At 46.8% G+C, this 71,720-nt stretch overlaps 1 protein-coding gene and 1 long non-coding RNA gene across 2 annotated transcripts in view; one reads left to right on the forward strand and one right to left on the reverse strand.

The window, feature by feature from the left end:
- Positions 1-829: 829 nt before the first annotated feature.
- CSNK2A2 (casein kinase 2 alpha 2) lies at positions 830-28,075 on the reverse strand. Its single transcript, XM_058845808.1, has 12 exons — positions 27,721-28,075; positions 27,401-27,512; positions 16,465-16,566; positions 15,682-15,732; positions 9,600-9,659; positions 7,504-7,587; positions 6,556-6,666; positions 6,244-6,345; positions 5,827-5,927; positions 5,000-5,148; positions 4,719-4,812; positions 830-1,273 (listed from the first exon to the last, which is right to left on the reverse strand). Exons 1-11 carry the CDS (start codon positions 27,822-27,824, stop codon positions 4,736-4,738), a joined length of 1,053 nt encoding a protein of 350 aa, XP_058701791.1. The 5' UTR covers positions 27,825-28,075; the 3' UTR covers positions 830-1,273; positions 4,719-4,735.
- A 37,790-nt stretch (positions 28,076-65,865) lies between these two features.
- The window catches only part of LOC131582697 (uncharacterized), a 6,404-nt gene continuing 549 nt past the window's right edge, over positions 65,866-71,720 (forward strand). The window contains exons 1-3 of the long non-coding RNA XR_009278381.1: positions 65,866-66,150; positions 69,777-69,906; positions 71,131-71,720. The exon at positions 71,131-71,720 is cut by the window's right edge and continues 549 nt beyond it. This is a non-coding gene — a long non-coding RNA (uncharacterized LOC131582697). The remainder of the gene's footprint in view (positions 66,151-69,776; positions 69,907-71,130) is intronic.

Below are 71,720 nucleotides of genomic sequence, written 5' to 3' on the forward strand. Positions count from 1 at the left end.
GGGCCCACAGCAAATCTCCATGTGCGACACAGCAGGACAGCGTGTTCCCACGCTTGTACCCATTACAGGTCTTGTGCAAAAGACTCATTCCTGCAATTCCACTTTGGTCAGTGCCCAGGGCTGGGTGAGAGCAGTGCTGAGTGGTTCTGTGCTGGCAGGAGCCCACAGCTGAGTTCCCCTCCCTGGTAACCAGGAACAGGTCTCTCTTTCCTAGGCAAGAGCCTTGTCTCAGAGGTACCCTTTCCCCTGGGCAGCTTCAGTATAGGGGAAAACCATAGGGAAAAACATATGGGCAATGAAGGAATGGGACAACACAAGAGAAATGGTCATGTACAGTCATACAGAGTCCAGCTGGGGGCTTTTAGACAGAATTTCAAGTGGTTCATTAATACCTAAGACCAGAGCCCAGCTTGGCCAACAACCACTATTGCAGCCAGACTTTCCTGAGCATTGCCAGTGAAGGACCACATCTGCAGTGCAGCAGCCTTTGGGCAGGACTTTCAGGCTCATGGCTTTGCAGTCATGGTGCTGGGGAGGAGGAGGAGGAGAGCCTGAGCCCAAGAAAGAGGAAGAGACAGGAGCTCTGGTGGTTCAGAGACAGAGCAGGTCACCACCCAGGCCAGCACCTTCAGAAGAGTGGGGGGGTCTAAGCAGGGAAAGGAGAAACACCCCCAAAGGTGGCAAGTGCCTCCTTTGCCTCTGCCCACACTGATTTTGTACAATTTTCTCTTGCTCTCCTCACCCAGCCTGTCCTAGCCAGGCACAGGGAACAGTTCACTCTGCCAGTACTCTCCAGCTCCCTCCCCACTGAATACTCCTCCTTGCATGCTTCTTTTAAAACTTTTATTCAACAATATAGAATTCTTTCAATTATAGTATAGAACTGTCCATCACGATACTACATCCCCTGAAACCCCCATGTCCTGGAAGAGACAGGCACAAGCTGGCTAACCATGGTCCATCAGAGGTTGGGGGGGAACAGCCAGAACAGAGGAAGGAACGACTAACCAACAACTGCTTTGCACACCCTTCACATTTCCACGCTTTCTGGGTCAGGAGGAGCTCAACAAGGAAACAGAGGCAGAAGAACCTTTAACACTCGGAGGGAAGGGCTGCGGTCATAGCGAGGCGAGTGCCGTCCAGCCAGGCGTGTGCCCCGCTCTGAGCCCTGCCCGCGCCGCGCAGTCCGCCCGCCGTCGCTCTACCGCGCCGATGGGACGTTTGATTTGGTTCTCATTCTGCTTATGGAAAATTGGGAGCAACAGCATCGGACCTGAGGAGAGATGGGAGGAGGGAAGTGAGCGTCACGGGGCACTGCCAGCTCAACACGGAGCTCCTCCAGTGCCGTGATGAGGCGATGGCTGGGCACGCTGCCCCACATCTGCCACCCCACCCCCAGCCAGGCCCGGGTGCACCCTCCATGGCCCTCTGGATCTGGGGACAGCAGGAGAACCTCAGCCTGCTTTCAAAGGGGCAAGAAAGGAAGGCAGGGCTGAGCAAGGCAAGAGACAGATGCAGTCCAGCAAAGCAGAACTGTCACAGACAGCCAGACACAAGTTTGGACTTTTTTTCCATGACCTACTGTTTTGAGTTTCCCCACACTACCACAAACATCTCCCATAATTCCACTAAAAGCTCCCATCATGCCCAGCACATTTGCAACGGACAAGCTGGTAAAGCTGCCTTCTGCATCCATTTCCTACTGCATCCCTCAGAGGCTGCTGAGGCTCAGCTTTGAGCCTTTCCTCTTAGAAGGCTCAGCCAAACCCATGCTCTACCTCTGCTACAGAGCTGGAGCCAGGCCAGCTGAAAGGCCAGGAACATGCACTAGGAATCACCTAACTTTCTCCAAAAGAAAGCAGATGAAGATGCATGTTCCCCAGTCCTCCTAACTTCCTAGGGACAAAGCACTCTTCCCCAGCTCCTGGCTATCCCTACAGCCAGTAGAAAGCTTTGCTAAGGTCCAGAGGAGAGAGGGATTTCCTGCTCTTAGTGCTGGAAGAGCCACTGGCTGCAGAGGTAAACTGGCACAAGCTGCAGTCAAACGTCCCCACTGCCCTGGGATCAGGAGACTCCACACCCTCCTCACTCCCAGACTACTCTTGCTCAGCTGCTGTTTCCCTCCAGGATGAATCTGTCACTGCTTATCCTACCCTAGAGCTGGGGTAGGGATGTGGGGAGATAAGGGGCAGGTTGTTCCAGCCTCTCTGCTTACTGCAACCAGGGAAAGCCATTTCAGTCTCTGGAAGAGCAACTCTCTTCCTCTGCTTGAGGGTACCAGGAAAGAATTCCTGACTCAGGTTTACAGAACAGATACTTCCCAAAGCACTACCTTGAAATTTCACCATCAGGTTCAGACACTGTCAAGCATTTATGTGTAGCACACTCTTACACAGTGGTCAACAGTGTTCACCTATCAAAGTTCCCCCACTCAACCCATTCTTCTTCTTCCCACCTCTTTGCCTTGCCCCTCCAGGAGCTAGGAATGCCAACACACAAGAGCTGGAGAACAAACAAGCTTCTCCCATAGCAACTTGGACAGGCCATGAGAAACATCCACTTCTCAATGGAGCAATTCAATAGATATTTAAAATCAGTTCAAAACTCGGTATTAAAACCCCAAAACAACCCTGCTGGTACTGGCACAGTGTAAGAGCACAAGAGACTTCCCTGCCCCTCAGGCCAGGCAGCCAGAAGGGTGGGCAGATGGAAGGAGAGGGCTGGGAACACTCCAATGCCTTCAGCAGCCTCTGCAGGAGACCAGATGTTAGCAAGGCCCTGCAGGATGGCAGCAACCACAGGCTGCTCCTCAGCCCAGACACCCAGGACGATCCCCATGGCCTCAGGTGCAAGGAAACAGCTACTCCCTACTCAGCACATCTTTAGACAAAGCCATCCACACAGGCTGAAAGCAGATGAACATGGGGGTACACAGGTGGAGAACCCCAATTTCCAGCCGTGCACTGGTGACCTGGGCTGAGCCACCAGGTAAGGGCAGAGTCAGGTCTGTCCCTCAGGCAGTGAGTGCCTGTTTGAGGCCAGTGGAGAGCTGAGCCCCACGCTGTGCCCAAACCCTCGCACCTCCTCTGCGGCCTCGTGGCAGCAGAGACCATCTGCTGCAGAGAAACTCTCAGGGCTGACAGCAGGAAGACTGCAACCAAAGACTGAGTGAGAGATCCCAAAAAAAACACAGGCAAGAGGGGATGGAAGAGCTGGCCTGCCCTCCTGAAGGAGACAAGGCCTCCAGCTCTCAGGCCCTCTGGCTATCCCATAGATTTGAGACGGCAGACATTCAGACGTATAGATATTTATTGGTTTCAGTGATTTATACAAATGGATTGACCTGCTGTTGATGCCAATAGAACTTTATTGGAATATGGAATGTAAACAGATGTTTCAAATAGAAACATTGCAACCTTATAAAAAATTAACTATTTCAACAATGCCGCAGAAGGAAATTCTGTGTTTAGGTGCTGGTGGGAAAACACTATCTCCAGCGTCTAGGTTTGAGTGTCACCAGAACCACTTGATGAAGTTACACACAGAACAAGTAGAGGAGGCAACTGTGAATTGTGGGGCTATAAAGCCATCGAGGGATCTGATGAAAGAACCCATAAGACGAACCCCCCACCCCCCAACAGGATCGGCACCCCAGAATTCAACAAATGGCTGACTTTGTTAAAACACTGCGTGGGATCCCAAGGCCTGGATCAGTAGCTGCACAGCCCCCACCCTGACGCCGCTGTTTGTTGATCCTCCCCCCTCCCTGTGCTCTCCTCCCCGGCCTCCTCTCCACTCCTCCATCCTGCGCTGCTGGATTGAACCGCTCCAGAGCTGTGCTCTGGCACAAGTCTGCGTCTGGCACGAATTCTCATGGGAGCCACGTCATGAGGTACGTGGTTGCACACCTATCACAAGAAATCTTGCAACACTGACTTTCCTGAGCTCGGTGGGAAAGTCTGGATAGTCCCTCCCCTCTCCTGCCACAAGAGCAGCCCTCACATTCACAAGTTTCCAAAGCAGGTCTATTGAGTTTCTTCTCAGAGCGAGCCTTTGTCAAACACACTGGAGGGGGGGGATCTCCTCTCCCCAGCAACTCGGATCAGTGCCTTCATTTTAATGCTCCAAACTAATCCCGAGATGCTGCTGGGTTTGTGGGTTGTTTTTTGTTGAACTCCCCCTCCCTCCCCCCAACCACCCCGGCATTCACAATTGAAACTGGAATTCAAGGGCCAAATTCAAGCCCAGAGTGAGCAGTAAAGACTTGGACCTCAAAACAGAGTTGCACCTGCTGACCCCCAGCCTGAATTTGGTTCATTCAGGGTCTACAAGTCAGAAAGGCAAGTTTAGAAAGAGGCATGCTAAGGGCTGATGGTGGAACGACCAATTTGTCCCCACCAGCGTGGTGGGGAAGGCTGGACTGAGAAGGAAGAGAAGGATCCATAGAGATGTGAACCAGAATCAGTTGTGTGGAGCCCTGGGGATATCACTACATATTTAGCTCTTGCAAGACCATTTGCCCAGGGCTTTGGTACCACAGGGTTAGAGTTACATTAACCACAACCACCAGAGAGGAACTGAGGTTTAAGACCCCCCCCACAAGGTTAGATTTCTGCCGAGTATAAAGGGGAGGGGAAGAAGGGGGGGGGGTCCTTGGTTCTTTTCCCTTCACTGTGTGACCGAAGGTTTTGCTTTTATTTGTAAACATCTTGAATTACCCGTCGTTTTCCAGTCCTCATCGTGCTGTTGTCATGCCACTGGAGAGCACAGCATTTTCTGAGCTGGGCTGGGACTGCTCCTTCACCACTGGATCTGCAGGAGAAAGACCAGGCAGGAAAAGGAAATAGCATTTAATAAAGCGGAAGCTCCACCCAGGCAAATCCTTCCAAAGAAACTGCCCTCAAAACCCACAGAGCTGGTGAGGCTTTGGCAGAGTGGGGAGCCAAAATTTGCCCCCACAACTCCATCCCTGTTGGCCCCAGCTACTCCACAGACTCACAGAAATAAGGGTGATCCATTGCCTCCTTGGCAGTCAGCCTCTGTTGATGGTCATATCGCAGCAGCTTGTCCAGGAGGTCAAGGACTTCAGGACTGACCAGGTGTCTGTTCTCACTGTGGATGAAGTTCTCCCAGCGCTTCCGGGAATGCCTGCAAAGGGAGCAGCTGTCACTGCACAGCACCACCCCAATGTCCCATGGGAATCGCCTGCCACCAGCCACTTCTGAGTATAGGTGGCTGTGGTAAACAGCCCACAGCTCTTCCTTGCACAAGCTACTGCCCAGCAAACACCTGCCAAAGGTGGAAAATCCTCTTCTTTATTTACACAGTTGTATGGATCTCCTGTGCCAGGAAAGGCACAACATTGCACATTCCCTTCTGTCTACAGGGAATAGACAACAGCATATGGCAGGCAGGGTGACATCCTTGGGACCAGAACTGCTCTGGCTTGCCAGCAGCCTCACAGAAGCTGTCCTCACTATTCCATCCATTCCACTTGTCCTTTTCAGAAATCTCAACTGGAAGACTCTGAGCCACTCAGCCCACACTTAACTGCAGTGTCTACACCTCCACTTTAAGGATGTGAACAAGCAGGAGAGAGAAGAAATAGGGGATGGCTCATGAATCGTAAGAGAGACAAAAGGAAAGGGCCTGTATTTCAGTGACTTCCTGAGATGACATGAGCTAGATGTGAAGCCTGCAAGCAGCACTGTTATCCAGAAGATCGAGCAGGCCTTTGCTGAGAGTGCCTCAAGGGTACAGACAGCAGTTTATCTCTCTCTCAGTGCTTACATGGAAGAAATGGCAGCATTTCACTTCTCCACTTACTGGCCCAGGATGTCATTGAAGTGCGGGTCCAGTTCTATGTGGTACTTCTTGAGATACCCATACAGCTCATCTGTGCCCAGGACCTTTGCGATGCGAACCAGCTGGAACAAAAGGCATGTTCAGAGAGCAGAAGGGCAGCCCATCACTCTTTTGCAGAGGCAGAGCTGCCCAAATCTAAGAGTCCTCCTTCTGGAAACATCCCAGACAGAAGGAGTTTCTCCCTTGAAACTTGCTTGTGCAACATATGCAGAAAACAAGTTTTCTACACATGGCCGCAAAATCACAGATGGCTTAACAAAACCTGTAGCAGCATCCTCCCAGCCTGGCAGTCCCATCCCCAGAGCCTCCCCACTATACACACAGAAATGAACTGGGGACAAACTTTTCACAAAGTAAGCCAGGTAGCAATGTCTTTACTTGGTCATAATTGTCCTGGCCGTGGAAGAAGGGCTCCTTTCGGAAGATCATACTTGCCAGCATACAGCCTAAACTCCACATGTCTAAGCTGTAGTCATACATCTGAGGGAGAAAAGGAGAAGCTGTCAGAAAAGGAACACTCACCACAGCCTGGTTCCCCACCAGCACAGGCAGCCTCAGGCTTTGCACTTCACAGCCAGCCTCTCTCCAACCCAGGCAATGCCCTGACAGGCAAAACCAGACAACCCAAAGGTGGCTAAAGTGCAGCCACAAGTGTTATCACTGGATAGCAAGGAGGAGACAGACTCTTACTTGGTAGTCCACAAGGAGCTCTGGTCCTTTGAAGTACCTAGAGGCCACACGGACATTGTATTCCTGAGCTGGATGGTAGAATTCGGCCAGACCCCAGTCTATGAGCCGCAGCTGAACAGGCAACAGAGACACACATCACCAACCAGGCAGGTGAAGCCACACTGGCCAAACCTCAATCCCTTGATGCAAGTGTGGAGCCCAGGGTGGAGGGAGGCCCTCTGTGGACAGCAGATGCTCCCGGCATCTGATTGGTTTTTCCCTTTTCCCTAAAATCAGCTAGTGGGGCAAAGCCCAGCTTAGAGATCTCCACTGCCTTCTGAGTCCAAGCACACTGTTACTACTGGGCAGCTGGCTCCTTACCAGCACCACCAGATCCTTGAGTACTAGGGAACAGGCAAAAGTCTTATTCCACTGTTTAGAAGGGCAGGGCTGAAGGCAGTGTTGATTTTACCTGGGGACTGAGCGCAGAAAATGGGGTAGGAGGGGCTCAGCACATCCTGCAAGGCAGACCATCTCCACAGCTGCAGGGATGCACAGCCAGCTTACTAGGGAAGGACTCCAGTAAGACATTCCCTTCCTTATACACCTTGTCTTGCCTGTACAGCCACTGCTGATTGACAGAGAGGGACCTGCGGACCAGCAGCTAGTTCCTTGACACAAATTCCAGGTGCCTGGAGCAGGCACACACAGCACTCAATGGGATACAAGTACCATGACAGGGTGGGGTAGGCCCCTGTGCTGTCCATTTCCTGTGGTTTAACCAGCACACCCCAGCAGTGAGGAAGCCATGGACACCACTGAGGTGCTCCCCTGTGGGATTTTGACCATCTCCTGGTGCTGGCATGGGTGGATGGGAGCCAGTGAAGAAAGGTTAGAGGGGTATGTGCTATGGGTACAGATGGCAGCAGAGTTTCAAGTTTCCCTGGAAAAGCCCTGGTGTCACAGTACCTTTTTCTGTTGGTGGTCTATCATGACGTTGTGGGGTTTGACATCCCTGTGCATGATTCCCATGCTGTGACAGTAATCCAGGGCCTGGCAGACACACACACACACATTAGACATGGCTGTAGCCACAGGCACAGCATTACCAATGTAACAGTTCTCAGCCAGAAGCAAGAGTTCACAAGAAGTGCCATAACCCTGGTACATGGAATGGGCAGTTTCAGCTCTTATACTGCACATGATAAAGTGACAAGCTGACAACAAGACTGTATGGACCTTGTGCCCTACTGCAGTCACAGTTCCTGGAAGTGTGCTTCCTGCACAGTTGTTGAAGAACACAATGCAGAGAGGTGTCCCACCTGGAGACAAGCCCAGTGCTCCAACCTGGGTAGCCCTGTGCTTCCTAGGTCAGGCTCTCTTCCCTAGAAAGGGAATGATTCCTACATGCATGCGGTTTTATGGACTTCCAGTGAGGCTTTCCACTTGTGCCCCAAAACACACTCAAGCTAGAAAGTCACCTCTGGCCCTGCTGATTTAAGCCAAATTGCACTTAAAAAAGGCAAGTGATAGCACACAAAGGAGAGCAAACCTGCTTCAAGCTTGTAGGCAGGAGCACATACAAGCTCCCCAGCTCCATGACCTTGCACCACTTGCCCCCCCAACGCAGCTGTTCCCTTGAGCAAAGAGGTGAGAATGTTGTTTTCTCATCTCCAAGGGGAGGGAGATCCATCCATCAACATCTATCAGATGCTATGAGATCTCCAGCAGCACGGAAAGAAGGTACAGCCTGTAGTCATTCAATATCCAAGACATCAGTGCCAGGGAAGCAATGCTGTCCTTGGGCCAGTGCCACAAGGGGAAGCAAGGAGGCAATAGCTTCCATCACAGCAAGGCCTCAGAGAGCAGCTCTGCAGTGACACATGGCCTCACAGCCCACAGGACTCACAGCAAACACTGGTCCTGCATCTCCAGTCCAGGAGATCTGTAACAGGTTACACAAACTGCTTCCAGGGATGAGGCTCTTCCAGTGTCTTGTGTTGCCAAGGCTCAAGGATCATCTAAACTTCATCACCCCTCCCATCCTAATCCCAGGCTGCCTCAGGCCCACTCCCAACATCCAGTAGGAAGGTCCTTCCCTTGCAGACAGGTGGGAAGCGTGGAGGTGCAGAGAAGAAAGCCTCCCTTGAGCCTACTGGATCTGTTTCAGGAAGTCTCCTTCAGTCATTGTGTCCTGAAGCACAAAGGGCTTTCCTAGCCTGTCCCACTCATCTCCAGAAGCATGGGAGCTACAAAGTGCCAGCCCAGAAGTGTCAAGGCCCTGCTAGGACCTGACACAGCCAAGCTGCTGCAGGTCAGCACAGAACAGCCCTGGGATCAGTCAAACCTGGCAGCTCTTGTGCCCTGTTGCCTCCCCTGTCCTGCAGCTGGAGACCTCCAAGAGCCAGTGCAGCACATCCCACAGACCTGCCATGGCTCCTTGAGGGAATTTCCATGGGGAAGTGCAAGCTAAGCTAGTTAAGGAGAGGTATTTAGGGCACTCCTCACCTTTCATCAGAGGGGCAAGGAAAGCTTTGGCTGGGAGGTGTCAAAGGAAAATATTGATGTTACCTGTAACATGTGGCATAACTAGTGGGCAGAATTTACCTTCTGGGGCTGCATTTGAATACTGCAGCAGAGGAAAGCCTGGAGCTGCCAATCCCTCTCTTCCACTCTCCCTAGCACCGTAGGTTCCCAGCCCTGCCTCAAGGGCCTTGTCCTGGCTCTGATGTTTTTCTGGGAGTTGATCACAGCAGCCCGATAGTGCAAGAGACACAGGGAGACCAAGCACAGCTCTACCTGGTCTACAATCAAAACACTTCAGACCTCAGAGAATCATAGACCCTTTGGAGGTGACCAAAGGCCCCCAGTTTGGCTGCAATACCTCACAGCAAGCCAGGTAACCTGATCTCGTCCCAAACCCAAACCTTCCCAGGTTATGAGACTTGTGTTCTGTACTGAACGTAAGAGAAGAAACCTCTCAGCAATGGTGTCCCATGAGCCCCACTACTGCCACTCTCATTCCTGGTGTCCCCATCCAGACTGTCACGTGCAATGCCACTCACCTTAAGCAGCTCATACATATAAAACCGAATATCAAAGTCTGTCAGGATCTGGTACAGTTGCTGAAACAGATTTGGGGAGAGAGGAAAAAAAAAGTGAGAAAAAATAAATACTCCAGATTTAGACTAGTTTAATTTCCTGCACCCCACCTGCCTCCAACCACTGACCCCATTCCAGATTCCCTATGAATGCTACCATTCCTAAGGCAGCATTCCTCTCCTGCTCTCAGACCTGCCAGGAAATCTAGGAAGGATGCAAGAGCTCCTGTAAAATGGTACTGGCATCATTCAGACTTGTCACAACTTTCCAGCAGGAGATGGGCAGGCTGTCTGTCCAAGGAGGACAGAGCAAAAGCTCTGAAGGAGGCCACAGACAACTGTGACTTTCTGTTGTCAAATCAGTGATGACTTTGTATGTCAGCAGTGACAACAGCATTCAGAGCAGGCATGCTGGAACACATGGGAAGGTGTCCAAGTGTTCAGGGTGTGACAGGGAGAGGAAAACATCGATCTAAAGGAGCATGGCGTTGGGAAGCACCAAGGAGAGCCAGCCTTAGAGCCACAGAGGCTCTCCTCTATCCCAGGGTAAAGGTTAATGCCTGAAGAGTACAGGAATGCTTGTGAGACCAAGGAGAGTTACAACTTGAGTTGTGGGGAAGTGCTCACTGCTACCACTCTCCTCTCCTGTGTCCTTCTGTGGCTGCTCATGTGGAAGTTACAGAGCTCCAGGGGGCACTTTAACCTGCCCTATGCCACCAGCACCATCACAGGAAAACTCATCATCCTGCTGATCCCACACCAGGTCACAGCTGGCTCCAAATTTGCCTTCTGCTCTTTATCTGTCACAGGCTGCAGAGTCAGCCCAACCTTGTTGAGCTGTTCTCTCTTCCATGGAAAGCAAGGCAAGATGCCAGGGCAGGGCAAGGCAGGACACTTACAGGGCAGCAGTGGGACCAGACCTCTCTGCCCTTTCTTACAAACAAGGATCATCTCATAGCTCAAACAAATCACCAATTGCATCAGCACTGGAGCCCGCTGTCCATCACAGGCACCACTTGGCAGCTTCAGGAAAAATCCCGGAGCAAGGGATTGAAATTCACATTCCAAAAAAGCAACTCTGGCACTGGATCCCCTCCAGGCCCATGCTGAGATCCTCAGGTTCCTGCTTTACTGAAGGCCATCTCCAAACAGCCCTCACCCAGCCTCAAAATCAGAAATAATTTGACAACAAACAAGTGTCATTTACACATACAGAGCTTTAACAGCCTCCAGGACACAACTGCATTGTATTCTCGTGAGCTGGGATGATCCTAACACTTTGGAACAACCCAGTGAAGCAGACAAGTGAGCAGGAGCAAAAAAGACATAGCCACAAGCTACAGAGCCATAGCAGGGATAGATTCCTGACTTGTGCACAACCGATGCAGGACACAGGGCCAGCAGAGGACAGCTGAGTCCTTCCAGAAGTCTGTTTAAATGGCTTGCTAGGTTACAAACACTGTCAGAAATGTGTAAAACATGTCCTTCTGGCATTCACTGCCCTGTTCAACTTCACCTGGCAACATCAATGCACCTGGGGAAGGAGGAGGGCAGGATAGGCAGTGGCATTACAAGACTAGATCCCATTTTCCCTATTCCCTGGCTCTCTGCTTCTTGCTGCCTTTAAGTGGGAAGGAGATTGAAGGGAGGTCACCAGTGTTCTTCTCAGACCTGCAATGCTGTTGCTTCTCTGGCTCATGGCCTTCAGCACTGGGCCATGATAAGCCCAAACACTGTTGGGCAAACAGCATTCAACAGATTTCCCTAGAAGAGCTGCCTGTGAAAACCAGCCCCTCTGACCTGTGTAAGTGCTAAGGCCACCAGTGTGGCCAGCAGTGCTCAGCTCTGCTCACCACAGGGAGTAGTCCCTGCAGGAGCCTGCTCAGCCCTGCAGGGAGCCAGTGAACACAGCTTTGAAGGACAGAGCCAAGGTTTCCACTGCAAGTGGGTACTGCACAGCAGCTGCCTCAAGCAGGCTTTGACAGTGGGCTCCAAATCCCTTTGGCCAGCCTAGCAAGGCAGGACAGACACCTCCTTTGCAGACATGCCCCATGCTCTGTTCTTACTGTTGTCACTGTGGAGTAGGATTATCAGAAATATCACTGTGGGGATCACTCAGACCCAGCTCAAACATCTGCTCAGCACTCAGGATGCCATGAGGCCTCAGAGACCTGGGCTGGTCTCCTTTCTCCATACAGAGCACTAGGTAAGGCCAAACCCTCCCACAGGCAGCCACTACCCCTCTCCACCTTTTGGTGATATTTTGGCACACATCACATAACCAATCATAAATGAATCCTGTGAGTGCCCCAGGAGGCAGAGACACGCTTCCCCCACCATGGGGCTGACAGGAGTTAAATGCTCATTCCTCTCCCTTGAGTGAGCAACACAGCTGGCTACGTGCAGGAAGCAGCATCTGCAGAGCAACAGGGTGGCTGTGAGGAGAGACACTTCTTTGGGGTGCAGGGCAGCAGCAGCAGCAAAAAAAAAAAAACCCAGGAAAACAGTTCCCAAAGCATCCCACTCTTGGCAGCCACACAAGGGAGGAGAATCTTTTATATTTCTGCATTGCTTAGACAAACAAATAAAAACCTTTGTTTTTTAAACAAACCCTGGATGTACAAGGATAAAACCTATGTACACATTTCACCAAAGTGCAGGTGAAATGGAAGACTTGACTCAAAAGCCCACTGGACCCACAACTCCAGCAGGCTGAACATCCTGAAGCAACCTTCCATTGCTCACTTTTCTTGCCCATCTCATCTTCAGCTCCAAACCTGCTAGAGCAAACCCAATCCAGAACTGCTCCTTGAGACCCCTCTGTCCCCTTCCTTCCTAAGGGATTTGCCTCTTTGGGACAATGAAAGGAACAGTACCAGGCACACTTACAAAATATGTGACAGCTGACAGTGGCTGAAGTGCAGCATCTCATTTCTAATTTGAAACCAATTAGCAAAAGACATTTAATTTTGCTGATGGTTCCTCAGTTGCATGTGGCTCTGCAGTGCAACTTTCATTTAAGGCAAATTACTGTGGGGAGCTTGAATGCTCTCAGATGACAAGTAATGCAGCAGGTCTGAAGAGAAACACTAACCCTGTACATAAGCTGCTGTCTTCACACAGCAGAATACATATCCAGTCTGGCTCCAGCTCATCCTCCCGGCAAGTACAGTGCTGTCACTTCCAGGAGGGACCCAGACAGGTAATTTAAGAAAATGTAATCAGCTCTGGGGAGGTATCACCTAAGTCTCCTGTTTATACCATCATTTAAGAATAGTGAAATAAAAGCTTGTGCTTCTGATCTGGGATTGTCCACAGCCACAGCTTAGATCCCACACAACTGCAGCTTCTGCTCAGGCACAGAGAGCTGAGGAAACCCAGCAGCCATTTCCATGGGTACACTGACATGAACAGTGTTCTGCCGTTTGAACAGGCAAAGGGGTCAAAGTATTAGCATCAAAGCAAAAAATAGTAATGCTGGAGGAACGAACTTCCAGAAAGGAGGTGACTGAGCAGCCATCCAAGCTTCTGAGCAACTACTGCCAACAGAACAGAGAAAAATAAAATCCTGTGGAGTGGTCAGCAACCACCTGCTGCCAGTAAAATATGTCACCAGGAGCTAAGGTCTCCCAGCCTTCCTCACAGGAGGAAGGTCAGCCAGGACTGCCAACACTGCAGCAGCATTTCCTCTCCAGGGCTGCCAGCAGGCTGGGAGTGACAGCAGAACTTCAGCAGAACTTGGCTGCCCAGGGAAATAAGGACTGTGGAGCAGAGGGAACAATGACTAGGTGCTCTCCAGCTGTTTCAAGTGTAAAGGTACAGAGCAAGCTGAGACCTCCAACACAAGTGGTCTCACGTACTCCGTACTCTCTGCTTGGCACTTCAGAGCAAGGGAAGAGACATCTTGGGAGTTTCTATACAGAAGAAGACACCCACAGGCACCCTCAGTAGAAGCAGCTCTATAATCTGCAATTAGTTGCAGCCCCAAGAACCTACTCAAACAGGCAGACAGCTCATGGGAGTGGAGCATCAAACAACCCACACACCCCATACACAGCTAGGGAAATTCAGGTTACAAATAAGCTCTGAACACAAGAAGCCACACTGCATGCCCTGGGGACACACTTGCATTCCCAAGACAAGTTATTCCTGCCTTGTACCAATCAGCATCAAAAGCATCAATACTTTCTGTCTTGGACTTGTACAGCTGTGAATTTGGACTTCCCCAAGGAGCCAGGCTTTCTCCCAGGAGCCTAGAAAAGTCTGCTGCAAGCTCATGTAGTTGTTTCTAATGCAACAGCCAGAGCTGCAAGAGTCAGAAAACTGTCACTTGTGCAGTGGCCAGTCCAGTGCTCCTCACTGGCTGCAGCAGTGCCTAGCCTGGCTCTCCATGTGGCCAGAAGACTGCGGACTCTGAGCCCAGCATTTTTCAGTTAAGAGTCCCTACTGGCCATCAGCCTCAAGGTACTGCTGAACACTCCACTTCATGAACACATTTCAGTTTCTAGGGGATATCCTTGAGGATAATTTTTACCTCTAAGGACACAACAGAGTGGTGTAATCACATATTTACTTGGAGACACACAAAGCAATCCTCAGCAAGGCGTACCACTGCCTGAGCAATGTAGCTTATCTCAAGACATTTTATTAAAAATAAAAATCAATTAAATAATTAAAAAGTCTCTAAGTAGAAAGTTAAAAACTTCTAGGACTAGCCTTCCAAGGCTGCTGTGGGTCACAGGAGAAGCACAGGGGCACATTCCCAACACAGGAGGCACTGGCTCAGCTCAGATGATGTCAACAAAGCCCAGGCAAACCAAACCTGCTTTAATTAGCCCTGAAAGGTCACCACAGAACACTTATGGCTGTTTACTTGATGGAGGCAACACTCCTCTCCCCACCCAGAGCTGTCAGGGCAGATGCTGCTCCAAGCTGCTGTTATTATGGCTCCTGCAGTGTATCTCTACATGAGATTAAACAGCATTCAGACCTCCACAGCAGAATGGCTGCAGCTCTGGCTACACACACACATCCCAGCTGGCAGCATCCAGCTCGCCAGACCCACCCCAGAGGGACAGAAACTACATGTGCTGCCCCTCAGCATGCAGGGCTGCAGGAGCTGGTCTGTGAGCCAGCTGCCTCCTTGAAAACCAACACCACCCCAAGATTCTTCTCTGGGTGTTTGGTACATCTTCTTCCTACAAAACCTGTACCTACCTACCTAATGATCCAGGACACAGAGGAAGAAAAAACCACCATCCCATAACATGGAATGAAAGAGATCCCTGAATGGTGCAGGAGGGATGACTGCTGGCTTTCTAATGGCAACTGCTCAATTAATTCTCTACCACTGACTTAGTGACTTAGGGTAAAGGCTCACATGGGGGAAGCAAAGATACCAATAAAATAGGTGCAGCTGCTAATTATAGCTCCCTTTTGTCTAGAAGAATTTTGGAAGCAAAAGCAGTTGTAGCTGCACTCAGACAGAAGGACCCTCATTTTGGGAACAGTAATATCCCTTGGAGCCCCCAGACAGAAGAGCCAGGGAATATGCTGCAGCCTCAGACAAGAAAAAAAAGCTCTCAGGATGTATTCAAGAATGTTCAATCCCACAATACCAGGCCCACTGGCAGTGGGAGATGAGCTCTCCAGCCTCTGCCACCCCACAGTCCCCAGGTCTGAAGGATTCCAGAATAAATCGGTGTCACCAGTTCCATCAACTGCACTGCTGTAAACAGAACACTACAGCTCAGGGATTAACTTGGGCTGAATATATAGCACAGCAGTGATTACTAAATTGAGAGGGGAGTAAGAATATCTAACCTGTTGACCTTACTCCTCAGAGCTGGGAGAATCAGCATGCAAACCTTTTATGCCTTTTCATCTAGAGTCCATTAACAGGTTTCTGATTTACATGGAGGAAGAAAAGTGAAGCTGACAATTGTGAGAACTCTAAATTCTCCCCAGAGCTCTTGAGGATTATCTAAAAATCACAGCACTTTACAGAAATGGGAAGCCTCCCTCCTCCACACTCAGGCAAACTCACCTTAAAATCTGTGTTATTGATGTACTCAAACACCAGAGCAGGGGTCTTTGACTGCAAGAGAGAGAAAGTCATGGTTTAAATATGCACTTGACCTTTCTTTGGCTCCAAGAGACCTGAGAAAGCCTTTGCTTTCTGCCCAGCCCTCACTAGGAAAAGCAAGGTGGAAGCAGGACATGGAAAGCACAGCCCTGCTTATACCCCATACACTGAGCACCAACTTGGCATTTTGGCCAGTGCTGCTCCCCGCCACGCCATGGAACAGAGAGAGCACTGGGTGAGCTAAAACATGTCACCAGGAGCTAAGGTCTCTCATCCTTCCTCACAGCAGAAAGGTCAGTCAGGACTGCCAACACTGCAGCAGCATTTCCTCTCCAGGGCTGCCAGCAGGCTGGGAGTCACAGCCCTCAGCCAGCTGCCAGCCAGAGAAAACTCCCCAGGAATGGGGTAATTGTGGCAGTGCAGACCATGACATGACTGCTGGTCACTGCATAGGACAGCAACCAGGAGGATTAAAGTGCTTAATATCTAGTTATCCTGGCTGGTACTTAGGTAGTTAGATGTCAGACAGAAGCTGGAAGGCTACAGGCTCTACTTTCTTACAGAAAATTTGCAGGACTTCAAAATTTTCCCCCATCAGCTGTGGCAACTCTCAGAGGACACACAAGGGGTGCTGAAGAGTCTGGGGAACATGGAAAGGAAGAGGAGCCCATCCAAACCAACCAGCCCATGCCTTCAGCTGGTGGGAAGGCAATCCCAGCACACCCCCCCAACACAGACACCTACCACTGGATCCTTGACAGTGTCAATCAAATTAATGATGTTGGTGCCACCACGGAGATTCTCCAGAATCTTAACCTCGCGTTTTATCTTCTTTTTCTTCACTGGCTTAAATAGACAAAAGAAATTAGAAGTGAGAGTCCTTTCAGAAATTAACACTGATTTCTGCCACTGATTTTGACTGGAACACATCACCTCCTCTCCTCTCTCTGCTCCCACCCTCACATGGGAACATTTTTAGCATCAAAGAGAAGAGAGACACCTTGCATGAACTAGGACTTCCCTCTCATCCATGAAACCCTTCCACACATCAGGGGGACAATCAAACCACTCCAGACAAACATAACTGACTCCAGTAACTATAGTTAAAAGTGCCTTGGACTGCTCTGTGGTAACTTCAGCATACCAATTCATGTTGTGCACTCAGAGCCACAGGACAAGCATGGTGGGCCTACCTCTGCTTTTGTTCAGCAGCACTAACCAGTCTTTCACTTTTCAACTTCGTTGCTTTTGTTTCCCAATGAGTACTTTAATCCCATGAAACGATAACCTTCGAGTCTCCAACACCAAGATTACTTGTAAGCTCAGACACAGCTGTGCCTCACTTGCAACCACCTCAACTGCACAGAGCCAATTGCACTGCATGTCCCTGAATCCATAACCATGATTATTTTTAAAGCCTAAAGACACTTTAAACAGTTTTGACTCCTTCTCTAATCTGCTCAGTCTCAGGAGCCCTCTTTGCAAAGTAAGCTTTTCTCTGGACATCACCCTGTGCAGAGTGACAAAGAACAGCTGCTCCCAAGGCAGAGGCTCAGAGCCTGGGCTGGCTTTTACACTTTGCTGATCCAGTGGTTCACTTCAATGCAAATGATGTTTCTGTAACTCATCCCCTCCCAGGACAACCCTAGCTCTGTGCCTGCTGGAAAGAAAACGCAGTTTAGAGCAGATAAGAGGTGAGACTTTTTTAATGAGCCTTGCTTATTGACCAGTGTGGGCAGCACCAGCTGCAAGTCACCAAGTCTAGCAGTCCTTCATTCCATACCTGGAACATCCCCTCCTGCCCCACCAGTACCACCAAAAAGAACTGCAGAGACATCTTGCAGGGACTGGCAAAGCCCTTTGCTGGTAAAGCCCCATCTCTGAGGCTGCTGATGAAAATTCCTCTCTAGACTTTGAGCTTTCTAAAACATTCGTCATCTGGCACTGAGTCTGGTGTGTGTGGAGGGGTGTGATGAGGAATGGCAAAGGTATGAGGCACCTTCCCAAAGTAACACACATTAGCAGATGTCTGTGTGAAGGACAAGGAGCCGCAGGAGCTCAACAGCTCGCGCTCACCACCTCACCTCTGCCACAGCCTCTCACTTCTATGATGGCCACAGAGTACTGATGGAACAACTCATACTCCCCTTACAGACAAATCCAAAGCAGCCCCTGTTTTCAGACCCCAGAAATGTATGACAGGAGAAGGAACAGAAGGCTTTATATAGTGGGAAAATATGGCGTTTATGTAAGTGATAAAATATGCTGTCTTTCCAGGCTCTTCAGGTGGCTGAAACCTTCAGATTCGAATCCTGCTCTTCTCCTCTTGCAAGTTAAAAGGCATGAGCTAGACTTTAAAGCCAAAAGATGAGAATCTCAGCCTGAAGCAAAGTGCCAAAAATAACACCAATGCCAGCACAGGGAACGTCAGCACCTCATAAAGCCACTGTGGAAAATGGCAGCAAGGCCACTGCAGCTGTCAGAGCTGAAGCGATGCGGGGCTGGGCTTGCTGGGGAGTGGGCGACCAACAGCCCCAGGGCAGTACCCAGAGAATGCTGAAGCTCCTGGGAGCTTGGACAGAAAGGGAGAATCAGCCAGAGCAGGGGTATGGAAACCAGCAAGAGTGAGGGCTACGTTTTGGAACCTGAGAGGAGGATGCTTCATTAGGAACTAATTTAATTTATGTCAACATGGAGACAAACACCGCCCTTGTGTCACCCACATGCACAGATCTTACCAGAAGGTCAAGATGGAATTAGAGGATGTAATTTGGTTACTCTGCTTGTCCAGTGAGGCAGATGCACACACAAGCTGTTTTCCAAGGAACTTCAAAGAGGAATCTGACATCCTGAAGGTGCTACCTGAATTGCCTGGCTATGACAAACATGCCTTACAACCTCTCTGCTGCAACACTTGCACCTGATTAGGAGCTGAAACAGTCCCTGAATACAGCCAAGAGGACGCAAAGCCCACTTTGAAACACCTTTTCCTTTGCACTGTAGTTATTTCAGGGGCCTTTTGCATCAGCTAGGTAGGGGAGGATATCCCTCTAGCCCTCCAAGATTTTCTTTTCTCCTTTCATAGCAACCACTGCTCCCACTGGGGCAGATGTTGTCTTCCAACTACTTCCACATCTTTCTTTCACCTTTGCAGGATGGGAAGATGATGCCCTACGTTATCTTCATCAGAAATCTATCCTTACCCACCACACACTAAAACATTAGAGCTCACAAAATCAGTGACTTTTAGAAAAAAGGAGAGACAAAAGTTGGTCCTTTCTAATGAAATACCTGCAGATAATCACCCCCAGAAGCATCTTGACATCACCAAGGAAAGACACTTGGGCAAACACCGTCTCAGCAGGAGGGGGAGTTAAAAGCCACTCACTGTTTGCACTTGTTCTTGCTAAGCTGCAGGACTGCAGAGCTCTGGCCAGCCTGGTCACACCATCCCCACATCCCAGTGAGATGGGATGAGGGCCCCACAAGCCTCCAGGCAGGGCTGGGGTTGGGAAGCCCTGCTCAGTGCAGGGCTGTAAGCAGCACATCCTCAGACGCTCTCCCCGCACACAGCCAGTGCTCGGAGTGGGGTTTCTCACCACTGGGTAAACAAGGATGAGGCAAAAGAAATGCCACAGGCTGAAGTAATTTTAGAGGAAAAGCATTGCTCAGAGAGAGCAATGTGGGGGAACAGTTTCCCCATTTCAGTGGTGACTGCTGGCCTACGCCCCATGCTGCACAGCTTTCACCTATCCAGCCTCACGCCACCTCCTACACACAGGTCCCACACCCCTGCTCCAGCCGCAAACACCGTGTGCCAAGGGCACAGCATTGGGGCTCCGTTTTTGCCCAGTAACCAACTGAGCCCAGGCTCTTGCATCTGGCAAGTCAAGGTTGCACCTTGGTGCAAACCACTCCAGCACGTGGCCAGCACTGCACTGGGGGTAAGTTTGGTTTGCTCAAGCCAAAGAAACTCTGCTGACATCCTTCATGTCCCACAGACCAGTACTGCTGAAACCACAGGCCAGCAGCAGCATATCAGCCACGCACCGGGATTAAGTCTGGGTTGCTACAACTGTCTCTCAGAGTCATCCGATCTGTCTCTCCAAGGATGTTGACTCCAAACACACATGGATTAAATGTGAACTGAAGCTATTATGGCCTCCAACCATCTGCCTCTCCCAGCAGGGATAGCTTCTAAAACACCAGCCCTTGCAGCCAGGGTATTTTTAACAATACTCGTTTAAAACTGTTTTATTAAACCAGGCTATGAACAGCAGCATTTCAGGTTGTGCTTCCTACACAGGCCAGTCCTCCTGCACTGGGAGGGGGATTTCCAGCAGAGGAAAGGAGCAGGCACCTTGATAAAATTAACTGCTCCTGAGTTTGATCTGCCTGTGTTTGCAAGGCAATGGTTTACACAGGTACAGCCTCCAACTCCATCTGTTCCCACGCCAGAGGCATTTCAAAGCTTTCCTCCATACTGGGATTCTCCAGTGACCAGTATGGGTCAAAGCCTTTCCCTCTGAAAGGGGCTCCAACACAGTCACTCTGATCTGTGCAAACACCTACTTCCATGAAATCTGTACAAACTTGACAGCGTGGAGACTTCTGTCGCATTTGGTTGAAATTGGCCAACCAGTGCAAAAACTACTGGAGGGAGGAGGGGGAGAAAGGCTGACAGACAGCAGGATTGCATAAGACTCGTTTCCATAGGAAACAAGGCTAAAAGACATGTCTCAGTTTAACTGTGTCTACACTGGGAGGGGTTTAATTACTTCCACTGCATCAGTACCCTTAGAACAACATTACTGTCTAGCACAAGGCAGTTTTCCAGTTTCCCAGAAAATTGCTTCCTTCCTCAGACAAACTGGAAGTGAGGTGGTTGTATACTGTGGAGACAAAGCACACACTCACTACACTGAGTGCCCAGAGCAGAGGGACAGGATGACCTCCAGACACAGGAGGATGGTCTCTGCTGGACCCAGCAACTCTCACTTGACTATCCCCATCCATCTATCCTTTGGTGGCTGCAGGTTTCCCAGCCTACCAGCCAAATGGATAAGGATGCTCCAATGTACTTGCAAGTCGGGCAGAAGAGGCAGTGACAGCGGCCAGAGCTATCCCAACTCTCTTTGCCCAAAGACTTGGAAGCATCATGCAAAGCTGTCCCTCTGCAGAGGTGAAAAATGTCACCTGATAAGCTTTGCAATCAGGTAGATCCAGAAGAAAATACCTCTTTGTGACCAAGAGAACAGATCCTTGGTCATTTTCCACAGGATCATGTAAACTTGTAAGCAGGGAAAGAGTCCAGCTGCAGCAAACACCAGCTGGGAGAATTAACATTGTTTGCTAAAATAAACCTCTAAATAAAAGACTGCAACCATCTCTTCCTGTCTTGAACGAATACATGGCTTCCTGGTTAAACATTTTTTTTTGTTTGGTTTCTAAAGCAAAGGGAATGCACTCTTCTGTCAGATGCTCCAGTTCCAGCCTTCCCCAACAACCTGGGGACCCATTGCTTGAATTCAAGCAAAGAGAGAGATTAGATTTGTTATCCAAAGTTCTCTACACATCTTCACACTGTGAAAGAGGAACAGTGACCAGGAAGGCATGTGAAATACCAATTAAGTCCAAAGCATAAAAATCGTTTTACGTTAGCCCAGAGCAGGCAGCCTGGCAGTGCGCACACGCTGCCAGCTGAGGAGCATACGTGCATCTCTGAAGGAATCCCAGAAGGTGCTGGGTTTTGCCCAGCAGGTGCTCTGAAACAAAACTGGGGTTAGCACAACAGGAAAGAAGGTTCAGCAGTCAAAAGATACAAATCCATGAGAAACTAAAGTAATGTATTCCACCACCCTATTAAAAAAAAAAAAAAATCAATTCTTTGCTCACCAAGCCTGAATAGCCTGGAAATACAACGATGCTTCCAGTGATCAAGCAGGGAGATCTGAACACACAACATCCAGGACCAGTGAAAGGCTCGAGCAGTATCCCTATCACAGGCTTTAAACATTTAAAAGCTAGCACTAGAAGCTCATTTGTCTCTAGCAAGTATTATCAAAAGGATCACAATAATCGGCCTATAAAGCCCGATGCCAATTACTCAATAGGAAAATTGGCTTCAGAGCAGCTCTGCTTATTTTGCCAGACATCAGCTGGGAAACCAAATAATCGTATTCCAAAGAGCTACAAAATCAAGGAGCCCACTTATGTTAACATTCTGTTAGTTGTTTGCATTTTACCACTTCCATTGTGGGAATTCAAACTTCTGTGAGTCGCTCTTGAATTTTAGAAAAGAGGGGGGCGGGGAAATATACGTTGAAACTATAAAAGTACTATTGCTTTTTTAGTCAAATAAAATATACTTAAGTTTGGTAGAATATCCCAGCATGTGTTCTAAAGGCAGTTTCATTCTTTCCTTCAGAATCCCTTTTGCTCCAACATGGCACACCCCAAAACAACCTTCCTGGGGCTTCAGAACTGCCCATGATACATCAAGAATTCTGCAGTCAGCTGAAAGGGAGACACATGAGGACTAAACCCTGATCCCCACCACCACCATTCCATGGATGGGAATCATTCCTTCAGGCCTCTGGGATCAGACACAATGCTGTATCTCACCCTCCTCCATGCACAAGCCGCAGCTTTGCAGCTTATCAGTTCCTTGGTGTTACACCACCACCACAGAGTCACCAGCTGCATCTCCAGCCTCTGCAAGACACCCAGTACTGTCCCAGTTGGTCTCAGCTCACACAAGGCTGGACTCCAGCAGCCGACTTTGCCAAGCTCCTTGTGGGCAACTGGTGTTTAAAAGAGAAGAGCTGTGTACCCATCTCTCTTGCAAAAGGGTTCATTTCAAGACTGCCAGAGGAGGAAGTGGGCCAGGGGGAGCTGATTCAGTGCATGCAAACGCAGGAGGAGCATGAGACACACAGAGTTAGCAGGAGCAGGCATTGAACGGCTTTGGTGGAAGGTCACTGATGCAGTCAAAAGCTCCAGCCTGAGGGACCAACAGCATCCAATCCTATTTCCCTGTGCAATCCCTTCTGCACACCAGCATGGGAGTCATTGCAGGCCCTCTCTAGAACAAGCTGATTTATGTGGGCTCTAAAGCTTGGAGAGTCAGAAGAAAACTTACCAGAGCCACCATCCCAACCTGGTTCTCTAGCTACTAGAGTGATAACACTGGCAGGACCTTCCAGGAGTGCCTGGTATGAGCAGCAGCTCTGGAGGGTTCGTGCAGCCCAAATGGGGGAACAGGGGAAAAACAAAGCCAAACAAACAAGAATGCACTTGTGAAACCATGTACATGGTTGAAATTTCCAGTGCATGGACTCAGCACAGAGGGACAAAAGCCACCAAAGAAGAAAAAGGCTATTTCATCACTGCTGCAGGGTCTCCATCTCACTGGTCCCTCTTCTTGCATCTGCATTCTTCCCCTACCTCCACCCATGTTGTACCTAAGCAGAGTAACTACACAAGGAGACGAAACAGCCTCTTTTTGATGGGTTTAATTCTTTGCAGGCAATTAAGAGTACACATGGACACACAGGTGCATCAGGAAAGCAGAATGACTCCTGATTCCTGTAGAGACCTGCCAATATGGATGCTGTAATCTCCACCCCCAGTGCACACTGGGATGGGGGCAGTACAGGAGACTGGGAGGTGAAGGACACAGAGGTACAGCCAAGACTCACCACCAGCACTAACTGCAGGTAACTCATTATAACAGCAGCATTCTCACTACAAGGTATCACCTGTAGCAGTTACAAGCAATGTGGAAAGTTAGCCTTTGGCTTTTAGAGTGGCAGCCTGCAACACCGTTCACATCCTCCAGGAACACTGTTCACCCCAGGACACCCCAGAACAGAGGATTCACTTTACAGGCATGCTGGGAGACATTTTGGAGCTGCATTAGCAGAAAAACAAAATGAGGAGTTCATCAAAGAGACAGCACATACTGACCTCAGCAGTCCATCAAAAACCTCTATGTGATAAGCTATGGAAGAGCAGAGCTGTGTTTTATATACCTGCACTGGATGTAGACAACACATGACTCATGGGCAACAAGGATGTCTTAAACTTCCTTTGTACATGCTGAGGAACGTCAGGCCTCATCCTGAGAGTCAAACCTTACCATCAGATTTAAGCCAGACATGAAAGCACGTACAGAACATTTTCACACACTCCCCCTTCCTGGTGTGGGCTGCCCCAAGGCAGGCAGGAAGCAGGGCCACAGCTGTACCCAAGCCAGCCAGATCAAAAAGCCCACAGGAACCTCCAAGGCCAGTGAGGGACTGTAGGAGCACAGCTGCTGGCTGACTCCATACCCTACTAACCTGAGGGGTAGGGAGGTCAGTACACACTGCAGAGTCCCCACACTTCAGACCCTTCTCACTCTTTGCTCCCTGAATACGTTGAAAAGGAGGGGAGTTGTCCTCTGCCTCACTGCTCAAGATAAAAGCTTCTGGAGGATGCTGGGCAGGGGGTGTCTGTGTGGCAAACCAGGCTCCTGCCCCACCGCTTTGCACACACCATCCTACACAGTGCATCCTGATGTCCTGCTGCAGTGGAGTGAGAAGCAACCTGCTTGCATCACTTGCCCTTTAAAAAAGAGCTGCAGAATTTTTCAGGAAAAGTGACATTAAGAGTATCATACTTGTAAGGCACTTGATCCAGGAAATGGTAATGCCATAGTCATGATCTTAATTCTCTTCCTTTGCTGATCCACGTTATGACCACAACTAGCAATGTCCCATTTTCCTGCAGGATTATGCCTGGTCCTGCACTTGGGGTAGCAGAATTGAAAGGAAATGCTGGGTACTGGCCAGGGAAACACCCTGCTTTACGCAAGCGCAAAAGGCTGAGGGCACTGTGGTACCAACCAGAGCCTTCAGCTCCCTGGCCTTGTCCAAAGCTAAAGTCTTCATGGGGCACTTACAAACAAACTAGTGAGTGGATGCCCGAAGAGGAAGAGCAATTATCTCCCTCATGAAGCACTAAACCAGGACCTATGCTCTAGTCTCAGATTTGTTGCGACTAAGGGACTTGCCCAAAGTCACACAGGAAATCCCTGTGGCTCAGTTCTGCATCAAAGGGTGATAAAATTTCCTGACTTCTGTGGAGGATGGTACAAGATGTACAGGTAGTACAACACCAAAGCAGGGGAAGTACTTGCTATGTGCTAGCTTGAGCTCAGTACGGACAAGTTCCTTCAAAGAGCAAAGGCTAGGAAGACACACCAATGACTTCCCATGAAACGGAGATATTAAAACAGTGACTCTTGCTGAAACTTACTCTAACACCTAACATAAATTGTACTCTCAAAAAATGTTAAAGAGAAAGGAGCAACTGTGCTAAACAGCTTCCATTGCCCAACCACGGTACTTCCCTTTGACCCATCCCTGCATCACACAAAAACTTGAAGACTTTTGGTTGCATTTCTCATCTCACAGAATCCAAATTTTTCCCCAGTTAGAAGGAACAGGGACACCCAGTCCCTTTGCTAAGGCTCCGCTGTATATACATGCAATTATATATTTGCAATTAAGTTTTGAGTCTAGCAACAGGAAACCAGAAGCGCTTTCCACAGATCAGAGTGATGTTATTGCCACACTTCACAGGTTTTCATAATGTACACAACGTGGTGCTCTGAAACTCCCTTTTCACTGACCCACTTTCCACTGAGGAGAAAGTTCATCTTTATTTATCTGGACCTTCTGCTTTTCCTTGTTCACTCAGAGGAATGCTGTCTGCATGTTAATGCAAGTGGGGAGAGCCAGGGGAACCAGTGGCAACACCATCCGCTTCAAATCTGGGACAATCCAGTCTCCTGCTTGCAGGGCATTAAGGCAACACATTCAGGCCCCAAGGAGAAGGAGCACCCAGCTGCCCTCAGATGACTCTTGCCAGCTGACTCACAGTCCAAGGCTGACAGGCTCCCTAGACATGACAGAGTTCAGCTGCCACAGGGAGAGCAGCATCGCTCCAGGGGAGGTTCTTTGGGCTGGGAAGAGGCAAGGAGCAGGGTTTCTGATGACTTTCCCTGCAGCCTCCTGGTGCCTTTCTGTGTGGGACAAGACCTAGGATCTAATAAACCACAGCAGCCCCTAAGAGGCCATCAAGGGCTCCAGAGCAGCATGCACAAGTGCACAATTTCCCCAGGCCAGCCACAAGGCATCTTGCTGTAAAATCCAGGCCTGCACCTGCCACTTGTGACTACTGTCTCACAGCAAGAACTCCTGCCTGTATCTGCTTTAAAAAAGACAAAAACCTAAACCACAAAAAGCATCCAAAGAAGGGGGAGGGCCAAACAGCATGCCAGAGGAACCTGGCTTGGAAAGAACACGTGAACCTCACCACTCTGCCCTGACGTCAGGCTCAGCCACAGAGGCTCTCCCAAACAGCTCACCTGGCCACCTCCTTGCCCACAGCCAAAGCTGGGGTTTGTGTGCCTCCTCCCAGAGGCAGATGGAAGATCATACCTTTCCCAAGAGTGCTGGCTGGACAAACCATGACAAGTTCTTGGGCAAGATCTAAGGCAGATCCCAAGGACGCAGGCACAGTGAGAGAGTGGGAATGACAGCAGAGACAGCCAGACATGCTCTCCGAGTGAATCTAGTGAATGCCTCAAGGCTACAGCCCTGCAGAGATGCATGTCCTGGAAAGTTGCTCTTCTCAGTAGCTGCAGGGACACATTAAGCTCAAACACTGTGGATGAATGTGTGTCCAAATTCTTAGGACACCCATGGTCAGACACGGGCTCCCATGTGCTCTTGGGGAACAAGTGACAAGTGTTGCTAGTCCAACAAGTGACAGCCACAAGTGTCAGCCAAGCCAGAACCAAACATACTGCAACTCTAAGCTTTCATCTCTGTCTTAACTTCCCTGCCAGCCCCGAGATCACCAACACGGAGTGCTGCTAGGACAGTTACACAGCTCACTGTGAGCTGTTGCTTCTGAGTCAAACACAGTAAGACATGCCCTGCAGTGTATAACCCGTGCACAGCCATCCCAAACTACAACCTCCCAGTGCTGCACAAAGGTCCCCACAGCCCAACCCCACCAGGGTCAACACACCAGCGCACAGGTCACCAACACTGCCAAACTTTGGTAGGTCTCCTTAAGCCCCCTCAAGTTTCCACAGTGTTTATAGTCTGACTGTGATGAAGTTCTTTTCCACACTAGATCCTCTAAAGGACTGAATATAAAATATTTGTACTTTTTTAACCACCGAGCATCCCACAGCCTGGCTCCGCAAAGGCCACATGCCGGCTGTCTAGAGGTTAACAGAAGGATTCTCCCCTCCAGGCTTCACATTCTTGTTGAAATGGCAGTCCCTGGGCTGTTTTAGACAGGCATTGCCAGATATGATTTACCAAACACAGGCAGAACACGCAACGCTGTTCAAATGTCAGGACTCACAGCTCTTCCCCACTAGAGAAACTCTCAGCCCTGAGCTATGTTGGACGAGGAGGGGTGAAGACATCGAAACATCACTACAGCATGCAACACACCAAATCCATTTCCAAACACACCATCCTAATGTCCTTAACGAGAAAGCAGGAGTTTTGGGGTGAAGAAAGAGATCCAACAGTTCTTTGGCCCCGACAACCCAGCTCCTCTCTCCCTTGTTCCCAGCCGCCACAAGCCTCTACATCATCAACGGGATACTCACCTTGAGGATCTTAACGACGACCCTCTCGTTGTTGGTGATGTTGATGGCCTCAAAGACCTCGCTGTACTTCCCTCGGCCGAGCTTTCGAACCAGCTGGTAGTCGTCCTGATTGCTGCGGACACCAAGAGGAGAGAGGCGATGGTGGGGGAAGAGCGGATAACTAACAGGGCAGCGGGCCGGGGAGGGGGGTCCTCTCCCAGCCTCTCCCCCTCCGCAGCCCCCCGGGGACACCCCAGCACGGGAGCGGGGATCAGGAAACCCTCCCCACGGGCTGAGACCCTCCCGCGGGACGGAGGGCGGGTCCCCGCACGGCGCTTTACCCCCAGCTCGGGACGTGCGACTCGTAGTCCCAGTACTCGCGGCTCCTCAGGCTGTTCACCTCCGCGTACACCCGCGCCCGGCTGCCGGCGGCCGGGCCGGGCATGGCGGCGCCGGGCGGCGGCTGCAGCAGCAGGAGGAGGAGGGCGCGGGGCCGGCGCGGGAGGCCGGCGAGGCGGGGCGCGGCGCGCAGGAGGGCGGCGGCGGCGGGCGGCAGGGCCAGGCCGGAGCGGGGCCGGGGCGGGGCGGGGCCGGCCCGGGGGCGGCGGGCGCGGGGCCCGCGGAGCTGCCGAGGCCCGGGCCCGGTGCCGGCGGCTGCAGGCGGGGCCGCCCCGAGCGCCGCGCAGCCAACCCGGAAACGGCGCCGCCGCCGCCGCGCCCGCCCAGCGCCGCGCAGCGCCCCCCGGCGGCGTGGAGGTCCGGCCCTTCGGCTGCTCCCGCTATCGCGCCCGCCCCTCAGGCGCCTCGTCCTGCCACGCCACCCTCCCCGTCGCCTGTCACCTGTCCCGTGTCACCGCCCCGCCACTCCCTGACACTCCTCTGCAGCCGTGTCACCCGCCCAGCCTCCTCCTGCCTGCACCTTCACAGCCTGTCACACGCCAGCCACACCCTGACGCCCTCGCCACCCCCGCACGCCGCTGCAGACACTGTCACCTCTGCCACCCTCACGACCTCACCTCAGCCTGGTCACACCCCTGTTACACTGTCACCCCACTGCCACCTCTGGTCACACTCCTTCATTATTCCTTTCACCCCATCACCTCTTGCCAGCCCCAGGGTGGGACCTGGGGTGGACAAAAGGCTCCACCTTCCTCTGAAGGAACTCACCAAGCCACGGCTGGCTGAGGTGAGGCACCTCTGGAGATCATCTGGTCCAAGCCCTGCTCCAGCAGGGTCACCCAGGGCCAGCTGTCCAGGATTGTGTCCAGACAGCTGCTGGACACCTCGAAGGATGGAGGCTACACAACCTCCCTGGCCAGCTGTGCCAGTACTTGGTCATACTCACAACAAAAAAGTGTTTCCTGAAGTTCAGAGGGACCGTTCTGTGTTCCAGTGTGTGCCCGTGGCCTCTGGTCCTGGCCCTGGGCACCACTGGGAAGAGCTGGGCTCCCCCTCTGCTTTGCACCCTCTCTCCAGTCCCTCATTCACCTTTGTGTCCCTTCTCTGGCCTCTCCCCATTATGTCCCTATCTCCCTGGCACTGAGAAGGCCAGCACTGGACACAAAGCTCTAGGAGTGACCACCACGGCTGAGCACAGGTGAAGCATCTCCTCCTTTCACCTCCTGGCAATGTTTAAATGCAATGGCATTGATTAAAGCAATCCAGGACACCCTTCATCTTCTCTGTGGCTTATGTTCAGTTTGGTGCCCACCAAGACCCCCAGATCCTCTCCAGAAAAGCTACTTCCCAACAGAACTGGGTGTGGTTTTTACCCCTCGGATACTGTGCTGGTGACTGGCTTCCCACTAGAGTTTGTGCTGCTGATCACCACGTTCTGGGCCAGTTTTCAATCCACCTCACCTCCCCAAGTCCCAGGGCAGCTGCCAACCCCAGATCTTCCTCAGACCCTTGTGGGCTGGGTGCAGCCAGACCTCAGCACCAGCCACCAACCTGAGCTGAAAGAGCAGAGCTTGGGATAGGAGTTGCTTGGTTGTCCTTTGGGGTTGCTCATGGCTGGCCTCAAAACATCAGCTTAGGCTCTGGTGGAAAACAGCCTTGGCCCCAAAGTATCCTTGGAAAGATAAGCATGTGGATTCAACCAGACACTGCAAAACCCAGTGAGCTTTCCATGTGCCTGAGACTGAATGATGAAAAAACCCAAGAGGACTTTATCATTTCATACTTTTGAGTCCTGACTGAATTCAGTCCAGGCAAGACTGTCACAGGATCTTTGGAAAACAAGAAAGATGTGTTCATGATGCTTGCTTTTCCAAGGCACTCAGCCCTGGGAAGAAAAGGCAGACGTGACACCCACTTCTGCTAAACCTCTTAACGAAGCAAGAGGAAGATCAACTGTCCTTCAGGACGGCTGCCCCATCCAGAGCTCAGCTTACTGGCCCTTCCTGCCAGGACTGCAGAGTGAAGATGAACATCATCTCCTAGGGCCTGGAGGAGATGTAGAAATGCATAAGCAAAGCAGTCAGGGCCCTGCATAAACTGGAGTTCATGGCAGATATGCAAAGGCCAATGCCTGAGTTACTGGTTAAAGCGGCGCCGTGATGCCGGGATGTGCAGGTAGCTGTTTTGCAGAGTGAAGAGGCTGGAGCTGCCCTGCTACACAGCTGAGAAGTTCATCTCTCACGGCAAATTCTGCATGGGACCACAGCAAAATCCCGTGATAAAAGGGAATTTGCCTGACACAGGGTGCTACTACTTGGGCAGAGACACTCAAGCATGGAGCTGGCGTTTTTTTTTTCCTGATGGATAATTTTCCTGGGAGAAAAATTCCTGGGAGAAACGGGGTTGTCAGCAGTTTCATCACTGGTGACAACTCTCTTGATGCTTTCCAGTGGGACACAGGCAGGCTATTGAACTGGCTTGCCAGGCTGATATCTGGCAGGAAAGCTGGCCAGTGTGCTGCCAGCTCCTCCAGCTGGTACTTGGGCTGTCCAGCTCTGGGCACCATGGCTGCCTGCTGTCTTCTAATGTTGCCAGGCACTGCCCACAGCAAAAAGCCCTGTTTGCAATTACGGGATGTTTGCCAAGCTTTACCTACCTTCACTGAAATGGTACAGAGCTGGCTTTACTACTACTACTACTATTATTGTTGTTGTTGTTATTATTATTATTATTATTATTATTATTATTATTATTATTTACAAATATGGCCATAAAATCACAGCTGTTTCCCAGAGCAAAGTCAGGGAAAATATTTGTTCATCCATTAAAACATCACCTTGTCTGAAGACAAGATCTCTGGAGTCTGGTGTTTAGCAAGGGACAAATCTTCTGTCAGAGCTGTGCTGGGTCTCTTGCTGACCTTTGAAAAGCTTTGTGTGGCTGGACAGAACTGTAAACTTCTTAAAAATCTGCACCCCACTATCCTGCATCTGCAAAACCTCCTGGCTGTCCAGTGATGCCATCCTTGCTTATCATCCCATCATGGCTCTGCTGGGTCACTCAGCTCCTCTCCCCATCCTGCTGAAATATGCTTCAGGTTGAAGCACCACGGCCATGGACTGGTGCAGAGACCTGGTTTTAGGGTTATCTTTGCAGTCTTAATCATTCAACACTCACAAAGCAGTGCTTTGAAGACAGCTTTTAATTCATGTCCTCATGTTCAGCTTTTTCATGGGATCCCCATCCCACCTTGCCTGCAAAGAGGAACTCCAGGCTATGCCCCATAAATGCTGTTCCCTCTTCTTCATCCCAAAACACTCAATTTCTGGTATCGAGTTTTGTATGTGATGAAGATCCTGCAATGAAGGATGCTCATCCCTGCACCTAACAAGGCCAGGAAGTGAGGTTCCTTCCATGAACTGGATGTGTTTATGACTCAAGATGCATTTTGAAGATGAGTTTTGACACGTTCTAGCCAGAAATAAAATTGGCTTTGCCAGGGCATTGATCTTTCTCACATATATATGATTAGATTCACTTGTATCCCTCATCTCAAAAAAGCTGTGGCAAAGCATCACTGGCTACATCGACTTTTGCGGCAGACATACACATTTAAACAGACCTGCCGCCCACTGCCATTGGCCCTGAGCATCCAGCACGGATAAGTCAGAGCACATTGCTGTGCCATGGTCTGGATCGAGAAACAGGGAGACTTACAAATGATTCTCCACACCCTCACAAAGCTCCTAAAACTAGGCATGCCTGTGGGGACAGCTGCCTTCAGGACTGGTGCCAGTGTTCCCCCAGTTTTACAGCCAGATTATGACAAAGCAGAGTCTGTAAGAGGAAGATTGCCATGTCACAGACAGTGGAACCTCCACCATGGTGCAGATGCACCTCAGGTGTAAGCAGGGGGCCAGTGTTTGCCTGCACTCCTCTGGAGTCTTCACCACCCAGCAGTTGGACTGAGTCCTGTCTGGCACAGCTGGTGAGGAGGAGCCTGGAGGCAGTGCCTAATCAGGAGCTGGTGCTGCAGGAGCAGGAGTGACATGCACCCCAGGAGACCCCTGGGAGAGCTGTCCCTTTGCCATCGCCCCCTGTCACTCCAGCCAATCCTCCACAGATGCATTTGTACTGATCAGTTTCCAGTTCTGCATATGTACCTCTACCAGAGCAGTTCACCTTGGAGACCAGGTGCTGATGGAACCATGACCAGCCCATGTCCTTGACCCATGAACCAGGGGTTCACCCAGTTTTGCAGCTCTCTGAGGAGGTCAGCACTGCCAAAGAAGCACGACCCCCATGGCAGCTCTCACAGGCAGCATGGGATTCCTTTCTGAGACCAGCACAAACCTCTTCCTTTGTCCTGGCTGCCTCCTTGCCAATGCTGCTGGGAGACAGGCACTTCTCACAAGGAACTGTAGCCTCCCAGCAGCCTGGCTGTAACCTCGGAAATAATGAGTTTTCGGCTCCGTGGAGAACCAAGCCAGCCTGACTCTGCATGGAGACAAAGCCTGAAGCCTGCTGCCAGTTCTGCCCACAGCAAGACGAACACGGCTCTTCTGTGAGCTCACACAAAGGCTCCCTTGTGCAGGAAGGGATCCAGCCAAACAAATGATCTCCTTGGCTGCATGTCTCCTGGTGCTCCATCATTTTTACTATTTGCTGGATTGTTCCCACAACCAAGGAAAATTTAACAAGTAAAAGCATCTGTTATAAATGCAAAGGCAATTTTGGGATAAAATCAAAGAGAAATTTATTAATAAACAATAATAAACAGAAACAGCGATAAAAACCCACAATAAAAAGAACAGCGCAGCGCTGGGTGGACAGGGGTCTACACCGGAGGTATAGGTTTCCCAAATCCACGCCTGAGCAGCCTCAGGATTGGGGTTTTATAGGATTTTTAAGTCCTCAGGCCAAAATTCCAGGCAAGTTCCATTCACCAAGTGTCCTTGATTGTCCAGTGAATGGATTTCCTGCCCTAGAATGATGATATTATTTTTGTGTCCGGCCAGAGTCTCCTCTCATGCAAAGGAGACTCTGTGTGTTGCAAAGTTAAGTTTTTCATGACAGGGTGGTGGAATCCGGGTTGGTGCCGATGAATATCTTGGCCGGGTTTCCTCCTTTGTTTTCCCTGATTGCTTTTTCGACACAGAGATGTTTGAGTCTGGCGAAGCTTTTCTTTTGGAACTTGTCTTTTTCGATTGATCAGTTTCTCTACCCACTGGAATCCGCAGGGCGTTGCTTGGATCCGGAGGTAGATAATTTCCCGAGCTAGTGTCATTGTTTTCCTGATGGTCCGTGTCCTGTGTGTTTGTTTGGGTTGATGGGCCGGTTTTGGTTAGTTATCTTGGGCGTTGCTGGTAATCAGCAACCCCTCGGCAGAAAGCCTCATCCCACTTGGGGGGGAGAGGCTTTTCCATGCTTTATATTTTGTTTTGTTTCTACAAAACATATCTTTCTTATATACTCCGAATTTTTAATACAACCATAATTTATTACAGTCCCCCACTTAATAATTTATCACATTTAAAAATTCGTTATTTTACACTCTTTTTAAAGAAAAGTATCCTTTTCTTATTCTTTTTCCATCATCATTTTTTGTCTAATTGTCAATTTTGGTGGTCAGCATATGTTCGTTTTCAAATTTTTCTAAGGCCCTTAATGCCTTATTACTCTCTTTCTCTTCTTCTAAAACCAGTAATTTAGAAAGAAGGGCACTTTTATCTTGTGATTTTTCTGGATCTATTGGGAGGGCGGCAATTTGCATTCCTTGCACTACAGATTGTATTAGCCTAATCAGGCAAGGAATTAAACAAGGTAAAAAGATGATTCCGGCTATTGAACATCCTATAAAGAACACTAGCTTTTTCCACCAAGCTCTTTGACCGAAAATTTGGTCCCACCAAGAGGCTTGTAGAATAGAATTCCATTTTTGAACGGGCACATGTGCCACTTTCTTGATTTCCGCAGCTAGTCCCTTTATAGTTTCGCCATAATCATCTATTTCCATGCAACACTCCGATTCATTGAATCTCCCGCACACCCCTCCCTCCTCAGCTAGCAAGTAATCGAGGGCTAGTCTGTTCTGGTAAACAAAGGCCCTCATTTGAGAATGTTGCCTTGCTAGGAGTTCCAGGGCTTCTGAGGTGTGATTGGAAACTACCTCCATTACCGCTTGCAGTCGAATGAGCCGATTCAGAAGATAAATGGGGGTTCTATAACCCCAACTGCCATCATTCGCCCAGGTGGCCGGACCATAGTATTGTATGATTCTCTCGGCCGGCCATTCCTCCTCGTTCCATTTCTGGCTCCCTCCTGCTATCGGTAATATCTTTTTTAGATCCCTCTTTTGTCGAGCTAATGTTTCAAAGAGGGGAGCCCCTAGGGATTTACTCTCATCTTTTGGTAGGGTGAAAAAACGGCCGAATTAGTCCCAGTGTGCATGACCCTTTCCACTTCCGAGGTAATTCACTGTATGCCTTTTTCCCGCATATCCAGTAAATTCCATCGGGAGCTTCCCAGTTTTTATTAGTTTTTGCCGGATCCTCCCAATAATCCCTCAGGCCTATGAAAACATGGAAGGGATTGGCCCCCGGTTTCTTGTTCCAACACAATCCAATAGTTTCTACCCATTTGCAATTGTTTTCCCGATAGGAGATCCAATATCCTTCGGGCGATTCCGGGTGCCAGATTTTTGTTTTCTTTTCTGAGTTTACTGTGAGTGTATTCACACACGGAGTGTATCCTACCAAATCGGTAAACTCTTTTCCCTCCCGGCTAATGCAAAACGTTCCAATTATTCGGTCATCTATGACCCATCCCTCTGGCCTCCGGGTAGTTTTTGAGAATTTTAATTCTGTCCCTTTTAATATTTGTTCCGGGGTCAATCCCTCTCCTTTCCATGGCCACCTCTCTGCTGATTTTAAACCACCGCATATCCAGCAGTTGGATATACCTAATTCAGTGGCTATTTCCTGCATTAAGTCAACAAACAAGTTTTGGTTAGGGCTGGGTAATTTCCAATTATCGTATTGTTTCTCTAATAATTCATATTGTTCGCTGAGAGAGTTTAACCTCTCTTGCTCCAGCCTTTTCTTTTTATTTTCCATTTCTTTCCGTTTTAAATCTATAGCTATTTGCTTTATTTTACTCTCTGGATCCAATCCCTTTTCATCCTTTGAAAAGCAAAACACTGGGTCGAATTGAAGACACGAGTTCTCATCGTCTGACTTCAATAATTCCAAAATTATAGGTTCATTATTGAATGTCAGCCTTGTCTCGTGTTTTACATTTTTCCCTTCCCAGTACAGCTTTCCCCCCATCATGCACGGTTTTAAGCTTGCTTCATTGTAGCAGGTAGGGTTAACTCGGTGGTATGCCAAAAACGTCGAATGCTTCTTTCCCCCAATCCAGACAGTCTTATTACACTGTCCACAGACCTCGATTGGGGGAATTCCCTTTATTTCTCTTTTGTTTCGGAAGTGGGTCTCAGCAGCCCCTATTTCTTCCAAGTTCCGAATAGGTTTTTCCTCGATACTTACTCTCGAGTTTGAGCACCAGATTTTCCTTTTTGATTTACCCAATTCAAACTGAGTGCCGTTTAACCAACAAATACCTGCCTGTAGTTCTGAAGGGCACTTGGTCATGAGCTCGTTTTCTGGGGCAGTCTGACACTGCTCACACTTCCCCTGGGGAGCCTCCCCTAGGGGGGCCTCGGCCTCTATTTTCTTGATCGAGTACATGACTAGGCTCAGGGACATCAGGATTCCCCACAATTGCATCCCTCTGCCATTCCCTCCGCCCGTACAAAAGTATACGGCGGGGATAACCATCTTCCCGGCAGCAAGGACTGTCTTCAGGGGCCCTTGATGTCCTGATGGCAAACCTCCGCTTGAAGGTTGCACACCGAGAGGCTTTAACTGGTTCAAATCTACAAGGTACTTTTACGGTCCTCCGGCACTCAATTTCCAAGGGGTCTACTTTGCAATTAAGCTGACCCCTTAATCCTTTTTGGTAAAACAGGAACCACTCCGGAGAGTCAAGTTCCAAAAGGCCCGCTCGAGTCGCAAGTATCAGGAATCGATTGGTCTGGTCTAGCTCTTTTTCGTAGCACCTAGTGCACAACCCCCTTGGTTTATAACCCCTTATGCAATGAGTTACCCAAATCTGCTTACAATAAGCGCACTTAAAATGTATAAACGGGAAACAATAACAATCGCGGATATTACAACTTATCTTCTCGCTATTGTTCATTTGTTGTGCCTTCGGAGCTTGATTTTCAAATCTCCTGGCGGGGTGGTGATCTTCCACTCGGGGGCTTGGCAATCCGGAACCTTCTTGGCCCGAGAAAAGTGTGTCCACCCTTTCTCGGCCGTTCTCACAGCAGTGTCCGTGGTCAGGAGAACGAGGAAGGGACCTTCCCAATGCGGACTGAGGGGAAGTTCCCTCCACACTTTAATTAATACTTTGTCGCCCGGCTGGATTTTGTGAACTGGAAATCCCAATGTTGGGCTCTGAGGAATCAATCCCTTTTTCCGGAGTTCCTGTAGATTTTTATTTATAGAAATGAGATAAGGTTGTAATTGCACATCCTCTATTTGAGGGTGTGCCACCGGCATCCCATGCCTATATGGCATTCCATATAGCATTTCAAAAGGGGATAAACCGGTTTCAGAATGAGGCATGGTCCGGATGTTTAACAAAGCTAAAGGAAGACATCGGACCCAAGTCATTTTTGTTTCGATTATTAATTTGGATAATTGCGATTTTAAGGTTTGATTCATCCTTTCCACCTGTCCCGAGCTTTGAGGGTGCCAGGGGGTGTGATATTGCCATCTGATTCCCAATGCTTCTGACAGTTGTTTGATGATTTTGGAAGTGAAGTGAGTCCCTTGATCAGAATCGATATGGTCTACTATCCCATATCTAGGAATTATTTCCTCTAGTAGAATTTTAGACACGGTTTGGGCCGTAGCCTTTGCTCTGGGAAATGCCTCGACCCAATGTGTCAGTTTATCCACTATCACTAATAAATATCTATTTCTCCCAATCTTTGGTAGTTCCGTGAAATCTACCTGGATTCTCTCGAATGGCCTATACGAAAGTGGCCGGCCACCCCAATTTGTTTGTTTTGAATTGGCACGATTTACTTTCTGGCATATCACGCACCCCTGTACCTCTTGCTTGGCAAGTTCAAAGATTCCTTTACATCCGAAAAATTTTAAAAATTGTTCAGCCAGTGCCCGGGTTCCCCAGTGGGTTTGTTCATGCAATTTCCTGAGTATTCCTCTCGCTATACTTTTTGGAACCAGCTCCCTCCCGTCTGGCAACCACCATTTATTTTCTTTAAAATATCCACCTACCTTCTGGAAATCTTCTTGCTCCTTCTCTGAAGGAAACACGGACACTTCTGGGGTTTCTTTGGGACTGATCTCGGGAATACTTACCGTCAGTAACGCAGCTCGTTTCGCCTCTTTGTCCGCTAGATTGTTTCCCCTGGTGTGAAACCGCCACCCAGTTTGGTGTCCTTTTACATGGACTACTGATATCTCCTGGGGCTCCCTGATAGCTTCTAAGATTTGTTTAATTATTTCTCCATGTATTAATCTTTTTCCCTTGGTGTTTATTAAACCTCTTTCTTCCCATATTTTTCCAAAAGTATGCACTACCCCAAATGCATACTTTGAATCTGTGAAAATAGTTCCCCTTTTTCCCTTCAGGCCTTTGAGGGCTCTTAAGAGTGCAAACAGTTCACAGGCTTGAGCCGACCAACATGCTTGCAAAGGACCTGATTCTATGATTTGTTCGGTCTTACCATTTATGATGGCATAACCTGACTTTCTTTTTCCTTCTACCATTTTTGATGAACCATCAATAAACCATTTTTCTCCCCCCTCTAACTCTTGATCTTCCAGGTCTGGTCTTACCTTAGTTTGCAATTCCACTGCTTCAATGTAATTATGCAACAGCTCACTTGTTGGTTCCCCAAACAAAAACTGCGCCGGGTTTTGGGCAGTAGTTGTCCTCAACTCGAGGCCTGGCGAACTAATTAGCATGGCTTCATATTTCAGAAGCCTCGAATCAGTTAGCCATTTCTCGGCTTTTTGTTGTAAGATATTTCTTACATCGTGTGGGGTGTAGACTGTTAAAGAGGCTCCAAAAGTTATCTTTTTGCTTCCCCAACTAACAGAGCTACTGCAACAATTGCTTGCAAGCAAGTGGGCCACCCTCGACTGACTGGATCTAGGATTTTTGATAAAAATCCTATGGGCTTTTTCTTTTCTGCCCACTCCTGGGTCAGAACTCCTTGGGCTGTTTGTCCACTTACAACGACAAATAGCTGGAATTCTTTGCTAGTGTCTGGCAAGGTTAGAACAGGCGCAGTTATGAGTGCAGTTTTCAATTCCTGAAACTTGCTTTCATCCTGTGTGGTCCATTTTACTCTATCTGTGTTTAATCTTTCATACAAAAATTTTACTTTTTCACTGTATCCTTCAATCCACTGTCTGCAATATCCCAGGAGCCCTAAAAATTGCCTGATTTGTCTTTTCGTTTTTGGGGCTGGGAGCACCAGAATCCCGGCCACTCTGTCAGGATCTAGCATCTTTTTCCCCTGAGAAATCCAATGTCCCAGATATTTTACCTCGGGCTCCGTGAACTGCAGTTTGGATTTTGATACTTTCAACCCCTTTTTCCCCAGAAAATTCAATAATGAAATTGTACTTTTTCTGACCTTTTCCTCCATGGTTCCAGCAATTAATAAATCATCTACATACTGTAAGAGCTCTGTCCCTTCCTCTGGAATGAATTCAGTAAGTAATTGTTCCAATGCCTGTCCAAATAAATTGGGTGATTCCACAAACCCCTGGGGGAGGACCGTCCACCTTAACTGTTGATTTCTGTTTGTGTCCGGATCCTCCCATTGAAAGGCAAAGAAGTTCCTACTCCCTTCATCCAAAGGACAAGTCCAAAATGCGTCTTTTAAATCAATTACACTGTACCATACATCCTCGGGTGAGAGTCTGTTAAGTAAAGTATAAGGATTTGCCACTACCGGAAACCTGGTTCGGGTTCTAGCATTTACTGCCCTGAGATCCTGCACCAGTCGGAAGCTCCCATCCGCTTTCTTCACTGCCAGGATGGGGGTGTTATGTTGAGACATGCAGGGTTCGAGGGTACCTCCTCTAAGGAGGTCATCAATTACTAGTTTCAAACCCCTTTTCCCTTCTATCGGGATGGGATATTGTTTTACCCTTATCGGGTCCTCTGGGTTTTCTATTTCAATTTTGATGGGGGTAATATCTAATTTCCCCACCTCCCCTTTTGAATGCCATACTTTGGGATCGATTTCCCTTTCATCTTTTGGAGTCAAATGGAATATCTTTATTACTAATTCAGAATTCTTTACGACAATGTTTATACCCAATGAGACAATCATATCTCTTCCTAACAAATTGTAATCGGCTTCTTCTACTAATAACAAATTTCCTAGGCATATTTTATTTTCAGACTCTATTTCCACATTTTTAATTACAGAAACTTTGAAGGGATCTCCCTTCGCACCGATTACCACTACCTTTTCCTTACTTACCACGCATCCCCGTGGTAATTTTTGCAGGGTGCTTCTCTCAGCTCCCGTGTCGACCAAAAATTCTATTTCCTCACGATGGGGACCTACTTTTAATTTTATCAAGGGCTCTTTTGCTGTTATCATCCCCATCTGAAAGAGCCCAAGACCTCCCTAATCTTCTTGAAATACCTTTTCATCTTTCATTTTCTGGTGGCAATTCCTTTGTATGTGTCCTACTTTCTTACAGTAAAAACATTCTGGGGGATCTCTCCGCGGGGCGGAGCCATTCTTCTGTGGCTCCTGCGGCTTTTTCGGCGCTGTTTTAAACTTGCCGTGTGCCTGTTCTTGTTTCTGAGCTTCTTTTACTGCGGCCACCAGTATTTTGGCCTGAAGTTTCTGTTTCTCGTCTTCTCTCCTCATGTAAATCTTTTGAGCTTCCCTCAGAAGCTCTTGGAGACCTTTCTCCTGCCACCCTTCAATCTTTTCCAATTTCTTTCTAATATCCTCCCATGATTTCGCCACGAACTGTGTTTTAAGTAACACTTCTCCTACCGGAGAACTAGGGTCCGTCCCAGAATAGATCTGCAGACTTCGCCGTAATCTTTCCAACCACTCGGTGGGGGATTCCTCTTTCCCTTGACATTCCCCAAACACCTTACTAATATTTTGGCCCCGGGGAACCGCTTCCCTTATTCCTTGCACAATTATATTCCTTAAATCATTCATGCTCCTTCTACCATCCTCTGTTTGGGCGTCCCAACTCGGGCTTACGCTCGGCCACTTTTGAGTGCCTGGCGTTCCCTGAGGGTTTCGCCGCTCCCACTCCCTGATACCAGCTTGTTTAATCATTTCTCTTTCCTCTTGACTAAACAGAGATCTCAAGATAGCCATGAGATCTTCATAGGTATAAATGCTACTGCCTAAAAATTCATCCAACCTTTCTGCCACTCCAAACGGATCATCCAACAATCTTCCCATCTCTTTCTTAAATGCCCGCACATCCCCTGAATTTAGGGGTACATTTACAAATCCAATCACTCCTGGAGCAGTAGGCACTTCCCTGAGAGGGAACATTCTGTGCCTACTCTCATTCTCTTCCCATTCCTCACTCATCTGTCTAGACTTAAACCGAGTCCTGCTTGCGGGGGGGGAATAGGGGTTTTTGAGAGTCTGGTCCTTTATTACTGATGTAAAGTCCGTTGCCACCAGGTTATTATGAAAGATTCCCCCTGTCAAATTTGAGGGACCTGGCTGTGGCAGCGGGACGGGCACTGGGGGATAAGGAGATCCCCGACCTTGCACCACCATGGATTCTGGAGAAGCGGCGGCGGCTGCGGTCCCCACAGGAGGAGCCAGAGGGGGGGGGGCCACCGGAACCACTGCTGGCGCCGGCTCCCCTGTTCGCGATGTGTGTGCTTCACCTGGCTGTGCCGGCGAGCTCGTGGGAGCTGATGGCACCACTTGATCCACCACGGGAGGTCCTGCCGGCCCATGGTACGGAGGGGGTAAATGATCAAGGGGCTCCCAGGTTTCTGTTTTTGTTTCGCTTTTTAGTTTCATTGGAAATAGCCCTACTCTGGCCTTTAGCCGGAGTTTGGCGTATTCCTTCTCCTCAGAGTCTGAGGAAACCTTGCTCTCTACATAAGAGAGCAATTCATTACACGTCCGCCTTTCAAACATTCCTAATATTGGCCAAATGAGATGGGGTCTCAGTTCCTGCCCACCCCAAACCTCGGCACAATAGTAGATCATTTTTGCCTTGGACTTCTTTTTCTCTCAGGGCAATTTTCTCAATATTTTAACAACCAACCTAAAAGGACTTTCTGGTGGGATGTCTAACAATTCCTTCGTTTCTATGGAAGGATTCTTCTTATCTACTGGCTTTTGTATTTTACTCTTCCTCTGTCCCATGGTGAAAAAGGGAGTCTTACCTGTTTCTCTGCGTTGTGTTTGTGTTTTGAGAGACAAAAGTCTGCTAATACTCACCTTCGCGGTTTGCTGTACCGGGGTCTTTCTTAGCGCTTTGATCTCTCCTCCGGACCTCTCCTTGGGCCCTGATTGCTAGAAGAGTTTACTCATTCCCGAGCTCTACTGGACGTCCTCTTCCTCTTCCAGCCCTTTGTGATCGGTCCCCCAGAGCACCCCTTTGGCCCCAGGCTTTACAAACGCGTAGAGAGAGCCCTCTCACACCGATTCGCTTCCTCCGTGGCCGGCCAATTCCCTCGCGGGAGGATGGAACCGCGGCTTTGGAGTCCGCTCTCGCTCCGTGATCAGATCACGTCTCACACACGCTTGCCCAATCACCAGCTCAACCTCGCAGTACTTACAGCAATTTTCTTGCGAGGATGTCTTCGTGCACAACTGACTTTTTATGAGCTACCAAGCCGCGGCTTCTTTTCCCGAGCTCTTCCTGGATCCGTATTTCTCTTTTATTGTGGTTTTTACCTCAGCCTAAATTTGGTTCGGGTGTCGGAGTGAACTGCGGAGGTTCTCGGCTTCCCAGGCCGCTGAAATCAGCGGGGGTACCCCCCTGGATAGCGAGGTTCTCCCACAGTTTTTCCGATCCGAGTCACGGCACCAATCTGTTATAAATGCAAAGGCAATTTTGGGATAAAATCAAAGAGAAATTTATTAATAAACAATAATAAACAGAAACAGCGATAAAAACCCACAATAAAAAGAACAGCGCAGCGCTGGGTGGACAGGGGTCTACACCGGAGGTATAGGTTTCCCAAATCCACGCCTGAGCAGCCTCAGGATTGGGGTTTTATAGGATTTTTAAGTCCTCAGGCCAAAATTCCAGGCAAGTTCCATTCACCAAGTGTCCTTGATTGTCCAGTGAATGGATTTCCTGCCCTAGAATGATGATATTATTTTTGTGTCCGGCCAGAGTCTCCTCTCATGCAAAGGAGACTCTGTGTGTTGCAAAGTTAAGTTTTTCATGACAGGGTGGTGGAATCCGGGTTGGTGCCGATGAATATCTTGGCCGGGTTTCCTCCTTTGTTTTCCCTGATTGCTTTTTCGACACAGAGATGTTTGAGTCTGGCGAAGCTTTTCTTTTGGAACTTGTCTTTTTCGATTGATCAGTTTCTCTACCCACTGGAATCCGCAGGGCGTTGCTTGGATCCGGAGGTAGATAATTTCCCGAGCTAGTGTCATTGTTTTCCTGATGGTCCGTGTCCTGTGTGTTTGTTTGGGTTGATGGGCCGGTTTTGGTTAGTTATCTTGGGCGTTGCTGGTAATCAGCAACCCCTCGGCAGAAAGCCTCATCCCACTTGGGGGGGAGAGGCTTTTCCATGCTTTATATTTTGTTTTGTTTCTACAAAACATATCTTTCTTATATACTCCGAATTTTTAATACAACCATAATTTATTACACATCTGATAAAAATCTATCAACCACAGTAAAGCACCAACCCAGCCAAACCAGTCTGTACAGCACAACCCTCACAGCCTTCAGGACACATCCATTCAATTTACCACCCAGAAAAACAAATGCTGTGTGGTACTTGCAACGTCACTAGTGTGGAGTCTTTGAGTACAGCTTGTGTTACCAAAGCGCAGTGAGATGTTTGAAGGCTGCTTCCTTCCCCAAGCCTGCTTCCCTGTTGTGCAAAGACAAGTTCTTATGTCATTTCCATGGCATTTTGTGCTTCTCCTCTTGTGTTTCCGGACCACGCTGCTCCCCTTGCTGCTGGCCTTAGCACTGAGGTCTTGACTCCTGGTGACAGCTCTCCTGGCCAGGTGCCTGGCAGGAATGATGCACCTTGTCTTCACTGAGGAACTCTGCAAGAAAACAGCTTTTGGCCACTGGTGCCTTCAAGTCTCACAGTATTACTCACTGATGCTTTAAATCTTGCCTTGGAGACAAATCTCAAGGCAAGGTTTGACTCCAAGACAAAATTTGAACCACCTGTGAGTAATCCTGGAAGACTTCCAGTGCTGTGATGGATGTCGTTGGTTCTGTGCTGGAGGCAGCAGCTGGAGCAGAGACTCCCATGGCAAAGGCATGCATGGCCTGGATGGGTCAGGTACCAGCAGAACGAGGCCACCTGCGTGTTTGTCTTGGTTGAGTTCCTTTCAGCAGATGTTGAGCACACATGAGCAAACCCATCTACCACACAGAGGCATGGGTGTTTGCCATCCTCAGCAAAGGTGGCCTGGAACCATGTGGCCAGCAGGGAATGACTACAGGCAGGCACAGTGATCGCACAGGAGATCTGCTCTGCAGCTTACTTATCCAGCTCCTGGAATACACCTCTGGATGGGAACCTTGCTTTTGGAGGGAAGCACTCATGGAGGCTCTCTAGGGTGCTGCCTGCAGCAGCTGTGGCAGGGCACTGTTCCTGGTGTGACCCATGGTGCTCCAATGCATGCCCTGTGCAGCTCAGTGGAATCATTTGTCTGGAGTTTCCATGGAGCGTCCTGGTCATGAAGAGGGCACCAAGAGACATTTTGTAAAGTGACTTGCTACCTTTTGTAGGACACTGGAATCATTGGGCCATTAAAATTCTTTTTAGTCCAGTCCTACATGAAATCCCTCCTTCCCAATAAGAAGAGGATATCAGATCAAAAGAGATGAAGTATTAAGAAAGCCAAGGCAGAAGAGGAAGTGTCTGAGGAGGCCTTTGTTCACTGTCATAACAATGGTACAAAGAGCTTTTCCAGGACAAACATCTTCACTATGGACAGACAACAACCTGAAATTCTTTGTTTTTCTCTCTGTAGCAAGTTGGAAGTCTTACAGCCTATGTAGACTCTCCCATATTAAGGAGAAGAGTATTTCAAACCTGGGGTTGTATTGCTATGATTTGTGCAGAAAGGAAGGCAGGAAGTAGAGGGCAGTTAGGTTCTGGGCAGGACAAACAGTCTCCAAGCCGAGTCTTTCTGGCAGCGGTTGATACAGTAGTCCTGGAAGTAGAGCAGCACAGTTAGAGGGAGGCCCAGGACCAGGCTGATCCTACACAATACTGTAGCAAGCCATTTCCATAGGGAGGACAGTAGGATCTGTCAGGAAAAGCAAACAGTTGTTACAAGCAGAAGTCTGGTCAGTTGGTAAAACCATTCTCTGAGGGATGTGCATGCCCTTAACTGGAGGACAGATCCATACTGAATTAGCTTTTCTATTATAAGGATGATGACTCAATTTATTTCTACGGGGTGCCCTTGCCAAAGGGCTCTGTGTCTGTGTAGTTCATAATAAAACAATTAAAAATCCCATTAATGCTAAAATCTTACCAGGCTAGCACAGAAAGGGTCTTTCCCTTCCCACAGAGCCAAGAGCTGCCAGACTTACAGTTCTCATGGGAATGGAAAGAGTATGGAATTATTTTTAAAGGCTGGAATTGGCTAGACGGGAAGGATTGCAGGAGGTCACAGGTTTTGCTCTCAGAAATCATTGCTGTTTGACAGATTGTTACAGTGAGGAAATCTGTGTGATCATGTCTTGTACTGTCTCTGTACAACAGTAGCTGAGGTGTAGTTGAGGAAGCATGAAGGATCCAATGTTAGTGGGAATTCATTGACTTAATTTTAGAGGGAAACTTAAGTTAAAATTATTCCAAAAAAGGGAAAGAAAGCCTTGAGATTCACAGCTTCTTCCAGGCCACCAGTCTATGGCACTGTTCCCACTAAGTGGAGCAAAACTGAGTTGGCCAGCCAGGACACCTGTCCCAAGGAAAAATTTTCCAGCTTTGTCCACCTGTTTTTCTAATAGCCTCATCACTTTAGTCTAAGGAGCGAGAATCAGGAATATACAAAGAGAAGTCTCCTTAACACTCCATTCCTGCCTTGGATTGGGGCACCACTGGCTTCTCCAGGCTTCCCCAGAGCAATATCTGGAAGTCACAAAGCAATGTTCTTGGAATAAGTGACAGTATAATCTGTGCTACAGTTTCTTCTGTCACAGAAGCAGGAGATGCCATGCAGACCAATGGCTCATCCAGTTTCTGCCTTTATTCCTGCCTACAGGCAGCTATCCCAACTCATCAGTGGGAGAATGTGAAAGTTCCCTACATTTTGTTGCATGATCTATCCCTAATCCCTGTGGATCTGGGCTGTTCTAACACCTGCAAAGCTGTAGGATGCCTGAAGACATGAGTGACTGATGGAGTACCCAATGATTAATGAAATGGTTTGCACGGCAGAACAGGGTCAGACTTAATGGTCTGTGACAGAAAGCTAGTCAGGGCCAAAATGCAGAGGACAGACACTTTCAGGGACATCTCTGCCTGTTGGGTCCTTTGCAGTGGGAGGCAGAGCCTGGCACAGCCACATTTGCAAAATTGCCACAGTGCCACTTTCCTCCAGGCATACTTACCTTTAACAGAATTTTTTTCCCAGCCATTGTGTCCTGGGTCTTGGGAAAGTAAAATTTTTCTTCAAAGGGCAGCTAAAGGTCTCACCTTTAACCATTGAAACTTCTAACTTAATCCAGAATTTAGTCTGAACCCAAGTTAGCAGATTGTCAGCATAGGTGGAAGATCAGGAACTGCTAGCAATCAAGCTACCAAAGCACTGGGGACCTGGCCACTTAGTAGTTGCAGTACAATCATGCTGGAGTGTAATCTCATCAGTCTGTGAAGTTCGAGGGATATTTTGCAGTGATTCCTCTCCCTAGAACTAACATCAGTATTTAAAACCTTCTGTTGGCTCACTCCTGCTCCCAAATCTTATTCCTTTGCTCTAGATGTGGTTGCAGCTCAAGGCAAGTTTGGGGTCGGCAACCAAAGCAAAGCATGCAGTCTGAGCTGCTGCACGTAAAACTGGGATTTCCAGGCATGAGAAGCTGTGGTTGTGACCAGCATGGCTGTTCCTGTGACCTGCTTTTCAGGAACTCACAGGGAGAAGGAATGCAGTCAGCCAGGGCTGCCACTTGCCATAACCATGGTGCGGGAAGGACTTGTACATGTGTTTGTTTACAGAGCATAAAAAAACGGGGGAAAAAATGATAGACACTATTAGTCAGTAATATCAGGATTAATCACACACAGCAGGATTATGTGGTTTGCATGAGTCAGCCCCAAAATGCTGAGGAGCTGCTCCAGGTGCACACACACCTGAGTGAGGGGAACATCTCACGCACAGCTAAGGATTCTGCTGGAAACGTTTTTGTCTTCCAAGACTTTGGCGTTGAGTGATGGATCTCTGTAGGAGGCTGCTCTGAGCTGCTGAAACAAAGTCTAAACCTTCACACACTGCCCAGCCCCTTGTGCTTCGATACAGGATCTGTTTAAACCCCTCCTTGGCATCTTTTACTGTGCATCAGAAATCTAGTGACATAGGAGGAGGAGAACTTAAAAAATGAACTTCTGAAGTTAGGCTCTCTGTCCATACTGAGTGTTGAGGAATACATCTGGTCCAGGTAGCTCAGTTTGCAAACTGCAGATTGAGATGCAGATTGAGCTCCGGGTAGGGGCCTGAGACAAGAGGCTGTGAATTGCCACCTTTTGGGATAACAAAGGGCGTGAGGATAGGTGACAGCCAGCCAGGAGAATGGACAATGAGGGACACCTCAGGGGCCAGGAATTGCCAGGCTTTTGAAGATGAAGAGGGGTGATGCCAGCGAGGTGGATGCACACAAAGACGGGGACTCAGGAGGAAGAGCAAGACTTGTGTCGGAAGACTCCGAGGTTATAAAAGATCAGGGATTCCTTTGTTGCGGGTCCTTCTTGGAGGAAAAATGGTGTTATGGAACCAGACATATGAGACTCTGAGGCAGGTTAAACCAGGAAGGAAGCCTAGTCTGGTGTGTAGGGAGTCCAGCAGGACATCCTTCACCTCACCAGGTCTGTCCGCTCTGTCCCAGCAGTGGAAGTCTGGCCCTGACTTAACACTGAGGGCACCGAAAGCACGCAGCTTGCGTCTGCTTTTCGTGAATGCTCTGTACTTATTTGATGCCATGAACATATCTGAAGACCTTTGTTTGTCTTCTGATTTATTGGCCTCAGGAGCTTGACTTTATGAACTACTTTTTTAAACTAGGAAAAAGCTCTTATCACCAAGAGACTGACACAAGGGTGCTCCACATAATGCTTGTGACTTCGTAGGAGCTGAGTCACTGCCACAGATGCTGCCAGTCCTGACCTCTTCACTGAAAAGTCTCGGTATTTACACTGCTGCCTTTTCAACACTCTTCAAGCAGTAAAACGCGACAATCCTGACTTGTGAACCCACTCCCTGGCTGGCACTGGGTGACAGGTGACTGAGTCTCTCTCCTGGAGGCTTTTGGGCTAAAACACATCAGCGTTTTTTACTTTTCTGAATCTGCATGTGGCGATGAACAGACTCCCAGAGGAACTGATGGAAAGAAACATATTCTGGCTATTTATCAATGTAAAAAAGATCCAGTTTCCAGATGAAGTACTAAGCAGTGGTTTGGATTCTGCTTCCTTCCTAGGCAACTCCTGGAGATGGTCACAGTCTGGGCTTCCTGGACCTTCCCAAGATTTTGAGGTGAAGGAGCAGAGATGGTGATGTAAGATATATTCTCTGATGGGGAATGCTAACTCTGGCTCTCAGTTTCCAGCAGTTGGACTGCCCTCTTTAATCCCTCCTTAGAGAAGGGCTGGGTTTTAGATTACTGGGGCTACAGTGCTATTTCTGAAGAGCTTGTTGCCAACAGTACAAACCACGTGCTTACAGGAACTTTGGCACTTTTAAATTAGCATATTTCATTTTTGTCAGCACCCTGCTGTTGCTTTGAGATTATGCTAAAATGTAGACTGCTTCTTAATTACTTCAAATGCCAAGGTTTAATTACAATGCCTCTGAGTTAAATTTCAAGGCAGCCAAACTTTTAGAGCTATGCAGGAGACAGACAGACATACCTTTAGCATATTCATCCTTCAAAAAAGATGAAGATTGTTTATGTTACTGATTTCCCAGCACCAGTATTTCCTCTTTCAAACACGGAACATGTTAACTGGAGCATTCAGTGCTGGGGTATTCCATCTGGGCCACAGCTACAAGAGCAAGCCTGTGTTTCTGCAAGAGGAAGAGTTAAACCAGGCTCCATCTCACAGCTCCAGAGAAAACACACACCCTGCTGGATGGGCATCCTTCCCCATGAGCAAGGTAAAGGTGTGTTAAGAAACAAATTGCATGTGGGCTGCTTTTTACAACACAGCTGAAACCTTCCTGGGAGTAGCTGGATTGCTAGCCACCCTTGAATCCAGAAATGCAGGCAACACTTGCACTTTGCTGTGAGCCATGCTATGTTTCCATAGCAGTATCCCATTTTATTTTCCAGATGTAGAGTTTAGAGACCATGACCTCGAACACAACAGCTGCAGAGTTGGTGTAGTAAATCAACTAACTTAAGTATGATAAATATTTTTTTGGCCCTTGACAGACAAGAAGGTGTATCAGGCTGAGTTCCAAAAGTATGTCTGAAATCATAGGCACCAAGAGAAAGCCTCCAAAGACATCAGCTTCAGATTTTGGCAAAATCAGGTGCTAGAAAATATTCTGGAAATGATCTGCCAGCTGCAGATATTTCCCAGGAGGAGAAAAGGAAACACCTCTCCGCAGCCTCCACACCTGGCTGATGCACACCTGAGCCGTGACGCACATCCAGTGCTGCTGCTGAGGAGCTGAAGGTGTCTGAGCCTGTAATTCAAACAGCTCCAGTGCCAGTTTCCCTTTTAAAGCTGTGGCAGTCAGGGAGAACTGGAATGGTTGGTCAGTCAGAGTGACAAACCTCTGCTAGATAAGAGGTACCAGCACTCGCTGCCTTGTCTCTGACTGTGCCAGAACAGTAAAATTTCATCTTTGTTTCAATGCTTTCAGCACTGAAAGAGGATGAAGCATCCAAAGAAAGCATCTTCTGGTTATACTCTGGGGACTGTAATCTTGCAGTTCTCTTAGATGCTGTGTCTGTGTCAGAAACTTACAATTGATTTATACTGTCTTAAAAATTAACAGTCAGGTTTAAAAGACTGTGGAATGTTTTTGTATTGCAATATTTACTGATTTCCTCTGAGCCCAATGAAGCCACATTTCATCAGGGGGAAAAAACTTCAGTACTTTTTTTAAAACTTGAAAATTGTTAAGAATTAGACATCATAATAATAATCACGTTAACAAATAAATCTCAGACCTTCTGAAAAAACCCCAAACCTATGACTTCTAAGACAGCTTCATGACTTTTTGGGACCATGGCATTATTTTCTAAAATATATTGTTGTCAAAGCTGTGATTTAGCTCATAAAAATCTTTGTTGCTTAGGGGTAATAACACATCCTGGGGTTAATGGATTCTGTAACCTCCTGTGTTTGGGGTATTTCTAAGAAGCACTGGCAGCTAGCTGGAGAGCACTTTATTAGCCAGCATCCCCAGAGAGCAGACACTAGGACACTTGATATCTTTTTGGCTTAGAGGATATGGCAAGGACACAAAGCTCCTCACAGCACCTTGGAAAATGAGAGAACAGCAATGACACAGCTGAAAATGTGCTGTGCATCCCCCTGAGCAGGCTGCCTCGGAACAGGGATTCTGCCATCCCTGCCTGCCCTGTCCTGCTGCCAGCACAGCTGGGGAGCAGGGCAGGTCTGACCTGCCCCCTGCCCTGATGTAACATCTGCTGCAAGTGTAAATAATTCCTAGTTTTAATATAAAAAATACTATAATATCTACATTAAACATTAACAAATTTGAATGCATTTTACACATTTTGAAAAATCTAATGGTGTTTGAAAACAAAGGGCTGTATTCTTGACTAATATGACACTACTTGAGAGCTCATAATCAACATTTTTAACATCAGAGCTTACATAAATTTTCTCTCTCTCTCTATTAGATCAAACCCCATTCCTTTAAGGCACTGTTTCCCTTCTTGGTCAATACAAGTTCCTGTTCTCTTTGAAAACCCACATTTGAACTTCTGGGCATTCAACATTTACCTTTTTATTATTTTTTTTCAAAAGAATAATTAGTTATGTATATCATAAATAGATATTTAATGAAAATATAAATACATAATGCATGTCTGTACATATATAGGTAATTACTATTAACAGGTATTAAGAAGATTTTGCTGGCTAAAGTATATAAGTATAATGAATTAATATACCCCTAAAGAAGGTAAAAAGTGTTCATTTGAAAATGAAATATTTCAAAATCAAACAGACAAAATGAATTTCTGATAAAGTGTCATCTCACTTAAAAAAATAAAATTCTATTGATCAGAATTGTTCTGTCTCAATGGGAAGTACAGCAGCTTCTGAAAGACTTCAGCTCTAGTCAGGGAATCTGTAGTTGGAGATACACATTTTTGTTTTGCTGCTGACTCCTTGTCATTTGTTAGTGATATCAAGATGTCATCCACAACATCAGTGACAATCCTAAATCTGAGATACATCAGGGTTTTGATTTTTTTTTTCTGTGAAAGTCATATCTTGCTTTCGTCAAACATGTATTATGTACTGAACTCAACTTGTTAAATTCTGTCATGACAGAGATCTGTCAAATTAGACTTGTGCCAGTGTTCTAGTTTGAAAACTTATTTACAGTTCTTAACAAACCCAAATCATGTTGTCTGACAGTCTGATTTCAAATGAAGCAGCAGCACACTTTTTGCAAGAGGTGAAAGACACATTACCTGAAAGACATTGGTCTCAGTAAAATTTCCAGTCTCCAAATCACAGTAACTCTGCAATTGAAGCAGGAGGGAAAATGCCAATAAAAAAATGAGGCAGATGAAATGATGTATCATTTACAGGAGAAGCAGGCAATAAAAATCATATTTCTCTCTTGGTTCAATTCCATTCCTTCAGCACAGTTTGAATTTAATCTAATATAAATGTACCCTTTCCACAGCAACTGTTCTTATAGAGAGATTTACCTCATCTTGGTTTCAAGTATCCATTTGCAGGTCAAGCACCATGAGGAGCTTTAAAATATGACATTAAAAAGACAACAAATAAAAATGTTTCAGATATAAATAAGTCCACAGACCAAAGGAGCACAAGGTACTAAGAGTATGTTGCAAAGGTCTATGCTGTGTAATGAGATAATTTTGGAATACAGAGCATGAAAAACAGCCCTTAAGGAAACAAAGCTGAGACAGCTTCAGTCTGTGCTCGTATTCCTCACCTTCCTTCTCCAGGCATGGATGAAGGGGATGCCCTGTAGTGATGGCAAACGTGTGCAATTTGTTGTTTTAAGAAGAAAAGCCTGTCTTAAGAGACCAAGGTGTCAGCAAACACATCTACTCAGGACTTTTGGTTCACAAATTCTTGTTGATTAAACAGAATGTTACCTTCCAGCAGGGTTACCAACCTGAACCTTGCCTGCACACAGCAGCTGTAACCTGTTAATTGTCATGAACTACACCAGTGCTACCCTCCAAGCATGAGGACCCTTACACAAGACTAAAGATACTACTTATTGCTCAGTATTGTGGTAAAAGCAGGGGAATATGAGAAATAGTATAAACTCCATTTTATAAGTAGTTTCACAGAAACAGAAAATAGAGGTGTTGGGCCCTTAGGCTTTAAACACAGGCTTTCAAGGAATTCCCAGTCATTCCCCTGACACACCTCTGGATCGGACAGGAATTCCCCGGGCAATTTGGGAATCTTCTTTAGAGAGCCTGCACATGCTCAGGCAGTGAGCTGAGCCTGCACACAGGCCACCTTCTGCCCAGGGCTCACAGAGCCAGGGAAGAGTGGCAATGAATCACGGAATAATTTGGAGGTCACTGGGCTGGGCGTCCTACCCAAAGCAGAGCAAATTTTGAAGGTAGCGCCAGTGTGAGCCAAGAGGTGACTTTAGCCTGAGCTCAGCTCTGTGTAATGCAGGATTAGATGGAGATCTTGTGTGTCTGGAGGCCTGGGGCATGGCTGGGGCAGGCGTGGCATTGTCTGCACCTCACTGTCTTGATATCCCTGTTATCTCCTATGGGCTCTCACCAAAAGGTTTCACAATTTTCTGCTCCTGGGCTAAACAGGGGGAGATCTTGGGTTTGGCGCTGAAAAAATAAAGCTGAGGGACAGCCAAGACAATTCTAACACAAGGTGCCTGTTCTGAGGTGCGAGAGTCTAATGCCATGAATGCCATGTCAAACTACTAATGTGGAAAATAACAGCCATCTGTCCTGGAACAAAGTAAAAGATGCAATTAAAAGGTTAAACACCAAGGAACTGCAAGGAAGCAAACAAGGAGAGATACTGAAAACTTGGCATGATTAGAAGAGTGATAAGCACCAGCTAGTTTTTCCAGCAGAGACATGGACACAGGAAAATCTTCCAGACAAGGAGAAAATGACAGTGAAATCAGACTTCAACACTTGGAAGGGTGTTGCACTTTGTGGGGCTGGGGAGGGTCCTCTGCTGAATGCGTTCTCCAGAGTAAAGGAAGACACTGAGCTACAGCTAAGGAAAAAGTCAGGTAAATTGCAGACAGAAAATATCCACCATACCCTCATTGTAAGGCTGATAGTTCAAGAAAGCAACAAATGGAAAAAGCTTCTCCTCACAACCCTCAGGAAAGAGTTTTAAACATCTTTCCTACCACAATTTACTCCAGAGTGTGCTGAGGCTTTGTGTTGGGGCAAGGAAAACAACACACCAGGGTGCAAGGCCAAGATGCACTTTGCACTGTTGAATAAACTTGTGCTCAGATGGATGATGTTAGAGAAACACTGATGTCAAACAAGGTCCTCTCGTGTCTTGTGTGATACCCTGAGGGATTACGCATCGCTGGACACGGCAGCCAGCAGCACCTGGCTCAGCTGTCCAACATGGAAGGTCTGGGGGTTGTTGGCATTATCATTCCCTGGATGTGCACAGCCTGAAAGGCAGGCAGCAGCAAAGGGAGTCAGATAAATCCAAGCTGGGAAAACATAAATGTAATGTGAATCTCAGCTTTGAATCCTGTCTGCGCATTAGTGCACAGAAACACAAATCAATCCTCGTGTCTTGACAGCAGTAGTACAAGGTAGAGGGGAAAAGCACACAAGCCACCCTGGCAGCTGCATCCCCCAAGATTAACAAGACTTGTTAATTGAAAATCTACAGCTGTCCACAGCAAACTTCCAGTGCTAGTTATTTGTGTCTTCACATCTGGGTGTAAATGCCGGAAGAGTCAGGATAAACATGCAGGGACTTTATCCAGGCCACCTGTAAATTAGTTCTCCCAGTGATTAGTGTTTGGTGTTGCAGTGGGGATAGCAGGCGATGGAGGCTTATTCTGGGAAGCTGCCACATTAAAAGTGGACATTCTATCCCTGGAAGTGTTCAAGTCCAGGTTGGATGGGGTTCTGAGCAGCCTGGTCTAGAGGAAGCTGTCCCTGTCCATAGCAGGGCAATGGAACGAGAATGTCTTTAAGGTCCCTTCCAAAAATCCATTCCAAGGTTCTGTGATTCTCTGAAGTCAATGTCTGGCAGCCCACAGACCATGCAGTCTGAATGCCATCCTAGAAGCCTTAAAAGCTGGTCCCTGAGCAGAATCCTAGCTATTAATACTCTTCCTCAAATATCACGGAATTTAACAACCTGAAGGGTGTGCAAAGAGCACTGTGCAACAAGCAGAGACGGCAGAGCTGTGCTCAGCCCCTGTACACTTTAAATAGAATGGAAAAGGTTCAGATATGGAAAAGGAAAAGAGCAATGAATGAATCACAAGGCAGAAATCCCACTAAAGTCAACATGAATGTTGCAGCCCATTAATTTCAGCAGGAGGTTTGGGGATTAAATTGGTTGTTGAGTCTGGGCCCAAGTCCACTTAAAATAATACAAATTATTGGGAGGGCAATAACTCGCTCTAAAGGTCACCAGGGCTCTGAGGTGCAGCAACAGAAGACCCCCTGCTCCTCCTGAGCAGCAGCTTTGCTCATAAATTCCCATGTAGTGGTTGCAGATCCCCTGAGTGGGTCAGGGCCAGAGTGTGGGAAACTGGGGAGATGTTTTGCCCAGGAAGATGATGTGACCAAAGTGGGCAGAATGAAACCAGGGGACAAAAACCCACACATGATTCCCTCAGATATGGGATGGTTCTTCCTGCACAAGTGTTTGGAAAAGGGATGTGGCTGCTAAATAGTGCTGGAATTTTCACTCCAGCTCTAAAAAAGTCTGTGTTTTGTTCTCAGCCCAGACTCTGTGTGCTCCTCTCTTCCTGGCTGTGTCACCACAAGTCACTGTATGAAGCTGGCTGTGAATGCAGAGCGTGTGCTCCAGACAGCACAGGCTGTCATTGCCCAGCTCACACACAGCCATTCACAGCCTCCTTCCTTAGGATCAACGGGATGCATGAAACATTGCAAAATCAGATAGCACACTTCGACCCCCAAACCACCAAAGAGTTACACTGCCAGGAGACAACAGCCCAAAAATAAGCCAGGAAAGAGCTGGAAATTAAAGACTCTCCAGGTATCACATTAAGTTCCAGGCAAGTTTTAAAAAATACTGCAAAATTCTCTTATCCAAAAAAGCCTTTCTACTGCAAAGTACAGATAGTTCTTCAAGCCTCATAAAAACTGACAAAAGAGCCTCCACAAAATAATGATTTCCACAAGAGATCCTACACAGATACCCCAGGAAATCCACTGGTTTTGTTATCAGTATTTTGTGTGAAGGTGTTTCAGTAACACCACCATGAAGGGCAATGAATGGAATTTGACAGCATTTAGAAGGGAACAGAATTCACATGCTTGCATTCCCTGACCTCCTTTGTTCTACAGTGCAAGGTGAACTCTGTAACAACACATCAGAGCAGCTGTTCAACAAAACCTTGTAGATTGATCTTACTGCTAATTTCAGATGTATTCTGCAAGAAAGAAACACTCTATACCCAGGAAAAATGAGTAGAACAGACTAGAATATCGCCTCTAGTGATGACATGAAGTAGAATATGCTTAAAGAAAATAAACTGGTACTATTTGCTTACATCTATTAGCTTTGCTAATTCATGTATATATTTGGTAAAATGCACTGAAAGGAAAAATAGAGAGGAATTAAGGTACACACAGTTTTGATTGGAAGGCCCTGCAAACTGACTCATTATTTTGTGTCTGCTCTGGTGAGAAAACACAGCTGCAGCCCCTGGTGCATGTAAGTCCATATGGATTGATGAGATGCTGATATTGGCAAAGAGAGGATGAGGGTGGCTGTAAAGCCTTCACCACTAAAGCTCTCCTGTGCAGGTAGGACAAGCCAAGGGCAGCAGGACAAAGTCCTCCAGTCTTCTCTATCCAAGACAGAAAGGCACAAAAAAGTTCTTTTGGGATGGCTTAACAGCCAAGAGCATCCACAGCAATTCCCCCAGTGTGAGCAGCTTGCAGGGGAAGCTATTTTAAGTGCTTCAATACAACAACTGCTTTATTACAAACATATCACACTTATAATGGCATAAAAAAATATACTTTATGACCTTCACTGATTTTATAAAAAATATTCTTTTACTATTTTCAGCTGTCCACGCTGTTGCCAGAAGAAGGGTTCTGGAGAGAAATTCTGCCAGAGATCATGCACAAAGCCAATGACAGTTTCTGGGAGAGTGCCACAGGAAGCATGGAAAATAATTATTTGTATTAATGCAGCTATAAAGCTTTTTTTTTTCCTGTGGATTCCAAAGTACCTTAAAAAGTTACAGTCTTTCACAGAGGAGAGAAAACATCCAGAGAACATCTAATAGGCCACAAAATGAGACAGGCAGCACCCCTGATCCCAGTGTCCTCCCTTTCTGGAATCATAATCTGTGGGGCAGCCACTGTGTTTTAGGGAGATGAGGGTGGGTAAAGTCATGATAAAGTGGGTAGGTCCTGCAGGACACCAGCATTAAGGGGTTGCAGAGGAGGTCTGGAGAACTCAGCGATGCAGGTCAGCCATAGCTTTCCTCTAATGTCAGAGGCTAAGAACTACATCCAGCAGCTCTTGTTACACGTGACAATGGATCCTTGGGCTTTAACATTAAACAAAAAACCCAACCTGTCAAAACCACCCCCCCAGCATGAGATCAAAGAGAAATAGCTGCAAAGAAAACAAGACAAGAACTTCAAAGCCCTTCATTTCTGTCACACTAAAGTCACCATGTCCTGAGGCATTGCTCCACATCTCCGTCTATTTTGTGTATAGATACCACAGCCACCAGTGTCTTCAAGTGTAATTAACTGACACTGAAATTGCTTATGCTGCTGCCTTCCCATGAAGGTCTCGGAGGCTGGCACACATCCCAGCACATTACTCACTCTAACACAAGATGTCAACATCTCAGAGCAAGGACTCCTCTCACTGTCAGTGTTTCAGAGCTCTCACCATGCACGTTGCCTGCACTGGCAGTGGACCACGCTCAGTCTTGCTGTGATGAGCTGCTAGACCAGAGGGCTTCATCTGGGCTGGTTCACTGGCAGGAGGTGAAAGCCCCACATGCTTTGTATCATGTCTGTGAAATCATTGGACCCTACAAGATCCCTTTAAAAGGTTAATCCTTGACAACCAAACAATAGCTTTCATCCAAATATCCTGAAAAAGGCAAGAAGGATTAGAAAAGGATGAGTAAAATTGTCCTGAGTAGCAAAATACCACTGTGTAATGTCTGAAATTGTCATTATTTCACAGCAAAATTGCATCATTATTGGACACAAGGAGAGGAGTGTCTGGTGATGGCTGCATTTCTAGCAGTGCATATACAGTCTGTCAGGAATGGGTTTACTCCTTCAGGGCCCAGCAGAGTTGTTCTTCAGTCTCAGAAATAGCTCCCCACTTTTTGCCAAACAGCAGAAGATATACACCGGTGTGATAGGGCAGAGTTTGACACACAGTTGTAATGTCAGTATCCCAGGGAGCATTAGCCAACATCAGCATGAATCTCTTGTTTCATTGAAGAGTTATCATCCAAGGAGAGTCTTTGAAGAGGACAGGGATAAGTGCAGTCTTTTTTCTCACTTCTTCCAGGACCCTTTTGATGGTACATCTGTGTTTGCCCTGTGAATTTCTTGGAAAATTGAGGTAGTAGCGAAGTGTGGGGTCTAGCAGAAAGTAGTTTGAGTCTGGGAAGAAAGAAAGGAAATACCAGATTGTGGTTTTTTATGAAAGCTCTAGTGTAAAGCTGTTCTGCTCTGACATTCAGCTTGTTCTGTGGAGCTCTGGGTGCTGTATCAGTGCATACCTGGTCATGGTTTCATTGACTGTAGCTGGGAAATAGATGGGAGTCACCATGTTGTTAAAACCCCTGTAAATACACAAATCCTAGGCAGAGCCTTGGGCTGTGTGAAGACCATTCCCAGCCCTGAGAAAGGGGCATGTACAACCTCTTGTGCCTGCACAGAGCCGTGACCAGCACATCGCTGAATCCCTACCATAAACTAACCTCAAGTAAAAAGAAGAGTAGGGACTTGAAGCTTTCCTTCAGGACTAATAATGTGGCAGTAAACAGAAAGGTGCCAAGCTCAGGACTGCAACATTGATGGGATAACACTGAATGACATGGAGAAATTATCTACACTCTAATGGTATAGGGTGGTCGCTGGTTTGTTGAGGTCACTAAGAATATTCTTGATATTAAAGGACGGGGCAGTGAAAGGTTTGTTCTCCATTTCTGCATATCCTAAATGACAAAGCACTCGTCAGATTTGCAGCCTTGATCTAAGGACAAAGGGGAAAGGTAAAATCCACTACATTTGTCCTTTGGGCTGGGTGCTGCCACGGTCAGCACAGACCCTCCGGCACAGTGCAGGGGAACAGCACCCCAGAGCCTTGTGTTGAAAAGCTGATACGGTGTTTGTTCAGAGGAATTGAGCAGACACAGAGCTCTACTCTCATAAAGGAGAGGACCCATCAAAGAGAGCTTCTAAGGTAAATACATCCTCTTAGCAGGGCCTTATCTCTGCCCAGCAGATCAAAGAGCTGCACTGCTGCACAGCGTGCAGGCTCTGTCACCAGTGCTCTGCAGAACAGCCCTGCCTTGATGACTTGCAGGCCTGTGAGACATGCATCACCCGTGGAACCCGTGATGATGAGCTTGGGGATTTTCAGTAAACAGATATCTAATGTTAGACTGCCATTTGGGAGCCTAAGCTAACGCCCTGACCTTCAGAGCACAGGAAACTTCACAGCACCCAAGGAGTCCAAGTGAAGGGACTTTTCAAAGATGCAAATTAATTTTATCAGCCACCAAAAAGGGATAATTCAAAAATGTGTTTGAAAATGTTCTCAGGTCCTGCATGTGCCCTGAAATAATCACTAGCCACCAACACTTGTGATTTTCTAAAAATGCTTTCCATTTGGACTTTTTTCTCTGTCTCCATTGCCTGGTGAAAGACACATTCACAGAAAACAGACCAGGCAGGAGGAGGTGGCAGAACTTCTTATACCCAAAGTGCTGTCAAATATACAACACCAAGCTTGAAGCTGGCAATCTTAGGTCACTAAGAGATGATGAAAGGGATGGTTATTCCTTTGGTGGAAGAAGAAGCTATCCACTTGCTGGCCTATCTCAGCAACTTGGAGTAGGATTTGTTATAAAAATCCTACTCTGCTGACGGAGAAGAGGGTAACCACTGGAAAAGGATGGTTAGTTACCTTTCCCTTTCAGGTTCACTGGGTATGTGATCTGCTGTGACTGCCCTCTTTCATCCTTCCTGGGGCAATGGCTGGAACGTTCTGCTGCCAACAAAATGCATAAAAGGGATCAAATGAATCTGAGGCCACAAATGAGTTACGTAACCAGGAATGGCTGATCCTGCACTACTCAGCTTCTCATGGCACCAGGGTGATGGTATCAGCAGGAATATTGCACCCCCTTCTGCTTTCTGTTTCACCCCTGGGCAGTCTCCAACAAACTGGGTTAGGGATCCCTCTCCTCTGTCTTCTGGGATTCACCCAGAATGCCACCACCCCAGACCCAGAGCACCCAGAGTCTCTAACTGCTGTGCCTGCATCCCCCAGCACTGCTGCCCCAGCAAATGGGGCACAGTGAACAGCCAGACCACCACAAAAGTTATTAACTCTGTCTCTCTGTGTTTTGGCACCTGACTATGAGCTCCTCCACACTTCCTTTTGTCTCTAAGGTTTCAGCTGTGAGCTGGGCCTCTGGTACAAATGACTTCTTCATTACCACACAAAGACAACGTGGGAAGCCTGAATCCAGCACTGCTGTTCTTGGGTTACTTTAAAAGGAGATCCTGTAACTAAAAATCTCCACTTTGAGGATATGTGCCCCACAAAATACTAGTAGTATAACCAGAAAACATTGTGTACTACATTAAAAATATTCATATGTTCTAAGAAGAGGAGAGCAGAGAAGTTAAAAAGCAGAATAAATAGGACTTTGGCTAAAAAAAAGCATGCAGTGTAGTATTCAAAACAAACCACTCAGCATCACCATAACACTGCTTTCAAATTTGTCAAAGGCACAGAGGATCTGAAATAATATTAGCCATTATTCCCCAAACAGCCATGGCAAAAAAGGCATGTTTTACACTGAATTAGTTACAAGATTGAGTCAGGCATATTGTATACACTCTTTACATATATGATCCCATGTCTGTCTTCCACAGAGGCTCTGCTTCACTCAGTCCACAAGACAGATGCAGAGGAACTTTCTCTGACTCACCAGATCAGATGAACCTCATTAGCTTCAAGTCATGAGTACAGAATGAATCAAAGTGCCTTTTTCAAGCAGAAGAGCTCTGTTAGGAAGAACAGCAGGAACAAACAAAGCTCAGGAAAAAGCTGAGCCTGAAGATTGAGCAGGAATATTATTAAATGAATAAGGAAAGCCAACAGGGAGGTTTGAGGAAGACAGGGGAAAGAACTTATGATTTACTTTCCCTGTAGCTGTGGGGGTTTGCCCACTTGTAGGCACTTGATTAGAGCTCTCCTCCCTTTAATTTATCATTTTTAGCAATGATAAAACCCCCCTTTATTCACTGGTGCAGGGTCTGGCCCTGTATGGCAATTTATATATTTGGATGTACAGGTCAACTAATCCTTCCAGTCTTGATGAGGCATGAGATATCTCCATGGCTCAAAGACACTCTCTGAGTGGAAACTGAGAGATCTGACTTTCCCAAGTCACATCCTTGGCAGAGCTGGGAGGAGTTCAGAAAACTGTAGGGTGCAGAAATCCCAGTTCTGAGCTCAGGCCATGCATAAACAGATCTCAGTTTTTAATAGCTGCTGCCACTGTGGGGAACAGTTTCAGGGCAATGATGAGATACACAAACAAGAACAAGTAAAACAATTAGAGTGAAGCAGGAGCTCACACACCAAGTGGCCACAGCTTCCCGAGTGCAGACAGTGCAAGAAACTCCCCTGTGCTTGCAAACCTGACTGCAGATATCTCTGTTCATGCAGTCTGCCAGATGCATTCCAAACAGACACCTAAAACTCTTCTCTGGTCTAAAACAAGATTCAATGGCACTGAGCTGCACAGGTATGATTTTATTTTAAAGACATTTAGAACTAAACTCAGCCCAGCTGCCTGTGAACACAGCTCCTGCTGTGAAGGGCCTCCCAGAGCTGAAGGGCTGGGAGCAGGCGGCCTCATCCCGCTTGGAATTTGTTCAGCAGTGAGATACAGGGACCCTAACGAGAAACAAGCTCTGCACTGGAAAGGACAAGCAGGACAAGCTGTCAGTGAGGACATCAGAAACACCAGTGGAAAGCAATTGTTTGGCAACACGTGAGCCCAGCAGTGCCAGAAGAGCTGTCATCTGCCACAGTATTTCAAATAGGAAGTGACTGTGGAAGGGTTTGTTTGTATTTTTAATAGCAGCCAGTATAGATGGTTAAAATCAGAGAACACAACAGAAAAACCTGCTACCCTCACTCTAATACCCTTTTCTCTTCCCAGATATCACTGTACCATTTAGATGGTGCCATTAAATCTCTATTGGCACACAGCAACCCTACACAACAGCCCAAATAAAAACAAGAACACTGAGAAAGTGGCCTCACCCACTGTCATTTATTATTCCACTTGGCTGAATGTCAGCCACGTGCCTGTCAGACCCATTGCTCCGTGGGGACACACAGACACACAGGGAAGCTACAACATGTTCTGAGTCCATTCTGGAATAGTGCACCCTAGACACAGAAATGGAGAGGGGATGAATAGTACAGACCCCAGCAGGAAAAAAAATCCCATTTGCTGCAACTGTTTGAAGCTCCCAGTGATTTAGTTGTTTCAGCAGATGGAGCCATTGCAGTATTCACCATGGATTGCAAACTAGGCCAGTTCAGCCTGTTCAAAGGGAAAAAACCTTCTGCTTGCTCTGAGGACATTTTCAAAAGAATCCTTGGCTGTATCCAGGCAAGTGTGTGTCACTTAGGCAACTACATCCTCTTTTAACAAATGGACTGGCTTGCCCTGAATGTCCTAGGACTAATTTTTAGATCTATAGGATCATTAGTAATTATACATTAGTATCACAACTGAAGCTAATAGTTTTAATGTGCATTTCAATGCTGGTAGGTCTCCAAATCAAGCCCACTCAGTAATTCTGGTATAAAACCCCCAGCCTTTGCCATGAGAAGCACCCAGTTCCCCTTACTGGTGAGACAATTCATTTTTTTAAAGGCATGATGTCACTACCATGAAATGGCATCTAGCTTCAATTGCTGAATTTTTGTGTTGCAGGATAGCCCTGGCTGATGGAGTGGGACTTTCAGAATATTTACACTCATACATGTTGAGGAAGGTAATCCAAACAAGAACACAACAATTGAAGTTTCCAGAAATACATTCCCTTATGAATATGACTCCTTAAAGGTTGTAAGAAGATAACTGTGATCATAAACTCAGCAAGAAATTCATGGTACAATTAGAATTTGAGATAAATGGATTAATAATCTCTTGCTCAAGCATCTAATAAAGAAGAAGAAGCTGAATTCATCAAAGGCTGCTGCTGACATTATACATTACTGAAGGGGAATGGGGATTTAATATCCCCTTGGTATGAAAACTCATTACCATTTTCCCTGCTGGAGGCTGCACATATACAAGGGGCAAAGATTATGACACTTAATATAGAAAGGCAGAATGACAGAATTGACCCCAGCTTTGCATCCTGCAGAACACCTGCTCTTAAGATACACAACTCAGCAAGTCTTCCCCACATACTTTGAAATGCTTTGTCATTTTCAGGGTTACAGATTACACAGAAGCTCTTGTGGAGTGACAGCCACACCAGCTCTGGGATGTGCTGTCATTGTACTGCTGGAAAAGCAGGGTAACATTTCTAGCCCAAACCAAACCTCTCACCTGGAGCTATGGCTTTCACTCCACAGCAGGAAATGTCTCACTGAGAGCAAGTTCAGAGGCTGTAACACCAAGCCTATGTTTCAGCACCACCTAAGAAGGACATAAATGCTTTGTTGTATCAGCCAGGGACACCTGGGCCTTACGGGTAACCTGCCATACATCAAGGGGAGTTTGGTGAAATTGAGAACTCACAGGAAGGCTGGACAGAGAGCAAAGTCAGACATCCAAGGAATTTCTGCCATGAATTTCCAAGGCTGGAGGAGCTCCAGCTTCTAATCTACCATTCCCTTCCAGACTCCAAATCAAAGACTTCTCATTGCACTAACTCCTGTGGTAGTTTTGGATTGAAGCAGCTATTGAAATTGAGGCCACAAATCCCTTCTCATTTGGGAATAAATCTAAATTTAGACACTAGTCTTCAAATGAATGCATGAAGCTGATCTACCTCACTGCATTACTAATGTTCTTTACAAATATGATGACCTAAAGGCATTTTGTTTCCCTTTGTGTATATGTGGCAAAGAATTGGATTAAAAGGATGGATTCTGCTAGAAATACCCATCATTATACAGAGCAAACACAATTAATAACTAACCAGTTCACCCACTTTTATAAAATATCTTTCTATAAAAACTGCAGGAAGCAAAAGAAAAGCTGAAAAGAAGGAAATAATAAAAATTACTAAATAACTGTACTCTCCAGTGGTGTGAAGACATGGCTGATGCGTGTGCCCAGAGGCTGGGCTGAACTTGCTGGCAGCAATGGCAAACTACAGCTTCTTTGTGGATCATCCTTTAGGCTGTTGCAAATCAGGAGTTGCATTTATGGAGCAGAAGCTTCTGAGCCCATGGGCTCAACAGAGGTTCTGTAGAATGGACACAGTGAAAAGATGAGACTGAAAATAAGACAAAGCACATTCCTGGCCAGCTGCTCAGCCATCCTCCTGGGGGAATCAGACTGCCCTTGTGAGCAGCCTTCTGTGGATGAGGCACTTTGCAATGGCATCAGTGAAAAAGCTGGGCAGAGGCTCTGTATGAACCAGGTTTTAAGCAGCTCCTTTCAAAACAGCGTAGTCCAGTCTCTTCCAAGCTTTTTGTACAAACCTGCTGAATTAGGGAAGGAAATCGGTATCAGCCTCTGACATCTCAGGAGGTCAGTTTCCCATGAGACAGTCTCTCTGAAAACTAAATGCTAATTTAGTTAAATTCAATGTTTTTATGGGTGCTATTCCTAATCAGCTTTGCAGAAATAGCCAGCTGTTTTTGGTGTGGGCAGTCAGAGCAAATTGGGATGGTCATTATATCCACAACTAATTATTTGGAAGGAAATTGAATGAGAGGGAAAATGTAAAAGTAGGTGAAAATGTAAAAGCAGAGGAACATTCTGCAATAACAATAAAGAAGAAATAAGATGAGCAATGTTTATTAGGAACAGGAGCTGAGTGTCTGTTTTCTAGTGCTTCCAGCACTAGTACCAGCAGCCAAACACCCACCCAGGCTTTTGCTCACTCCTTTCTGTGGGGAAAAAGAGAGGAAGGTGAAAAGACTCATGGATCAAGCCCAACAGGGAAAGCAAAAGCAAAAAGAATTCATTCATTACTTCCCATCAGCAGGCAGATGTCCAGTCACTGCCTGGGAAGAAGGGTCTCAGCATGTGCAACCATTGCTTGAGAGCACAAACACCATGACCACAAACATCCCCCTCCTCCACCTCCTCTCCCGGAGCTTTTATTGCTGAGCCTACGTCATAATGAATGGAATATCCCTTTGGTCGTGTCCCTTCCCCATCCTCGCCTCCCACTGACTGGAGGAGGCAGCAGGAAGAGCCCTGCCACTGTGCAAGCAATGCTCAGCAGCAGCCAAAACCCCAGGACAGCTTCAGCACTGCTTTAGGCACAAATGCAGAGCAGGGCACCACACAGGCGGCTGGGAAGAAAGTTAACTCCAACCCTGACACATCCAGTGCACTGCTCTGTCACAAAATTATTCCTGATGCTTAAAGACAAAGGAGGCTTGAATGCAAAGGATGTTATAAACAACCTGCTGCAATTATAAGCAATTGCATAAGACCTTTACCTTCAAGGTCTGACTCACACATTTCACTGTCGAAAAGCTGGGACTTGGTTTGTGGAACGAGCTCATTAGGAACCACAAACTCTCATGTTTCACCTGAAGTAAAAAATAACTACCTTCTAGTCTGACATCTCTACTAGAAAGCCATATAATTGTGGGCATTTAGAATTGGAGGCACAAAACAACACTGCCCTGCATACAGGTCTCAGAAGGGACATAAGGGAAAGGCAAAAATGTCTATGACACAACCCTTAATGCACTCTGAGGCTCCAGGCTGGAGACTATGAGTCAAAAGAGAACAAAAACAAAGCATTTGCATTGAATCACCCATCAAAGAAAGTGTCAATGTCTTTAAGGGCTGCTAATTGTAATATTGAATTGTTATCAACAGATATGCCTTGATACATGTTGATGTTATCAACAAAACAAGACAATCACCCTCAGTGATTTTGATGAAAGCTGCACTTTCTGTAGTGGATTTACATCTATTTATACCATGGAGATATTTTGCCTGTATTTCTGTGAGGAGAAAGATTTTTTAGCTCCTTTTTTTGAAAACAAGATCTAAACCCATCAGTCATCTCAATGAGATTATGCTGGGTTTACCAAACCTTCCCCACTTAATGTATTTTTCTGTTATTTTACTAGCTCTGCTTGTAAATACAGGATTATAAGAAAAATGAGAAAATCAAAAGATACGCAGCTTCTCCTAGAAGAGGTTAAAACCCTGTCAAAAACCCTCATCTGTGTTTGTGTGATAAAGACTGCCACTGAGTACAAGCCACAAAGTCCAGAGAAAATATGTTTGCTTTCAACACATCTCATGGGGTTTTGTCACTTTTGAATATAACATTCCTGGATATTTAGCTGCTGGCACTTGCACACTGCTGGCTTACTGGCAATGAGATATATTGCTGGGCATGTACAGGGGTGTTGCATGAAAACCAAGATAAACTTTACAGGATCACAGAGCAGTCCCTGCCTGACAGAGTAAAGCTGTCAGATCTGAGGATACACCGAGACAGGATGTTCTCAGAACTACAGAGCCACTCAGCTGTCAGACGATGCAAGCTGCCTGTCTTGTCTCTTTGCATTCCCCCACACTGTGAATCACTGGAATTCTTCCAGATGGGATGCTCAAAATGAACTGCATTTTTCCCTTAATCCCTGAACTCCAATGGTTAACCTCTCAAGCTCTCCCCCCATGCTTGCCAAGCTCCCACTGCCTGGGATCCCCTGACTGTGGCAAATGATAGTGGATAGGGGAACCTGCAGGGCCCCACAGGCATCCCTTCGTATCAGGGTGCTCTGCCCATGCAGGGGTGAAACAGCTCTAAACTCACCCCAAGAGCAAAAGTGAGCAGAGCTGGATGGAGAAGGAGGGTGGGCTGCTTTTGGTGTGGAAGAATGCTGAGACCAGCATTCAATTTTGGTGCTGAAGAATGCTGAGACCATCCAGACTCATCAATCCCAAAGTTAGCATCACAGGAGCAAAAGAGCTTTGCCCATGATCCTTGCTATGGGTGGGTAACATCAACCTCTAAGTAATAATTATTTTGCTGGCTCAGATATGATTGCTTTAATAATGCTGCAATAAAAAGTGCACAGGGAGTTGTATCTACCTATTCTGTGTAGTAAATAATTCTGATTAAGATCTCTTAATCTAATCACCATCAACTCAAATAAATAAGTTGTTTTATTCATATAAATATATTTGGTTTACCATTCTTACTCCTGAAGGACAAAGCAGTACAAAGGCTCAGTTACACCTGTATAATCCTTTGGACATAAACCATTGATTAAGTCTGGGGATAGAGTTGAAACCAGCTGCACTTTGTCTCTGAGAAGGGGTTTAGAAAGCAAGGGGGTCCTTTCTGCTTCTCGTGACTCAGTGGGAGGGTTTCCCTGATAAACCTTGTCCAAATCTTCCTTTCTGCCTGTGATGCCTTTGAACAGCTCAGAAATTGCTGCTCCCAGCCAACCTCTATAAACTGATTTGCAGCAGCCACCTCTCTATCTTCCCATGACACCAGGAATGCCAACAAGAAACTGGGTTTGCTCTGCTCCTCATGGGACTCCTAGTTGATATTATATTAATAGTCTTTCTCACTGGGACACAGAATTTTTGGTGTGCTCATTCTGACTGTAATCCCATTATATCAGCCAAATTCTCAGTATGTATTCAGTGTAACCTGACATTTCTACAGCATTTCTTTTATTGAAGGATGAAAAGCTTCCTCACAAGTTCAGACCAAGATTCTCTGCTTTTTGACACAATGCAATGTGCTCCAGCAAGGTGCTGTTATATTTCCCTTCCCATATGTGATCAGAGAAAAATAATTTGGATCTTTTCCTGTTCTAGTACGCCTCAAAAAGCACGGGACAGCCTGACCACATATCCACAGCCCAGAACTGAAAAGCAGCAGCCAAGAGGCAATCAGATTTAAGGAATTCAGAGATTCTGCTGGCTGAAGACAGTGAGCCATGGGCCAAAAGGAGCATTTATGCTCTGAAAAAGCCCTGGAATATCAGCATTCTGCTCATGTAGTGCTGACAGATGAAGGGCTGGAGTAACGCTGAAACCATGGTTCAAAGAGCACAGGCAGCTGAACACATGAAATGCAGATGACTGCATCCTCTCCAGCTTGTGATGATGAAGCCAGTTGGAAGAAATCTGAATGAAGGCAGTGAAGAAATTGTTGGCATTCATGTTGTGGTACTTGACTGATTACATATACGTGAGTTGGTAGGAACCTATTCTCCCTGCAATTCAGAATTCAAGCTCTCATCCTGGATCTTGAGAAAAATGTAGGGCTGCTTTTTTTTCTTTTCCAGTAACTCAATAAAACTCTCCACAGTAATACAAACAAGAGTGAAAATCTAGAATGAAGAACAGGAGTATTAGGGTATAAAGAGAAAAGCATGAAAAGTATCTGTAGCCAGATTTGCAATTGCTTATCTGAGTCTGAAAGACAAAGAATAATCTTTTCTTCACAGCAGTAAAGCTGCATATTTTAGCTTGTTTTTACTGGAAATGTCATGGATAGCTCAGAAAAAAAAGCTCCCACATAATTTAGAAAATGAAACTCATATAGCATCCCACCCCTGTCTCTTTCCTTCAAAGAGGTCATGAGCTTCTAGTTTTTATGTAATTTCCTTAAAAAAAATAAATAAATAAAGGTTTTTTCTGTGCACAAAGATTGATTCATTAGATGTTTTTTGTCTCTGGGCATTGACCAGCCTTTAGCTGAATAGAGTTGGAGTTCATACAACTTAATTGGAAGAGCATCATTTCCAACATCTCCCTAGGATATTTACTATGAATGGTGAGACACAAGAAAAAGGAATTGCTGATGTTTAATGTTTTATGCTGTGGAAAGGACTCATTGTTTTGCTCAGCAGCTTGAGTGCTTTATGAGTAGGAAGGGGTCTCCCTGTCAAGAATGAACACAGTACTTTTCTTTCATCCTCATCATGTGAGTGGATGTGAAAGAAACTAAAATACTGTGTTTTCTACTCCCATCATCACAGTAACCTTGAGAAACCAAAAGTTTGAGAAATGTCACTCCTTTAGAATTTTCTGCACAGTCATTAGGAATTTCCTTAACTTCTTGTTAAAGGCAGTTATCACAATTACAATTTTTCCACACTTCTAAACAAAACCAATAGTGAATTGTCATCTAGAGAACTCCAAATGGAAGAAACATCAACAATTTTGGCAGCATTCCAACTAAACTATCAGAAGTTTTAATAACATTGCACCACTCCTTAAAAACAAGAAACTTTCTTCCAGTGCCTGCTGCTGATTTAACTGTGACTCTCCACTTATTACTTGCCACTTATTACTCCACTTGCGTTGCGTAGAGAAAGTGCTGAATCCACTCCTGCATGGCAGCAGAGTGCATGACAGCTAGGAAAAAATATTGGAATTCAAGAAATGTTTTTGTTCTTTCAGAAATTTGTTTTTGCAATGCCAGCTATAGCATCTGGTTGATCTTATGACTTCAATGCTCCTTTTTTAGAAGGTGTTTAAAAGACTTTGAAATTCACCGCATAAGCTGGCCAGATTCCCTGCTGCCTTCTGGCAAAGAGACCCTTGCTGGAAGATGGAAGCCAAAAGATCTTTCCCATAGAATGTTTGGTTACCCTGAATCCCGTAGTTTCATTTGTGGCTGTTCTCCTATCTGCAGTATGTGTGGATATGTGAGGACACAATCCTCCACACTTCCTCCATGTGAAAAGGAATGATACTCTGAAATGTAAATCTGAATATGATGTACCCTTACTACCGCTGCTGAACATCTCACATCTGCAGATAAATTGAACAGGAAAGTGCTTTTCTCCTCAGTTTAATTACTGATTTGTGCTGCTACCCCTTTCCTTCAAAAAATGAAGCTGTGCTGGACTGCAGAACCTGTCCTTGGAGAGCAGAGTTTATTCATGTGACACAGCACTTAACTCCCTCGGGATAATCCTACTGAAGCCAATTGGTTTACTCGAGTTGTACACCCGCATTTGCACAACAAAGGGGTAGCACAGACACGGTACGACTAACAAATGAGCTCTCCCACTGCCACGGGCAAGCTAACCGATTAGGAAATGCAAATTTGTTGAGTATAACTTCCAGGAGGGAAAGGAGTAGCTAAGTAGCATTTGCTACTTACTTAGTAAATAATTAGCTAAAGCAACTCAGACATTCTGCCCGGGGCTCTGGGTGAGGGATGTGTTGCAGGGTGTGTGTGCTGCCTTCCTCCGGCTCTGCTCGCAGGACTGCGAACACCAGAAGCCCGGGCTCTACTCAGGATCCTTCGGCCAGGGTTAGGCAGTAAAACTCCGGCTCGTCAGATGTCTCATCTAGGGATGAGAGCTGCAAAAAACCCTGCCAGCATCTCTGATTGCTGATAACACATGCAAATAAGAAAAGCAAATCATTCTGTAATCCTCTCTACCTCAGAGGGGAAAAAGACTCAAGATTAACCTTAATTCGTGCTGTGGTTTAGTCCAATATGTAGAGACTGATGATTCCTCTCCCACTTTGACCTTAAAAAGTAAGGTAAGGAGAGGCCACAGGGAGAGAGGTACTTCTTTCTCTCAGCAGCATCCTGCAGCTCTTTCAGCTGACTTACTTCTGGTATTTAATGCTATTTAGATTACCCAGGATGGCTCTGTCAGCTGCCTCTGTCATCACCTCACATGCAGATGCTGACGTGACAGAGCTCAGCAACTCCACATCACACACAGACATCCGCCCGCTCTGATCAAAGGCCCGGGAGAATCAGGTAACAGCCCTGCTTCCCTAAATTTATCTGATACGAAATTGGCTGAGTTCTGTGGTATTCAAGATTTTAGAAGTACACAGATAAGATGTAACAGGCTGTTCCTCGATTTCTAAGATTTCGCTCTTTCCTGCACTTTGCAATCCTCTGATTTATCTACTGTACCTTCAAGTAATTTGGGTTTTATTCATCACAGCTCAGCCTTAATTCTGTAACACTTTTCTCTGTCATTACTCAGTTTTTGTTATATATGAGTTATGACACAGGACATTCCTTTTCCTTCAGTAAAGCCTTGAAATCATATTTATGAAAATATGGTTTAGGATGCTGGGCTCATTATGCATATTTTTACATGAAGATTCACACACAAGTGGTCAAGAATAAGAACCTGCCTAGTACTTTTCTTGGGATGAGAAGGCAAACAGTACAAAAAGGGGTGACATAATTTTGTCTACCAAACTCATTATTCTTTAAATTTGTCACAAAAGAACCATACTTCAACTGATTTTACAGTGAGTGTAAACATCTTTCCCTCTGTGTTCTTTCAGCTTTACCCAGTATTTTGGGCTTTCTGCACCTTGGTGCTTATTTCTGTATCATAGGGAAATTGTACTTTTCTTTCTTCTTTTTCCAGATGTCTTAGCTGTGCAGCCTGGAAAACGCATATTCCACTTGCATAGTTCTCTCTTCTCACTCACACAGAGCACACTTTCATATTTAGCAGAGAGATTTGTTTCCTAAACCTCATTAAGCAGGGAATACTTTTACTAATCCAATTCAGCAAATTATAATTTTATCAGAACTGTCCTTTAGAAAGAGCTTTCAGAAATTGCCCTGCAACTCTGGAAAATGTGCACAGATAGAAGGATTTATTTTCCAAACAGAGAGTCTTAATCTCTCATTAAAAAACCCAAAAAACCAAAACCCAAACCACAAAAACAATACAGGACAATAGTTACTGTTGCTAAAATGAATGTATTGCCTGTTTTCTATGCTACAGAAAAAAAATCCAGCATTTTACAAGAAATGACCTCTACATTAAATCTCTCTTTGGGGGCATGCATTGCCCTTATAACTGCTGTCAGTATTTCATGTACCTAATGGGGAAAAGGGACACTGGAATCAGCAGTGGGTGGGCATCACACTGACAAACACACATGGGTACATTTCTTCTGCTCACACACCTCACAAAATCTCACCATTTCTTTGTTGGCTGGATTTTTATAGCACAGACTGCCATGGTACCCAGGGGACATGGAAGTGATGGAAGCACATCATCCTGAGGTTTCAGCCCACACTGTCTGTGCTTTATTTTTCTCAGAATGAAATAAAACAGCACAAGATTTCAAAAACTGGTTCAGATTTTATTATTTTGCCTCGGTCTGACTTTGATGAAGATGTTAAAGTACCAACAGACTAATTAATGATGACAAAACAGTAACAAATAACAGTGGATCCAGCTTGAGCAAACAGCAGCAGGAAGAATGCTGAGGTCGTAAGAATTAACAGATGATTAAAGATACATTGGGCTACGCCTTAGTCATGGACTGAAAATGTCATTAAAAAAAATCATCAAACCCTCTATAAATAACTTCATGATTATTTCTCAGGGAAATTGTCGTGTATTTCAACACTGCTCAATTGTTCCTTTTCCTTCCTCAGCAGAAGACTGAAATATTTACTAAATTATTTAAATGTTATTTTATAGACCACTATCTATAGAAAAAGTAATGTTTTCAGCATACACAGCTCAGGGAATAGCAACAAAATTTTAATCTGATTTAAAATGAACTACTTTTGAAACAACAAAACAATGA

The sequence above is a fragment of the Poecile atricapillus genome, chromosome 10 (genome assembly GCF_030490865.1).
Source record: "Poecile atricapillus isolate bPoeAtr1 chromosome 10, bPoeAtr1.hap1, whole genome shotgun sequence".
NCBI lineage: Eukaryota > Metazoa > Chordata > Aves > Passeriformes > Paridae > Poecile > Poecile atricapillus.

Bases quoted from the DNA above. Each gene is read 5' to 3' on its own strand.
- CSNK2A2 (XM_058845808.1), bottom strand. From the start codon at position 27,824: ATGCCCGGCCCGGCCGCCGGCAGCCGGGCGCGGGTGTACGCGGAGGTG. The intron at 9,660-15,681 runs GTGAGTTTGCCT...AATCTGTTTCAG, and splicing joins TCAATAACACAGATTTTAAG to CAACTGTACCAGATCCTGAC. The intron at 7,588-9,599 runs GTGAGTGGCATT...TGTGTCTGCCAG, and splicing joins ATATGTATGAGCTGCTTAAG to GCCCTGGATTACTGTCACAG.